The 70278-nt window shown below is 36.5% G+C and overlaps 4 protein-coding genes and 1 pseudogene across 5 annotated transcripts; 4 read left to right on the forward strand and 1 right to left on the reverse strand.

The window, feature by feature from the left end:
- The first annotated feature begins 6721 nt into the window (after positions 1 to 6721).
- LOC103944745 (potassium transporter 5-like) lies at positions 6722 to 10235 on the forward strand. Its single transcript, XM_009355218.3, has 8 exons — positions 6722 to 6861; positions 6984 to 7206; positions 7454 to 7699; positions 7844 to 7882; positions 8008 to 8268; positions 8376 to 8428; positions 8562 to 8676; positions 8891 to 10235. The coding sequence occupies exons 1-8, from the start codon at positions 6751 to 6753 to the stop codon at positions 10027 to 10029; spliced, it is 2187 nt and encodes a 728-aa protein (XP_009353493.2). The 5' UTR covers positions 6722 to 6750; the 3' UTR covers positions 10030 to 10235.
- A 9913-nt stretch (positions 10236 to 20148) lies between these two features.
- LOC103944744 (potassium transporter 5-like) lies at positions 20149 to 29038 on the forward strand. Its single transcript, XM_009355217.2, is given in 10 exon segments — positions 20149 to 20337; positions 25543 to 25768; positions 25936 to 26184; positions 26361 to 26399; positions 26497 to 26757; positions 26856 to 26908; positions 27176 to 27290; positions 27376 to 27630; positions 27729 to 28525; positions 28527 to 29038. Coding segments are annotated over 10 exon segments (2370 nt in total). The 5' UTR covers positions 20149 to 20169; the 3' UTR covers positions 28734 to 29038.
- Positions 29039 to 30020: 982 nt separating this feature from the next.
- On the forward strand, positions 30021 to 37865 carry LOC103944800 (annotated as a pseudogene).
- A 1054-nt stretch (positions 37866 to 38919) lies between these two features.
- Positions 38920 to 43002, reverse strand: LOC103944743 (probable protein S-acyltransferase 7). Of its 2 annotated transcripts, none has more exons than XM_009355216.3 (6): positions 42436 to 43002; positions 42066 to 42340; positions 41690 to 41872; positions 40687 to 40995; positions 39927 to 40160; positions 38920 to 39844 (listed from the first exon to the last, which is right to left on the reverse strand). In XM_009355216.3, the coding sequence occupies exons 2-6, from the start codon at positions 42207 to 42209 to the stop codon at positions 39392 to 39394; spliced, it is 1323 nt and encodes a 440-aa protein (XP_009353491.2). In that variant the 5' UTR covers positions 42210 to 42340; positions 42436 to 43002; the 3' UTR covers positions 38920 to 39391. The 2 variants fall into 2 exon arrangements, with proteins under 2 accessions (XP_009353491.2, XP_048427494.1); XM_048571537.1 differs by having other exon boundaries at positions 42066 to 42356.
- Positions 43003 to 52294: 9292 nt separating this feature from the next.
- LOC103944742 (probable 3-beta-hydroxysteroid-Delta(8),Delta(7)-isomerase) lies at positions 52295 to 54139 on the forward strand. Its single transcript, XM_009355215.3, has 4 exons — positions 52295 to 52539; positions 53165 to 53311; positions 53438 to 53546; positions 53636 to 54139. Exons 1-4 carry the CDS (start codon positions 52380 to 52382, stop codon positions 53910 to 53912), a joined length of 693 nt encoding a protein of 230 aa, XP_009353490.2. The 5' UTR covers positions 52295 to 52379; the 3' UTR covers positions 53913 to 54139.
- Positions 54140 to 70278: the final 16139 nt, after the last annotated feature.

Consider the following 70278-nt stretch of genomic DNA (forward strand, 5'->3'; position numbering starts at 1 on the left):
GCTATCCCATAATCTGTTGTCCGTTCATCATATTTGCCTTGACAACAACTGTTGGCTAATTTTTGATGCTGCTTGTTTTTGGATTCAGGACAAAGCCACAGGGAGAATCTTGTTTAAGGGCCTCTGCAACAATGGATTGTATCCCATTTCTTCATTTCCTGTCATTCCTCATATTCCTCAAAAACAAGCCAATCAAGTTGTTGCTTGTCTTGGACACACTGTCACCTCAAACTTGTGGCACTCCAGACTAGGTCATCCCTCCAATCCTATTGTCTCTCTTATACTTAGGAAATCTAATGTTGCTATTACCAAGGATGTGTCTTCTATAGTTTTTCAAAGTTGTCTAGAAGGCAAATTTAGTAAACTTCCTTTTTGTTCATCGACTTCCAAATCTGTAATTCCTTTTCAAGTTGTACATAGTGACCTATGGCGTCCTGCACCTTGTGTATCTGTGGATGGATTCAAATACTATGTCATATTTGTTGATGAATGTACACGGTTTTGCTGGCTGTTTCCTTTGCGAAATAAATCAGATTTTGTCTCTGTGTTTGTTTCTTTCTATCAATATGTTTTTACCCAATTTTCAGCTCGAATTAAGATCTTGCAGAGTGATGGGGGGGGGGGAGAATACATTAGTAAATTTGTTCAATCTTTTCTTGCTCAACAAGGCATTCTTCATCACAAATCTTGTCCTTATACCCCTGAACAAAACGGGTTGGCTAAGAGAAAGCATAAACATATTGTTCAAACTGCCTTTACTATGTTACAAACTGCACATTTGCCTTCTAAATTTTGGACATTTGCTGTCAAACAGCAGTTTACTTAATAAACAGAATGCCATCACCTGTTATTCATAATAATTCTCCCTTTGAACAATTATATTCTGTTATTCCAGATATTCATCATCTTCGAGTCTTCGGGTGTGCTTGTTTTCCATTGTTAAAACCTTATAATAGCAACAAGTTTCAACCTAGATCTACTAAGTGTATATTTTTGGGATATGCTTTGAATTACAAGGGGTACACTTGTTATGATCCCTGTCATGAGAAGACTTATATATCCAGACATGTTATTTTTAATGAGATAGACTTTCCATATGCCACAATGGTTGTCAAACCCAAGCTTTCTGTGTTACAATCATCTCCCTCTCCTGTTCCCTGTTCCTCTGTGCTTCCTAATCTTGCTAATATCCTGGTTACCCCTTTCACATCCTGTTCTTCACCCCACTCCTCCAATCTGCCCCATTCTCAGCCTAATATCCAATCTTCCTCTCAACCCTCCCCTGCTCCTCAATCCATTGTTGTGCAAGATTCTTCTGTGGTACCTGAGTATAGCTCAGACACTTTGCATGTGGTTCATGACATTCCATCAATGAATCTGCACCCTATGCAGACACGTTCTAAAAGTGGGATTATCAAGAAGAAAGTTTTCTTGGCTTCTGTTAACAGTGCAGCTGAGGTTGATTTAACTACAATTGAACCAGCCTCTTATAAGTCAGCTTTGAAAGTTCCAGTCTGGTATTGTGCCATGCAAGAGGAGATTGCAGCTTTGCATTCACAGAATACCTGGAGTTTGGTTGATCTGCCACCTAATAAGAATTTAGTTGGCTGTAAATGGGTGTTTAAAGTAAAAAGGAATGCTGATGGAAGCATTGCCAGACATAAGGCTCGGTTGGTAGCAAAGGGGTTTAGCCAGGAACAAGGTTTGGATTATGGGGAAACGTTTAGTCCTGTGGTCAAGCCTACCACAGTTCGATTAGTTCTTGCTCTTGCTGCTCAGTTTAATTGGCCCTTAAGACAACTTGATGTTAAAAATGCCTTCCTTCATGGCATTTTAAATGAAGAGGTATACATGTCACAACCTCCCGGGTTTGAAGATTCTAGATATTCATACTTAGTATGCAAGTTACACAAGTCTCTTTATGGCTTAAAATAGGCTCCGAGGGCTTGGAATGATCGATTTACTCAGTTTTTACCACAGTTGGGTTTCAGCAATACATATTCTGATTCTTCACTGTTTGTTAAGTATGTTGGTGCTGACATTGTGATTCTTCTGTTGTATGTTGATGATATAATCATCACTGGAAGTGCAGCTGCAACAATTCAACAAGTCATTGCCCAGTTAACCAAAGAATTTGAGCTTAAGGATCTTGGTCCTTTACATTTTTTCTTGGGTATTCAGATCACTAGAACTGCTTCTGGTTTGTTTCTATCTCAGGAAAAGTACATTCAAGATTTGTTGAAGAAATCTGATATGCTGGACTCCAAACCTGCTGCCACTCCTTGTTTGCCTTACCATAGGCTTATTAAGGATGATGGCCAACCGTTTAATAATCCAGCTCTATACAGAAGTCTAGTTGGGGCTTTGCAGTATCTTGTTTTTACCAGGCCTGACATAGCCTTTTCTGTTCATCAAGTTAGTCAGTTTATGCAGGTTCCCATGCTATCTCACTTCACTGCTGTCAAACGAATCTTAAGATATCTTAAAGGTTCTCTCAGTCATGGAATTAGTTACACCAGTGGAGAGTTGATCCTCAAGGCTTTTAGTGATGCTGACTGGGCAGGGGATCCTAATGATCGACGGTCCACTACTGGCTTGGTGGTATTCCTTAGCAATAATCCCATTGCTTGGTCCTCTAAGAAGCAACAGATTGTGTCTCGATCGTCCACTGAGGCGGAGTACAGGGCTTTATCAACTACTGCTGCCGAGTTAGATTGGGTGCAGCAACTTCTTACCTTTTTGAAGATCCCCCTCGAGTCTACTCCTGTTTTATTCTGTGACAATATGTCTGCTATTGCTTTCTCTTTTAATCCTGTCCAACATCAGCGGACAAAACACATTGAAGTAGATGTTCATTTTGTTCGAGAGCGTGTGGCTCACAAGCAGCTTCTCGTGCAGTTTGTCTCCTCCTCAGAACAGTTTGCTGATATTCTCACTAAAGGCCTCAGTTCCCCTTTGTTTGCTACTCACTGTTCCAACCTCCAGCTTGGGTCCTCCCAACCTGAGCTTGAGGGGGGATGTAAGAGTATATAACTGAATTAGTTAGATTGTGCCATCTGTCAGTAATACAGTGGCTAGATTGAAGACTATGGTTAGGACAGTTCAGATATGATAAGGTCAAGGTAGTATATAATATAGCTTGTGTAAGAAGATTAGAACAATGCAAAAATAATAAAGAAAAGAAGATTTCTTTCTCTCTCTCTGTCTAAGCTTTCTGATTCTTTCTCTTCTCCCTTAACTCTTCTGTCTTTCTGGATTCTATGTATGGTATGGTTAACAATTCCAAGAGGAGATGCCAGCCACATGCATCTCGAGTAGGAACATTCCCTCATAAGATGGTTGGTGGATTCACCCACAACCCCGCACAGAATTGAAAGAGCCGAAGTAACGAAACCTTGAGTAAAAATAGCATTTGGCGCGGTTATTGCGTTTAAATGGTTTTTCTGTTTTTTAAAGTACACAATAATATAAATAATGAAAAAACTCTACGAAATAAAAATTAATGATTCATATAAATCGCTTAATGGTAAATGCAACATATTAGATTATTATTTAAGTATTAATTAACGTGCTTATTTTATATTAGTGACACATCATTTTGTTTGTCAATTTAGTTTAAAATTTTGATGAGAGCGCTTAAAGCAACTTGATATTGCACCTCCGTTTAGGTTGATGGGTGTGTCGCTCTCGGAGTCGGAGGTTACAACTAGCAGAGGAACAGGTGGTGGACTTTGGCATAGTAATGATGGTTACGTGGGGATCGTGGAAGACAAGGGTAAAAAATGCTTGGATTTGGGATGGTTCCTTTCAAATTCACATGATACCGGTACTTCTTAAATCCAATTATCAATTTGCTTAATCTCAACCATTAAAATTTAGTCCAATAAATTTGCTTGCAGAGCCGTAGTTTTTTTTTCGTCATAAATTCAGCTATTTTTTTAATTAAACCAATTCGAGGTTTAAACCTGATTATGAACTTCTCCTACTTATATTCTTATAAACCTAACCACATTTCTTTTTTGGTTCATAGCCTAAGACCATTTTATTAAGGGGATTACCGATTGCGGTCCATTTGGTCCAGTGATAATGGGTGAAGTCCATATACAATTATATAATGATAATTGAGGTCCATTACATTAAAACATATGTCATGTGGATTATTTAGTGGGTTACCTTGTTGCTTGAAATTTCACCCACTGCCATTCTCCAAAGAAAGGCATCTCTCTCTCTCTCTCTCTCTCTCTCTCTCTCTCTCTCATAGTTAATTGGAAGCTGTTGGAAGCTGCTGGTTTTGACAAAATGCTTGGGCAGTTTCATACAGATCAAATGTTTTTTTATTATAGTCAACATCTTCAGTGAGTAAACTGGGGTTTTGTTTGATTCGAGTTCATTATCCCAATCTGTATTGCAGGTTTATTTAGATTAAATAAACGTATTGTGTAGGTAAATGTGTATGAATCAACCTGTGTTGTAGGTTAGTAGTCTAAATCAACCTATGTTGTAGATTAGTACCTTGGTGGTGTTAATAATCCCATATTGTGGGTTCATTTGATTTGTTAACCTAAAAATAAGAGTCCTTAGATTTGTTAATAAACCTGATGGATTTCAAGTATTACCAAATCTATGATGTAGATTAAGCCCCTTTAATTTGCCTTGGTTGCAGGTTTGTAGATGTGACAAACCTTGAAACTAAGTCGTTTGTTTATTGTTTTGATCTTCACCTCGTAAACCTTTTAACTTAAGGAAAACTAATGAAAATAATTTGAAAATTTTGAGTTTTAATGAAAAACGACAAAATAAAAGATAAAGTGAATAGTACCAGGATTAACTTTTTAGTGTAAAAATGTGATTTTTTGTTAAAGTGAACAATATTGGGATCTTTTCGTTAAAGTTCCCTTTTAACTTATTGGTGTTAATAAACCCATGTTGTAGGTTCATTAGATTTGTTATCCTAAAATAAGGTTCATCAGATTTGTTAATAAACATGATGAGTCCCAAGTAAAGGTTGCAAGTTTGGTCATGCGTGTGCTGGTTAGGAGCTGTGGTTCTTCTAAAAATAGCAGTTTATTAAAAAACGGTTGTCAATGATGGTACAAAGCAGAAGCAGTGTCTATTATGCTTCTAAAAAAGTGGTTTTTTTTTTCTTTCAAAAGCATAGTGAACAGTGTCAATTTAATGAAATTTTCAAATAATAAGTATACCCCCACATATTTTGCAAAATTACAATATTTGCTCTTGCATTATTCTCTTTGGCAATTATAAAATCACATCCAATACCATATTATTTTTAGTCATATAACATATTCACAACAATTTTATATAAAAGTTTACTAAACACTTAGACAATGTTATGGTTTTTTTTGTTAAAAGCACTTTTACAAAAAAAAAAAAAAATACTTATCAAACACTCAACAAGTTTATTTTACAACTGTTTATTCTCATAGCACATCAAAAATAGTTTTTTTTTTAAGCACATTAATACTAAACTAGCTCAACATCTGCTAGAGAGGTTGGATTTGTTGCTTAATTATGTCAAACAAAAGTTATATGATGTAAATTAAAAACTGAGATAGACATGCCTACAATTATGCTAAATTAAGTGTCACCGTTACAAATAATTATCATTTTGGAGTCCTAAACAACTCAGGGACATAATCGGTATTTGAAAAGCTCATCTGAAGAATTAGGCGGACTCATCATTTTGAAAAATTAAAATTTGCTTAGTTGGAATAAAAGTAATGAATCTAAATCATAAGCAAAGTGTGTTGGACTAAACCTAATAACTAACTAAATTTTTGGAGTTATCTCTTCTATTAAATATAAATTTGGATTCTCCCCTTCTCTTCTTGTTATATTAAATCCTACACAGCATTGCATCATTTATGTTTGCATGTCGGGAAGTGTTAATCAACGATCATATAATTTTAACGTCGACCATTGTTAGAAACTTCTTGATAGACTTATTTGATATGCTTTTGTACACGTAGGAAATGTGTTTTTATGTCCATTTGTCATGCACGTACTAGCTCCACATGGCGAACCAAAGGGTTTACATGTGGCAAGATTAAACGATGTACACGTACGACCACAGTCCTATTTTGAGAGAAACTATTTTTACGACTCAAAATGAACCTTGAGATCACCAGATGGCTTAAGGAAAAGTCTTAGCTTCGCGTGAAGTATGAATTTCCCTAGGCTACGTACGTTGACAGAGGAAACTTAACTATAGGGATCGGAGACACACTTCGTCACTTCAAAAAAAACTAGGGGCTCGTGTTTAATTTGCTAAGAAAATGTTTAATACAAATGCAGCTTAACAATTGTTCAAGTTAAGTTAATTACACAAAGCTTATTGTTACTACCCATTTCCATATATATAATTACACTGATCAAACTAACTCCCATCCAAGGAAGTGTTTCTTTTTTTCTTTTCTTTTATTTTTGAAAAAGAAAAGAAAAGAACATATCCTAGGAAATAGGAACCTAAAAATACGTACATACACACACTATACGCGTAACTAATTTGCCAGAGTCTTCCGCGTCTTTACATATAACATATTCTAGGAAATGGAAGCCTAAAAATACGTACATACATGCACTAGTTTCTCTTAGTCGTCTTTACCTATAAAACTCAAGGGTAGATACGAGGTAGAAGATACTCGTTGAAGAAGCGTTTCTTTTCTCATTTACACAGTCATCTTTGAGTTGAGAGGAAGGAAAACAAGAGAAACTAAGGAGAAAAAGAAAAGGATGGGAGAGAATTCGGAGACTACCGATGAACCGAGGATATCGATGCGTCGGGTAGACTCACTCAATTTGGAGGCTGGAAAAGTTTCCATGCCTAATCATCATGGCTCAAACGTACGTTTATATTCCAACCCTAAACCACTAATTCTTTTTAATTGTCACAGAGACTGGATATTTATTTTTCATTGTATGTAGGTTTTAATCTGTCAACTTTTTGTTTCTTTTTTCATTTTCAGATGAGTTGGAAGACAACGATCAGTTTAGCATTCCAGAGCATAGGGATAGTGTATGGGGACATCGGGACATCTCCCCTCTATGTATTCTCAAGCACTTTTCCTAATGGTATTGACCACAAGGATGACATTCTGGGGGTGTTGTCTCTCATCATCTATACCATATTGCTCGTACCCTTGGTTAAGTATGTCTTCATCGTCTTGTGGGCTAATGATAATGGTGAAGGTACGTGTGATATTTAATTAAGTTAATTCAATTACTTCTTTCGTTCTTTTAGGTTATAGCTTAGATTCTAGCAACCTAATTCCAACAATATCAAATTGTTTTAGGCATTTACAACAATATCAAAGGTTTAATTATTTATAGTTCGGATTGTAAACATACTATCTCATTTTATTTTATGTTCCAACAATCGGAACCGTCCATTAACTTTTTTTCACATGAACTAATTATCATGTATATTGATTTATAGGGGGAACATTTGCGTTGTATTCATTGATATGCCGATCTGCGAAGGTGAGCTTAATTCCAAATACGCAGCCAGAAGACAGAGAGCTATCCAACTACAAACTTGAAATTTCATCGGAGTTAAAAAGGTCCCAAGCGATAAAAAAGAAGCTTGAGAATAGTAAATATGCTAAATATACACTTTTCTTTGTCACCATTATGGGAACTTCCATGGTGATTGGAGATGGGGTTCTTACTCCATGCATTTCAGGTAACTAACTATTACTACTTTAATCAGTGGCACACATTCTCTTAGAATTATTTACTGTGCTATTTATGGAATAAATAATTAATTCCTACACCCTTATTTAGTGTGCTATTCAAGATTTAACAAAAGTGTTAAATTTGTGTGCAGTTCTTTCTGCAGTGAGCGGGATCAAGTCACTAGGCGCAAGTATGCATGTTTTAACTATTTCTTACATATGCTACAAGTTAATTAAATCTTAATAACGATAGGACTATGCATATATAGTTTTATTTATCAACGTTGAAATTTGACGAAAAATTTATCGATCCCAGATGCTGTTGTGGGGATTTCGGTAGCAATCTTGATCGGTCTCTTCGCTGTTCAACAATTTGGTACTGATAAAGTGGGCTTCACCTTTGCTCCTATTATCTTGTTGTGGTTCGCGTTCATCAGTGGCATCGGTCTTTACAACTTAATCGTACATGACGTTACTGTCTTACGTGCTTTCAATCCAGCTTACTTCATTTACTACTTCCATAGAAATGGAAAAAAGGCATGGATTTCCCTTGGGGGAGTAGTGCTCTGCATTACTGGTAAATTAACCAACGTTTGTATTTTAATACCATATGATATTTCCCTATGAATCGTTTATATATATGTCCGTTAGCAATTGCTAATTGTAGTGACATAAATTAACTAGGGACCGAGGCCATGTTTGCTGATCTGGGTCACTTCAGTGTTCGAGCAATCCAAGTAAGTAATAATTTAAGAAAATGCATGCATTAATTTTTATACTTCAAAAACGCATCACCCTTATCAGCATTACTTGAATTTTAAACGATCGTTTAGTACTGCTGCTAATGGAAATATTAATGTCTTCTTGTAGCTTAGTTTCACTTGCTGCACATTTCCCGCATTACTTTTTGCATATTTTGGGCAAGCAGCATTTCTCACCAAGTACCCGGACAAAGTGTCAGATACCTTCTACGCTTCAATTCCACGTGCGTTCTCATGATTTCTCATTAAGGCAATTTATACGAGTAATATTGTTTGTACCATATTTACTAAACTGACCACTCAGTTAGTAATTTTGATACAAATAATTTGTCTGAACCGCACATAGTACACGTAATTATGTGTTTAATAATCAATTAATTAGTGCATAATATATATCTATATCGATGTTTACATACGTGTGTATTCATGTGCATACAGACGTTATCTACTGGCCAACATTTGTGGTGGCCGTTTTAGCTGCCATTATTGCCAGTCAAGCTCTGATAACGGGGACATTTTCAATTATCTCCCAGTCCCTAAGTACGGGTTCTTTCCCTCGAGTAAAGATTGTTCACACCTCAGCAAAGAACGAGGGTCAAGTCTACATACCCGAGATTAACTACATACTTATGATTTTTTGTGTCATCATCACTGTGGCCTTCAAGACCACAGAGAAAATTGGCAATGCATATGGAATTGCGGTGGTTAGTGTGATGCTGATCACAACATGCATGCTCACTTTAATCATGCTAGTCATATGGAAGACAAGCATATTCTTGATTGCTATTTTCTTCGTGGTGTTCATTTTGATCGAAGGGGTTTATTTTTCTTCGGTTCTATTCAAGTTCATCGAAGGTGGTTACCTTCCGCTGTGCTTCGCCGCATTCCTAATGATGATTATGACGATCTGGCATTATGTGCACAAACAAAGTTACATTTATGAGCTCAACAACAAGGTGTCTAGTGAGTACATGAAGAAACTGGCCACTAACCCTGACATTAACCGCGTCCCAGGAATAGGGCTTTTGTATTCAGAACTTGTTCAAGGAATGCCTCCTATATTTGCTCATTTAGTTGCCAATATACCCTCAGTGCATTCAGTTGTGGTTGTTGTGACGATTAAGCCCCTGCCCGTGAGCAAAGTGTTGTTGGAGGAGAGGTTTTTGTTTCGACAGTTGGAGCCCAGAGGATACAGGATCTTCCGCTGTGTGGTGCGCTACGGTTACAACGATATAGTTGAGGATCCTGTGGAGTTTGAGAAGCAGCTGGTTGAGAATTTAAAAGATTTTATTCGCAATCAACAGATGTTAGCAGAAGATCAAGCTGCAACGGATAGCCAGAACACTCGGGCAACGGCTGACGAGGAAATTGAGTTTGTGCAAGAGGCAATGGACAAAAGTATTGTGTATCTGATGGGAGAGACACAAGTGGTGGCAGGAGAGAAATCTTCCTGGTTCAAAAAGATTGTTGTCAACTACGTGTACGATTTCTTGAAGAAAAACTTTAGGCAAGCTGATAGCTTGATGGCAATTCCAAAGACCAGGCTTGTTAGGGTTGGAATGACCTATGAGATATAATAGGCTACTCGGCGTGTTTCTAAATGCTACCGGCCTTCGCACTTCACCTGCCACTTTCTACTTCCCGTTCCTTTTTTGCTTATATGTACACCCTAGATAAACACTTACAACTAAACATTAGTTTATTTTTCGCCCAATAAAATTTAACATAAGTCTATCGATCGAAACCTTAGTTTTTTTAATGTTTTGTTCCCTCATTTTTAAAAATTACTTTTGTTCCCAAGCATTTTCATTATTAAAAGTGTTTCTATTTACAGCACATCAATATTTTTAATAATAATATATGTGTTTTTTAAAAGAAACACATAACAAGTAATGGAGTGCAAGAAGAAATTAACTTGTAGGCATTGTTCTAAAAAGCATCCTAGGCAGTGCCAAGGCGCTAGGCGGAGGCCAAATGCCCCGGTTAGAGGCTAGGCCTTTAAAAAATCGGTGAAGCTTCTAGGCGGCAATTAGATGCTTGCCTAGGCAGTCTTGGCGGCTCTAGACGGTTCTTTTTTTTTTTTTTTTTTTTTGGGGGGTTAAAGGTTTGAAGATAATTTTCTTGTAAAATAACTCTAGACTTTCTTTCTTGTAAAGTAACTTTGACTACATATTTCATTTTATGTACTTAATCAATTGTAGACACTTATTTAGATGTTGTTATTGTTATATAATGAATTAAATTAAATTAAAAAATTTGCCTAGGTCTCTGCCCACCATCTCACTGGCACATTTTTAAAAGTTACATACAGAAATAAACTTAGAAGTTACATATAGAAATAACATTCATAAAAAATAAACTCAGAACTAAATTTGGAGGTCAATCTCAACTTTAAATTTCATCTAGCTAGCTAGTAGCTAGTCGTCATTTTTGAATTTTCAAAGGGACACTTTGGATGCGGTCTCTAACTACCAATGTTCTTTGACTAAAACCTTTGTGGCTTTTAGCTTTTAATCGTAGTCCCTAACATAAATGTAATAATATATTTCCATGTAGGTTATTATATTTTTAAATTAAATATGAAATTTGTAGTTATTTATATTAATGAGATTTTAAATAAAACCCATAATTTATGGGATTAAAAATATTAAAGATGAACTATACTCTCCAATATATTTGTACACACACACACACACACACACACACACACACACACACACACACAAAACACATGAGTACGTTCGTCAAAACTAACCAAAAAATAATTGTACCAAAACATGAGTACATTTTTCAAAAACACACAAAAAAAAAAGAAAAAAAAAAAGAAGAAGAAAATTATTAAATTTCTTCTATTAAACTGGACATGGATATATTCTCAAATCAACGAAATAGAATGTACCCATATAAGTTTAAAATATGGATTAGAGAAAAGCTTGAATGAATTTTATATAAAAAATGGGTACATTTTATATTAAAAAAGGGTACATTTTTCATATAACAAATTGGTATATTTTAAGAATGGGAACATATAGGTACAAACTTATTTTAATTTTATTTTTTATATTTTGAAATGTTTGAATTGAAAATTAATTAGGAGTTTAATAAGGGTGTGAGTATTAAAACTCTAAATCCATTACTAATTTTTATTATAAAAATTATGTAACTTACATGTCATTATTAATATATTAATGATAGGGATTTTGATCAAAATCTAAAAACTCATAAAGTCTTGGTCAATGAACAATAAAAATTAGGGACCGGATACTGATTTTGCTATTTTAAGAAGAATGAGGAATATAAGAAGAAGAAAAAACTATATAAGTGGCCACTTTTATACACCCTTAAACCTCACTTGTCCACCACCTTGCAACCACTAGTATTCTCACATGTCCTTCACAACACTACTGCTTTTAGTCTAAAAAGTTTTAAGGTTTAACTTGGATAAAAAGTTAATTTTGGAGATTTAGAGCTTCGGAAATGACTGTTAGTAAAATTATAAACATGTATTGCAATATACTTGTCCATGTCATCTCTCAATGCTAATGACCTAACAGGTGGCCAATTTTCAAAATATCATGTAGTTATTTGAAATGTTTACTAAAAAAATAGAAACAACTTAAAAGCACTCTTCAAAATTGGATAGTATCTCTACCTAAACCTTATTAACAACTTAATTGCATAAGATGAACAGAATTCAGAATGTGTTAGGTAAATCGTATAATTGAAAATGAAAGGGATTTTCTTCAAAAAATAAAATAAAATAAAAGGGACTCCTCATGGTTTATTATTAGTCATTTTTATTTACAAAATATGGCTTTGTTAAATTAAACAATCACATTGTTGTCTCAAGTGTTGCGTCGGACCTGCCGGAATAAAAAAATCAAATATTTATTTTAGAAGTCAACTCTTTTTTTGGGTTCGTGAAAGATACGAAGTCAACTCTATTATCGAGCCCCGACCCGACAAAGTGATTAGCAGTGATAGGAGTTGATGCAAAATATAATGACAAAAATAGCCTAAAATGATGAAGCAAAGTCAAATATATTTGTTTTAATCAGCTTGAAGGCCAACTAGTATGATACTTAAGTAAAAAAGTATCAATATTCGACAAAAAAAAGGTAAAAGATTATTAATACATAAGCACTCAAATTGCGCACGCTTGTGCCTTGCTTCTCGGCAAAGCTAACTGAGTATAAGGTATTTTAAATAGTAAATTAGAAAGAAAAAAACAATCTTGATAATTGTAAGTTTTATAGGAAAACGCTACAAGGTTTTTTGTATTATTAATTAAAAGGAAAGGGTTTGAACCTACTACAATTGTTTAAGGAATGAAGAGTTTCGAACTCGGGATATTGGGGTGGAAATTCAAGACTCTATCCACTAGAATATTTGACCACATATGCTGCAAGAGCTCAATTGGTGAGAAAACTCCTCATTTATCCACTTGTCATGGTCTAATTATGAAATTCTTTAATGATACACAGTAGGTTGAGTTTTTCTCTTAAGTATTTATTTGAAGTGTTTTATCTAAATTATGATGTTATGAAGCACTTATATATGAAAACTAAAAATTTGAATGATGCTAAACCTACTAGTTATATGAAAAAGAAAGGGATCTTTTGATATAGGCGCCTCACTTTTGAATTTCTAGACTTCACATTTATGCCTTTTAGAGATTTGATTAAACTCTTTTATTTTATAATTTTGGTGCTTTATGTATGAGAATTAATTATTTCCTGTACCTCCCTAAAATCTCACGCAAAAAAGAAGCACACATCACAACTAATTTCCCATAATCTAGCCATTTGATTATCATCTCTTCCTTTAGAGATAATTGTAAAAAAATAAAGGAAAAGGTCAGCACTGGGTTAGATTGGAGAAATTTTTGGGTGTTCCGGGTACACCAAAAAAATTTGGTGTACCCTCACTCATAATGGTGGACCCTACCCTCACTTTTTTTTCAATAAAATAATAAAATCAAATTTTAATGAGTGTGGGTACACCAAAATTTTTTGGTGTACCCGGAACACCTAAAAATTTTCCGTTAGATTGGGCAGTTGCTAATATGAGGACGTCACCTAGACAGAGTTACAACAGTGACCTGTTTGTAGGTTAAGTTGGTGCTCTTTGAAACCAAATTGCAAATATATTGTAGCTAATAATAGTTTGGAGAGTTTTTTTTTTTTTTTTTTTTTAAACAAAAAGTTTAGGGTGAGATTGACTACTTTCACCATCAGCATCATATGACATACTCACAATCTCAAACCGAAAAGACTTATGAGTTTATTTCTAGCTTATGTTTCTATTTTCTGAAATTGCTTATAGAAAAATAATAATAATAATTTGCTAATTCTTCTTTTTATGTTGTTATGTTAATAATTTTTTCCGCATTTTCTTCTTTGAACTTAAGAAAGGGTCATCAATTGTGAGGCTAAGCTCATTGTGATGCAAAGTCCATTCCCCTCATCTTAAACTGCCACGCCCCGATCTCGATGTTCGTGGGACATCGGAATGGTCACGTGCTGGCTTTCGTCACCCTCGGGTGTCGGCCAGGAAGTGCCTATCCTGGTGTTCGAGGAATATCGGGATCGGGGCATGATAATCAACTTCTCGTAAAACGTTTACAAAACGTATTCAGTAAATCATGCTATACTGAGCTTATTTTGGAATACCTTATTTTCTATTAAACCCATGTTCTTGTAGGGTATCTGATGGATGACGATATACTATTTAGAACATGTTTTCACACACTTCTTTATAGTATAGATGATGGATGACTTTATACTATGAAGATGCTTTTGTGATATATGTACCTATATTTGGAAAGACTATATTCAATGTTTTTGTTCGTATCTGGTGGTTACTATATGCCTGTTTGATAAATGATATATATGCCTGTTTGGCAAATGATACTGTTATGCTTGTTTGGCAAATGATATATATGCATGTTTGGCAAATGATACTATTATGCATGTTTGGCAAGTGATATATATGCTTGTTTGGCAAATGAAGTGTTATGAAGGAAACGTTCCAAACGATGAGATATTGATACTAATACCACTAGTTAGCACACTATACACGGCATATGTTTTATGAAAGGTATTATGGCATGCTAAGGTTTTCGGAAAAACCTATTACATATTAGACTATTGATGTTTTCATAAAACTTTGGGGGTTAGTATGTTGATAACTGTTTCAGTATTTTATATATATATATATATATATATATATATATATATCAACTTGGTCCACTCATGTTTGTTTTGCGCCCCCTCAGGATTTAGATTCGAGGAGTACGATCCCCGCGTCAAGACACTTCCGCATCAGCATCTTTGAGTCCTCTTGGTATAGGACCCATTCCTTATTCATTCAATTTTTATATTATTTCTTATAGTGTTCTAGATTAGATGTGTGTTCTGAACACGTTCCTTAATTGCATATTCATTATATTTAAATTTATAAGTCTTATTTAGTTCTTATTCTCAGCATTTGCATTCAATAAATGACTTTCGTCACCCTCAGGTATCAGCCAGCATGTGACCATTCCGATGTCCCACGGACATCGGGATCAGACCTTGTCATAAACTATCTCCAACCTTTAGGGATAAAGGTTAAAAATTTAAGCTAGAAAATTTTAAGTTATAACCCATAAACTATTTTTCTCCTCCAACTCTTGCGGCTTAATTGCTTAATAGTTGAAAGAGTTCTTTTCTTTTTCTTTTTTTAAACAAAAAGTTTAGGGTGAGATTGACTACTTTCACCATCAGCGTCATGGCATACTCACAATCTCAAATCGAAAAGACTTATGAGTTTATTCTAGCTTATGTTTCTATTTTCTGAAATTGCTTATAGGAAAAAAAAAATTGCTAATTCTTCTTTTTATGTTGTTATGTTAATAATTTATTCCGCATTTTCTTCTTTGAACTTAAGAAAGGTCATCAATTGTGAGACTAAGCTCATTATGAGGCAAAGTTCATCCCCCTCTTTTTAAATTATCTCCAACCTTTAAGGATAAAGCTTAAAAATTAAATCTAGAAAATTTTAAGTCATTGTGAGGCAATTAGCCAAATTGCCCTTTTCAACAAAAAAAAAAAAAAAAAAAAAACTAGTTAATTTAGTGGTACTTCTTTTTGAATAGTGTAAGAGGCTCAAGTTCGAATACCGTTAGTTATATATTTATAGAGAAAGATTAAAGGGAATTTTTTTGTTAAAGGCCTTGATTATGGTGCCATCAGAGTATAATACCTCTCGATCAATCAAGAGAAAGACTTATATGATATGAGTTTACCGCCACAGTGGCATTCATTGTCAATAAAATAAAATGTATAAATTTTTATCCTCATATTTTTATTTCTTTAGCACAAAATACCATGCAACGGTCTACCCGTACCATTAAGTTGTTCGCCTCAACCAAAAGTTCAACACCTTTAAAGCTTAAGCTTGTAGGAGCATTTTTACTCTAGTCGTAAGTCCGAGTTCAGTTTTTCACTCCTCCGACATCACTCATGTAAAAAAATGACTTGACACTTGACAGCCAATCATGCGGGACGCCTATAGTATTCAGAACTGAAAAATATTAGACACTAAAAAAATTAATAATTAAAGTCACAAGCATTACGGTCTCAATGATATTTATCTTCACTTATCTATAAAATTTATAATAATAAAAATATGTTATTCGTAAGTACTAAGAAGTGAGAAGGTGCATCAATGAAGATTTACGACCTCGCCAATTACTAGGGATTCAATATTAGTAATCTTTGCAAATCCTCGCGAAGGCATTACCTCCAATCACAAGGGACGTCAAACAAAGGTTACGGCGTTATGTGACAGATTTGGATCCCATCTAAATTCAAATTGTGGGGATTTTAGGGATCTTCATACCTAACCATTTATTGTACATTGTGCGGCCATAAAACGTTTTGAATTTTTTATTTAAAATTAAACACAAATAGTACTAATGAAAACTGACCGTACGATGTACAATAAACAGTCATAATGTGAGGATTCCTAAGATTCTCACAAAAAAAATCCAAGAAGGATCCTCATCCTTATGTGACATGTCCCCTGCTCCTTCATAATCTCATTTCTTTTGTTTTTGTATTTTTTCCACAATGACCCTTCATGTACTGTGAATTGAAAAATTGCATATTTATTTATTTTGTTGAAAAAACTGCATATGTATTTGATTCTTTCAGCTTTATTATTCAATTGTTTTACACCTTTCTCGTATCAATCGTGGAGGTGTTTTTTGTGGATGTCATACTTCAAGACGCTATATGTTGATTTACTTTCACCAATCATGGAGGATATAATATTGTTAATCATAGCAATAATGTTTGATAAAATAATATTTCTTACTTTTGCATGTACAATTGGGATGAATACGAGGCTCACAGTTAGTTGGTTAAACACGAGGCTCACAGTTAGTTGGTCAAATGCTACATAATTAGCTGCTTAACAATATTATATTGTCTATATATTACCAACTATTAGTTTAATACTACTTAAGGTCTAGTGGGAGTTATTTTTCATGGGATGTGATATCCACACATCTCATTTTATTTCTCACACACATTTTTAATTTTCGGCCGTCGGATGGGATGAATTAAAGAAGATCAACGAACAGAAATTAACAAGGGGTGTGTAAGAAGTAATTTGGGGTGTGTGGATAGCACACCCCTTTTTTATTTGTAAATTGAAAGGTTTGATTCCTCTCCCTTAGGTCTAGTAGTATTCATCTTCACTTATAATTGAAAGGACTTAGGTTCGATTCCCGTCAAAGGTGAATTTGAACCACATTATTGCTAGCTCATTGTGAGGCTAAACCTACTGCCTCTCCCTTAGTGTAGATAAAATCGTTTATTCAAAAAAAAAATCGAGAAGTTTGATTCACATAGATAGTGACTTAGCCGGATTTTATAGTTAGTTATGTCTAACTCATTATGTGACTTAGACTGATCATTTTTTTTTTCTTTTCATTATAGTATTAATATCTTCTCCCTTGAATAAAATAGAATGAAAAAAAGAAGATATGGACCTGTCAAGAAATCCATTGAATTTGTAAACCATCTTTGTATAATTCCAGTATTGCAAACAAAATAGAGAAATAGACAAAAATGACCAATTTTCTTAATCTTGGAACATAAATAGGACAAACCAATCATATACAAGCCGTGAACACAATGCAAAAAAATGAAATGACGAAAATATCCACTTATAAAATAGTAAAAACTCAGAGCTCATTGCATCATTTTTTTTATTTTGAAGAGAGAGCTGTGAGCTCTGGGTTTTTTGGTTGAGCTCAAATCTGTGAGCATATCAAGTGCATGTCGTGTATATACAGCAAGGTTCTAAAACACGCTACGCGCTAGTCGGATGGCGAGCCAACGCCCAGCGCCTAGGCGGATTTAGGTAAATCTCTTGTAAATAAGTGTATATTGACACTTATAAAAATTATACTTGTATGAAATCTAAGGATAAGATAATAAAAGAACGATAAAATGCAAAAAGAGTATCCAACAAGTTCAAAATTTAAAAACATATTAAGCATATATGTCATATAACCATAGTGATGAGTATTGTAGGATGACATATGTACAACAAGTTCACAATTTAAAACCACATAAAATGCAAAATAGGAGGAAAATAAGGAAATATAGTAAAAGTCTTTAACATCCCAAAATTTAAGTTGATACACACCTATTCTATAAAATTAACAAAATTTCAAGGTATAAACATAGGCACATATAAGGAACGGGAACTTAGAAAGTTAGAATAAAGATAGGAATTTTTTTTTTTTCAATTTCAATTTAATTAAAAAAAAAAAAAAAAAAAACCGCCTAGCTCCGCCTAGGTCACCCACCCTGCCTAGGGCCGCCTAGAGCCCATCCATTTTTTCCCACCGTTTTGCAAGAAAACACCTTGGCCACCCTCCACCTAGCGCCTAGGCGCCGCCTAGGCCCTTTTTAAGAACACTGATATACAATGAGCATATCCTAAAAAATTCATCCAACAAAACACTAATTTTTGCCAATTTTAGTAAACACCGTCACAACATTCAGACAAGGTGGGGAATCCCATGATATAGAAAAGGGAAATTTTGATTAAATTTTGTTTCACTATTACTTCATACATTTTTTGGGTTTATTCTCCCCTTAAATATGAAAAAGCCCACTTCTTTAATCCCATAATCTGCAAATATTGGAAGGAAGAGAGCAAACAACAAATGGGTTTTCTTATTTTTGGTCAAGAACAAATAGATTTTCTTGTTTTGGTGGTGTTGACCCCTCCTACCCCAGGCTTTTCGTGGAGAGAGAGAACGAGTAAAAACCCAAAGAAATTAGAGAGCTTTTGTTTCTGTTGCATTTTACAACTAGCTAGTAGTTTGGAGTTCTCTCTTTGCTTTGCTAGCTTTCTCTCATCTTCTACATTTTTCTGTTTCTGGTTAGAGAGAGATAGGACTTTGTTCCCAGGTAGTAGGCACTAGTAGTTGATGACTAGGCTTTGTTCCCACCCTTGAGGCGAGTCCTGTGGTGGTGGTCTTGAGCCTCGATTGTTTGCCATTTTGCCGAAAAATGGTCGGAAATGTCGCGGCCTGAGTTTTGATCCCACGATCGGGGATGAGATTCGTGACAAGACTAGGTGTTTTGGACTCATGAGGACGAGATGAAATGGTGGTGGCTTCATTTTGGACGGTGTTGGTCGGGATGATTGTGCATCGTGTGTGCACAGTGAGAACGGGAGAGAGAGTGCGTGAGGGAGAAAGTGAGAGAAAAGAGAGAGCCGAGAGGGTGGGAGAGAGATTTTTCTGCAAATGACCTATATGGGTGAGAGGAAACAACTCATTTCTAAACAAAGGCAATTAGGTCATTTCAAGGTGTAAGAAAAACCGTATTTTTGTCCTATTATTGTGCATGACGTGTGCATATTCGAAAAATCATATTTATGTCTCAAGATTAAGAAAATGGGTCATTTTTGTCTATTTCCCAACAAAATAGCTATGAAACTATTAAGGTCGACACACTTAATTCCAGTAGTGCATGATTATCGAAAGGTAGGGAGACTAAATTTCTAAACCAAATTTTGTAAATCAAATGATGTAGAAGTTGATAATTGGATTATTACTTATGTGTTGATTAACGTACTTATTTCCTATTGGTGACACATTATTTGGTTTGCAAATTTAGTTTAAAATTTTCGTCTCCTAGCATTACCCTTACCAAAATGGTATATCCATGACTTTTTTTTAGTACAGTCGATTTTTTACACTAAGGAATGGGGAGTTCAATTAAGCCACACAATGGGCAGCCTAATTTGGTATCGAATTCGTCATTCACGAGATTCAAACCTAAGGCCTCTCACTTTCAAGTGAAAAAGAATACCACAAGACCTTTGTACTGAGTGACGTTATATCTATGAATTATTATCTCAATATACATGTTAATCGTAATTGGCGGCAACACAAACTAATTGCCACAAAAGACAAAAACATTAGTGCATATAAAATTACTATAAAATACGAGAATATGCGAGTTAGTCACTCCAACAACGTACGGCGTGCACTTAAGGTTGATGAAGAACAAATAAATAAATCAAGGTAAGACGTCAGAAATACAATCAGTGTGCCAACCGTGTTTGATTTTGCCTATAAAACGAAAGGCAGTGAGTTTGTAGAAGGACAAGTACAGAAAGAGTCGTAGAAAAACAGAGAGGAGATGGCGGGGAAAGTGGTGAGCTTGAAAGAGGAAGAGACAGAAGAAGCAAAAGAAATAACGAACCAGCAACTGAAGGAGAGAAAAGTGTCATGGGCAAAGTTGCGCCGTGTCGACTCTCTCAATTTGGAGGCCGGAAGGGTTTCCATGAATGGAAGGCATGGCTCACAGGTCAGTATAGAATATTAGCTACCATGTATGCATATTGCATGCGTTTCATACTTTTAGTTACTTTAAATATTTGTACCATCTTTCATCTCTGGAGAAAAACTTATGTGGAGCTTGACTTGCCACTGAATAATGCTGAGTGGCACTACCATCCACTCAGTAACATACCACTTAGAAGCTTTATCTACAGTATTTGTTATAATTTTATATTTAATTTTTTCATAATAGAATTTTCTACTAAATAATTACACCTCACACTTTTTTACTCAATTCCTCTTTTTTTTTCTTGTTAGATTTTCTTCCCAGTTAGTGTATTGTTTCTTCTCTTCCCCTTGCTTTTCTGTGAAAAATTTGTAAAAAAAAAATATAAGAACCCACCTTCTCTAACTTTTCATATCATGGAACCTAGAAACTAACCGATTTTGTCCCTTTTTTTTTTTTGCAATTCGGTAGCAAATTTTATCAAACGAACTTGACTTGATTGATTAACACACAAATCTCTAATATCCAACAAAGGTGATACAAATTGAATCTACCATTTTGAAATGAAAATTTTCTCGTAATTAATTTGCTGTATAGAAATTCAAACCCCAGAAGAAGAGATAAAGATGCTTCCATGATTGTATTAGTTCATTCAAAATGTATCTAGGCAATGGCTTTATAGGGTGATTGGTTTTCTCAATCAAAACGTGGTTGATGGTTTCTTTGGTTCTTTGGTTCTAAAGTGAATTCTATTTTTTTTTTTCTCCTTATTCCTGTATATATTTATGAAGAAATGCAAGAAAAGGAGTGGGACAAGTTGAGAAGGAAAGGAGACAAATAAAGAAAGGAAAATTATAGAAGATTAGATGAATTAGAATATTAATTAGGAATATTTATTATGAAAACTTTAAATATAAATATGGTAAAAAATTATATTTAAATCTTATCACGTGGCAAGTTTTGAGTGGATAGTAGTGTCACTCAGCATCGTTCATTGGCAAGCAAAACCCCACACAAGTTTTTCTCCCATCTCTGACAAAGTGAATAAATCCAATAGGATAAGTTGAAATTCATTAACAATCTGGAGTCTACTAGAAAATTTTAAAAATCTCTCAAGTGTAATTGATAGTATGAATAAGATTACAATCTAAAGGTCAATATCACTTATTTATAAGGAAAATTTTGGTACCGGTTCATGATTGATTAAAATTTTAGATTGAAACTTTATTAATGTGAATACTTTGATTAAATGACAAAATGTTAAATTTCAGTATTAATTAAGAAATTTAATAACCAAAATTATGAAATCCTTCCTGAAATCACGCAAATATTAATACAAAATAGAGATTTTTTCCCCCTCATATTCACAAAATATATATATAATATATATATGTGTGTGTACAAATCAAAACTAAAAAGAAAATTGGTTACAAATTAAGAATGGGTACATATAAAAAGAAATATACGATACAAAAATTTAAGCATGAATATAAGTATATTAAATGTAACGTTTTTTTTTATAATAAATGGGTCTATTTAGAAATAGTCTAATAATTATTATTGTAAAATTTAAATATGTTGATGTGTAAATATTTATTATTGAAATAATGACATGATAAAACCAAACGATCTTGATAAAAAAAATTAAAAAAGAGTAATGTTTCCATAAATGAAATAAGAAAAAAAATTAGGGATATAAACCTAATTTCGCCTAGTTAAATACCAAAAACGTCCTAGAATATTGAAATCGTTGAAATCCGTCCACATTCTAACTAGGCTTTAGGGCTGGGTTCGGTTCAAATCAGTTCGGATTTTTTATCAAAATCGAAACCGAACCGAAATTTCAGTTTGGTTCATTTTTTTTTGGTTGTTTTTTCTGGTTCGGTTTCGGTTTTTATTTTAAATTTTAACATCTCCAATGCAATTATAACATAAGCATTCCAACTAGATCAACACATTTTTATTGATGAATATAATTAATTAAGGGGCATCACATGCTGCCTTTAGCTTAGTTTACTGGCAAAATAGATGTTTGTTTTATGGTCTTCTGTAAGAAAAAATGTGAAAGAGTTTATAACCAAGTATACATTTGTTGGGACCAATCCATATAGCGCTTGATGAATTAAGCATTCCAGTTACTGAAGCTGTGTGCCTTTTCTGTCTCTCACTTCTTTATGCACTGTTCATGCGGGTACTGCTTCCGCAACACAAGTTTCTTCCTTCTCTTGTCTATTTGTATCTCAAATAAAAACTCTCTCCTTCTCTTTAAACAGAGGAACCCCAGGTATTATGCACATCCCTTATCCCTACCAAAGAATTTTAGAGCCATTCCCTAAAACCTGGAATCTTCATCTGCTGCCAGAAAATGCCAGCATCAATATCTCGAAAACCAATCCCTGTAGCCGCTTAAACATCCTCTTCTAGACCTCCTAGCCCAAAAATAACAATTTTTTTAGCTTCATAGCCCTTCATATAGCATATATGATCAAGAATTCAAATTATATCCTACACCTCCTAAACTTAGAACAGAAAACAAGAATCAACACCGATAATTATCAGAGTTAAAGAACAAAACCAATCTACAGGAACCCTAAATCTAACCGAATCCCAGCAACAGATAATTAAATAAATAAATAAAATTTAATTTAATTATTCGGTTCGGTTCGGTTTCTAAACCACTGAAACTGAACCGAATTGAATTTGGTTCAGCTTCAGTTTTTTCAATTCAGTTTGGTTTTTTCGTTCAGTTTGGTTTTTTCGGTTTCGGTTAGGTTCGGTTTTCCGTATTTTTGGGTTTTCAGTTTTTTGAACCTACCCCTACTAGGCTTGTTGCATAGCAACTTGTCTTGTAGATATCGTCATTGAAGAAAGTTGAGGTTCCATCATAAAACCAATTGGCAATATAATGAGTAGCCTAATTACTTATAAACTCATGCAAGATCTCTTCTTTTTTTTCAATGTGAGATTCTTACTCTCGACCGTTGTTCTTTTTGAAACCATATATTACAGACTCAAAACTGACACTCCAAACAAAAACTAGCTACTCATCCAGTTTTGGGATATGACATCAGCAAATAACCTTTTAATTAACAATTATCCAATTATTTTTCTTGATTGATCAATGCTTTATTTTTATTGCATGCAAAATACCCCCAATTTATGGGAAAGGGATCCTCTCCAGCTCCCTTCCACACAAATCAGGGCCCTTGAAATTTGATCCAACAGTTAAAAATAAGGGGTCTCATTAAAAGTTATAATAACTTTAGCCGTTGGATCAAATTTCAAGGGTTCGGATTTTGCACTTAGGTGGCTCAGGTGGAAGGGATCTAGAGAGGATCCCTTTCCCAATTTATGGGCTACTACAATCTCAACTGTCCATGTATGTTATTGTCTTGTTATTTAAAAAAATAGTACATCATGTGATAGTATCAACGAAATATACAGTATGACAAGTGATCAGATAGCATGGTACAAATCAAAAGGGCAATTTTTTTTTTTTTTGGTGTGGGGGGGGGTGGGGCGGCAAAAGGTGCAGTTGCACATAGCCCTAAATTTGAATGGCCCCCAAAAGTTTTGTTATGTAATATTATGTAATAATGTTCTATATTTAGATATTGCTTTTATTAGCACTTTAAAATCTCATTGTGCATTCTTATAAGAGTAATTTTTTTTCCTTTCTAAATATAAAACGATAATGCTAGGGACACTAAATGATGTGTCACCAATAGGAAATGAGCATGTTTATCAATGCTTAATCCAATCATCAACTTACACTTCATTTAATTTACAAAATTTTGTCTCCCTAACATTACTCAATATAAAAATTTGGAGTACAATGAGATATTCTGATTGTCAATAATAATACCCTAAAAAATGATAGTTTTCAATTTTATCATATAATAATATTATATATTCAAGTGAAACTTTAAAGTTAGAGTTTTGAAGGAATTTTTTTTTTCTTCATGTTTGGCTGTTTAAGATTGAATTGCTTCATATTATGGGTTATCATACAAAATGGTCCTTGAGATTTGCATGATCAATAGAAATGGTCCCTGAGATTGAAAATCAATACAAATGGTCTCTGAGATTGTCCACCATCCATGATTTTGGTCATTCCATTAAAAACGATTTTGGGCAATTTTCAAGCTTTGTAACTCAAACGTTTCTTAACCAAATTCAACCCATAATATATCAAAATGAAGATAGGAAAGTGTAGAATAAGATTATACCTATTTAGAAACCCAATGGTTGCTGAAGATGGCTGGAAAATAGACTGAAAGGTGACTGGTCCGTGGGAAAACTTTAAAACTCGCCAGAAACTGGGTAAACTTTAAACGTTCATAACTTCTTCAATACTCAATCAAATTGAGTGATAAATGAAAATAATACTTTTTGATGAGACGAAGAGAATGGTACCTTTTCCGAAGGCTAACTCGTCGTGGTTTGGTCGGACAACGGCTTAAAATTGGCTAACCATTTTCGAGTTAGCCAGTTTCGAGCAGCTTTTCGGCCAAACCACGGCGAGTTAGCAGTAAATAAAGATACCATTCTCCTCGTCTCATTGAGAAGTATGATTTTCATTTTTGAATCACTCAATTGCGTTGAGTATTGAAGAAGTTATGAACGTTTAAAGTTTACCCAGTTTCCGGCGAGTTTTCCAGTTTTCCGCGGACCAGTCACCTGTCAGGCTATTTTCCGGACCTCTCCGGCAATCATTGGGCTTCCAAATAGGTATAATCTTGTTCTACACTTTCTTATCTTAATTTTGATATATTATGAGTCGAATTTAGTTAAAAATTGATTGAGTTACAAAGCTTTGAAAATTGCCCAAGAGTTTTTAACCGAATGACCAAAATCATGGATGGTGGACAATCTCAGAGACCATTTCTATTGATTTTCAGTCTCAAAGACCATTTCTATTAATCATGTAAATCTCAGAGACCATTTTGTATAATAACCCTTGTATTATTTAGTGAAGGTTATCTTTGTTGCTTTTTTACTTATAATTAATGACATTTGTAAACTTGCAAATAGTGAGTGATAAATTTTGTTTTGATTTAAGTGATTAGTTTTCTAACCTCAATGCATTGTTCTACTTTGTTTAAAACTATTTTAAGGAGAGACCCTTTTATAAATTTCGCACGAAATCCCAAAAATCTCAAGGACGGTCCTGATACAAATGGTAAGACTTCTTGAAATTTATACTTTGATCCACTTTTGTTGCAGGCAAATAACTGGCATAGAACGTTGAGTTTGGCATTTCAGAGCATTGGGATTGTGTATGGGGACATAGGAACGTCTCCGCTCTATGTGTATGCTAGCACTTTCCCTCATGCTATTGACAACAATGACGACATTATAGGGGTACTGTCTCTCATTATCTATACCATAGCGCTCCTGCCTCTACTTAAGTATGCCTTCATCGTGCTATGGGCTAATGACAACGGTGATGGTAAGATTGATAAGCATCAAGTTTAATCTCTTACTGATGTTGAAGTATTTCATTTTTTTTTTTTTTCATATTCGACATCTTAAATCTCATTCATACATGACACCACATTTAACTTAATGAACATATCATTAATTACCTTGACAAACTAGTTAAGTATTAATTTGTAGGAGGGACATTTGCATTGTATTCCTTGATCTGCCGACATGCAAAGGTGAGCTTAATTCCAAATAACCAACCAGAAGACAGGGAGCTATCAAACTACAAACTTGAAATACCTTCCAACGAGTTAAAACGATCCCAAACCATCAAGAAGAAGCTCGAGAACAGTAAAATTGCAAAATACATCCTTTTCCTTGTCACCATTATGGGAACTTCAATGGTTATTGGAGATGGGGTTCTTACTCCTTGCATTTCAGGTAATTAACTAGTATTTAAATTGGCACACAACATGGACTTCCTTACTTATTGAACAATTAATTATTAGTTTACCCTTATTTATAATTTTATATACATAATAGTATATTGGTAACTAACTATACAAATACATATATTTTCCTGCAAGAGTTGACCTAAAGGTTTAATTTGCGTGCAGTCCTTTCTGCCGTGGGCGGGATCAAGTCATTAGGCACAGGTAATGTGAATTTAATGTATACAAGTCTTAGAGGGTTCCCATTTATTTTCTGTTAGCAGTTTCAGACACTTGCTAACATCGACTTAGAATAATCCAGATGCTGTCGTGGGGATTTCTATAGCAATCCTGATCATACTCTTTTCTGCTCAAAGATTTGGCACTGACAAAGTGGGATTCACCTTTGCACCTATTATCCTTGTGTGGTTCATGTTCATCGGTGGCATTGGACTTTACAATTTATTCAAACATGACATTAGTGTATTACGTGCTTTCAATCCAAAATATATCATCGATTTCTTTAGACGAAATGGGAAAAAGGGATGGATTTCCCTTGGGGGAATATTCCTCTGCATTACTGGTAAATATATATTTATTATTAACCCCTTTTATATATTTTTAAATTACCTAATCTCCTTGTGAATATATCGATTTAACTAGTTACATAAATTAAACCAGGGACCGAGGCCATGTTTGCTGATCTGGGTCACTTCAGTGTCAAGGCAATCCAAGTAAGTATTACCTTATACGCTTAAAATTTTTCATGATGGATTTTTTTTAAAGTTTTTTTTTTTTTTTTTTTTTTTTTTTTAATGAATTAGGTAGATCTGATATTGGTTTCTCCCAAAAAAAAAAAAAAAAAAAAAAACTTAACTTTTAAGTTAGAGATGAATAATTTTAATAGAGAGAACGACAATGTCCAAAATACGTATAGGAAAATAATTAACCAGTAGAGAACTGTAGATAACCGACATTGTTGCACCATAATACGTTTTCAGGTGAGTTTCTCTTGCATCACATTTCCGGCGTTAGTACTTGCATATAGTGGGCAAGCAGCGTTCCTCAGAAAGTTCCCAGGGAAGGTGGACGAGACATTCTATGACTCAATACCAGGTGATTATAGTTATCCATATCTTGTGGTTACACGGATTGAACGATTATTTAGTTAACTAACTTCATTGGTATGTAATTTATGCAGACCCTTTGTACTGGCCAACGTTCGTTGTGGCAGTAGCAGCTGCCATCATTGCCAGCCAAGCTATGATATCTGGAGCATTTTCAATTATCTCTCAATCCCTGAGTTTGGGTTGTTTTCCAAGAGTTAAGGTTGTTCATACCTCTGCTAAGTATGAGGGCCAAGTATACATACCTGAGATCAACTACATGCTCATGGTTGCTTGTGTTATAGTCACTGCAGCCTTTAAGACCACAGAAAAAATTGGTAATGCATATGGTAAGCACAAAAAGTACATTATCTGAAGTAGATAGCTAGTGTACTAACATTTAAGTTGTACAACAGAAAAATTATGACATGTAACCTTCGTGATGCAGGAATTGCAGTGGTTAGTGTAATGGTGATAACAACATGTTTGCTTACTCTAATAATGTTGGTGATATGGAAGACTAGCATATGGTTGATTGGTCTGTTCTTTGTGGTGTTCTTTTGTGTCGAGGTGGTTTATGCATCTGCGGTGATGTACAAATTCGTTCAAGGCGGTTTCCTTCCTCTGGTCTTTTCTTTTTTCCTTATGGTAATCATGGGGATTTGGCATTATGTGCACCATCAAAGATACATGTTCGAGCTAAAGAATAAGGTTTCTAGTGAATACATGAAACAATTGGCCTCTAACCCCAACATAAACCGTGTGCCAGGAATTGGACTTCTATATTCTGAGCTTGTGCAAGGTATTCCCCCTATATTTTCTCACTTTGTTAACAACATACCGTCCATCCACTCTGTTATAGTGATTGTGTCGATCAAGCCTATTCCATTCAGCAAAGTCGCATTGGAGGAAAGGTTTCTATTTCGACAGTTGGAGCCAAGAGACTACCGAATGTTCCGTTGTGTCGCTAGGTATGGTTACAATGATAGAATGGGGGAACCCAAAGAGTTTGAGGAACAACTAGTTGAGCATTTGAAAGAATTTATCCGCCATGAGCACTTCGTACTTGAAGGAGAAATAACAAACGAGGCTGTTTCAACTGGACAGTCATCGAATGCGGAAGAATCAGCTCAACAAGTTAACCAGCCTCGTGGTTCATCAGGGCGCATTCTATCATTTAATACTGCTGGATCAACATCTAACGGAATAGTCTGTGCACCCGTCAAAGGAGCTGCAGAGGAAACTGCAGTTCGTGCAAGAGGCCATGGAGGAAGGCATAGTTTATCTGCTGGGACAGACGGAAGTGGTGGCAGGATCAAACTCGTCATTGTTCAAGAGGATAGTGGTCAACCATGTCTACAGTTTCTTGAGGAAAAACTTTAGGCAAGGGGAGCAAGTCATGAGAATCCCACGGACTAGGCTTCTGAGGGTTGGAATGACCTATGAAATATGAGATCACAGTGTGTGTGAATCCGTGATCTCAAATGAACAAACAAGATTGCCTAATGTGTTTCAATATGTGAATTTGTGTGTGGCCCTGATACGAACTATAATTAAGTGATTAGCTTAATGACTATTAGGGGTTTAATTTTGAATTATTAGGCTTATTCGTGTTTTAGTAAAGTTTGCTATAATGGCGAGCTGGCAAGAGTCAGTCATAACTTGTATAAGACACTAGCTTGGAGTATTGATGGTATGAGAAATATTTTACAAAAGAAACTAAATACAAAAATATATTGGAGCTCTGCTTCTTCTCTCTCCCTTCTTCTTCCTTCCACCCCATTTCTGTGTATCGGTTAAGGTTGAATAAGGACTGACATTTGGATCATATCAGGCCCCGACACCAATTCAAGGCAATGTTGTTCATGCATGCCATTGGATTAGCCATGAAATTTTTGTGAGCAGTTTGGTTTATGTATATGTGTAAATCTTTCCACTTGATGAAGATATAATTAAGTTTTTAGTTCAAGTACTTCAAAGTAGAATTCTTATAAAAAATAAAATAAAAAAGAAGCACAAAATATGGCCCTACGCCACACCAAAACTTGACTAACATCAAAACCATGAAGTCAAACATATTGACATTCCACAAAATCCCATATTATGTTCATCCTTACCACTTCGGGCTGGGCCCATAGGCTTCAAAAATCCAGCCTTCACTTTGCCCTAAGATTTTATTACTCAATTTGTCATTGGTTGGTTCTCTAAAATTTTTAGAGCTGGTTCGGTATAGGATCTCAAATCGAAAATGGTATTCCAAATCTCAAACCGAAAATTTTTGGGACAAGATTCTGAAACCAAAATAGAACCGAAAATTTCGGTACAATTCGGTATTTCCCAAATCTCCTATGCGGATTGTCGTTTTGAAACCTCTAATTGTTGTATCAGCTTTCCGTGCTTGGCTCCAAGTTCCGATTTCACATAGAGAGTTCGAGGAGGAGGCGAAGGAGCTCGGTTCTGCTAGCTTTGAGGAGGAAATAAATGAATTATAGAAGAACCATAAGATTAAAAACCCCAAATTTCAAACGAAATGTAACACGAAATTGAAAACCTCCATATCCAAAACCCTAGAATTCAAATGCCCAAATTAAAACAAATTGAAGCCACAAACAGACTTTACCACATCAAGATTACCTAATGAAGACAAGAAGATTACCTTAATGAAGAGAGAAGTGGAAGGAAGCAAAGGTGGCTATATTGATTATCGAATGTAGAGGAAGTTGTTAAGTGCGAAAAGAAAATGGAAGATTGGGTGTACTATGAAGGTAAGGGGAGAGAGTGAAAAAGTGTAGGGGGAGAGAGAGAGAGTTAAGGAGTGAAGGTTGGGTTTGGGTGGAGAGTTTCAGACTTAGATACACATTTTGAATGAACGGCTGAGATTAATTCTCAACCAATCCAACGGCCAATAATATCTAAAACTATATATATTTTAACTTCGGTTCAGTTTGGTATTACCGAAAAAGTCAGATTGTGAGACCAATTCCCCTATCGAATGGTTCGGGATCGGTACCAAAATTTTCGGGATTTTCGGATTGAGATTTTTTTAGTTCGGTTTCAAGATTTTTTCAGTACGGTTCGGGATTTTCGGTATTTTTTTTCCACCCCTAAAAATTTTCATGGGATCCTTCCTTCCTATTAAGTTGCACAGTAAAATCATACGATATTTGGCATGTCACACGATAATCTTTCAATTCATATTGAGAAACAGTACAAATTACTGTTGTCTCTGTAAATCTTCCCGGTCCCCGAAATAGGTGGATAATTATAACTTACTACTAGTTGTCTCCATTTTCTTAAAAAATAAAAAAATAAATAAAAAATGAGAGAGAACAAATGAGTAATGTGTTTGACTTTACATTAAATTAATAGTTTAATATAATTTTTGGACTCCAAACATGTTACGATCACTTCATGCCACTAATAGCACATGTTTCGAAGTATGCAAATTGTTTTTTTTTTTTTTTTAATCGTACGCCCAATTTGTCTCTGGAAGACTGGAACATATCTATTTAGGGTTTTGGGGCTACTTTTAATTCCTTTTGATTTTCTACTTTTCGAAACATCGATGGCATTTCATTACCGAGAAAGAACCAAAATACAACAGAAGGCTGAACGCCCACTGCATAAGAGATTCTTGCAACAACAAATATGATATGAGGTCTGAGGGCTCCTCAAACAAGTTACAAGAAAGTACCGTATGAAGAGCATAGCAAGCTAAATGATCGACAATCCTATCGATATGATGACACACATACATATATATATATGGGTAGAAAAAGCTTCTATTCATGGATTCCTATTAACAATGATTCAATGAAGAACTTGCCGCTTAAAACCAGCTTGTGAGGAAATGATGCCCATTATGGAGAGAGAGATATTATTAGTAAAAAATTTGGATAAATTACATAAAACTACCTTAATTATTAGGTTATTAACAGTTTCACACCTCGTCTTTAAAAAGTTTCAATATCATACCTTATCTTTGAATTTGTTGCAATGTCATACCTCCCGTCAGTGGTGTGTTAATTCATCTGTTAAATGCTGACATGGCTTGAAAAGAGGCCTATTTTCTATTAAAAAATTAATAAAATATTATTAGAATAATAATTTACCCTAAAAAAAAACCCACACCCATCTTCCCCGACCCCTTCCCCACCTACACCAACATCTCCACCGGCCACCACCTTATCCGCCCCCGACCCCTTCCCTACCCATGCCAACAGCTCTAACCTTCCCCACATCCTCTCTTCCTCCTCCCTCCAACAGCTCCAACCCCACCATTCCCTTCCCATCTTCCCCGTCGGTCCCCCCCACCCCCCCCCCCCCCCCCAAAACCTTCCTTCCAAGCCCAGAACCCCTCCCCCACAAACCCACCACCCCTCTTTTGCCTCCCAAGCCTCCCAAGCCTCCCAACCACCTCCCTCTTCTCCTCCTCCACTCTCTTCACCTATCCTCCCATTCAAAAAAAAAAAAAAAATTTGAACTCGCACCTCACCCAACCCTTCATTCCCGTCGAAGTCAGACCACCTCAACTGGTTGTCTTTTTTTTCTTTTTTATTTCTAAGTTTTGAATGCTAGGGGAGGTGAAGAAAGTGGATGAGAGGGAGGTGGTTGGCAAGCTCAGGAGGGAGAAGAGGGGTAGGGGGTTGCGGGGGAGGGGTTCTAGGCTTAGAAGGAAGGTTTTGGGGGGCAATGGGGGGACCGACGAGGAAGATGGGAAGGGAATGGGGGGTTTCGGGGGGAAGGGGAACTAGGTTTGGGATTTTTGGGGCTTTTTAAAAAAAAAAAAACAATTTTTAATAGAAAATGGGTCTCACCTCAAGTCACGTCAGCATTTTAATGGAGGAATTGACAGACAACTGACAGAAGGTATAAAATTGTAACAAATTCATAGATGAGGTATGACATTGAAACTTTTTAAAGACGAGGTATGAAACTGTTAATAACCCAATAGTTGAGGTAGTTCTGTGTAAGTTACCCAAAAAATTTAGATTTCACCAAATACTATAATTTTTTTTTCAAAGGACAACAAGGCTAATTTGAATGTAAATGAAATAACTACATATATAATATTTGAAATAGTTAAAAAAAAAAATCACTTTTGAAATGACTACGTGCAACCAATACTTAAAAATCCATGAATATCTTCATTTTCTTATTATATCATCCAATCCTATACTATAAGCATCCATGGAGAAATTTTTAGTTGTGACGGGAACACAAGTGGTACACCACGTGTTTTAATAGAAGTGGTGGGATATTTTATTTATTTAAGTTATTAACTTTTTAGCACACATATCCCACCATTTGTATAGTGACACGTGATGTACCATCCCGTGTACCAATCACATTGAGAAATCTCTCTCATCCATGCATGCGAAAAGGTATTGATAACTTCCATGTAGGGTTAGAAAATAAGGAAACCAATTGAAATGACACGCCTCAACAAATTAAGTACGTAAATGGGTAAAGATTTAGAGAACTATTTAAATTATGATTGGACAACAACAACAAAAAATATATATAAAAAAGATCATGACACACGTTTTAGATCTATTACATTTCTTTATATATGACAGTTCAAGTACAATGGATATTGTAGAGACACAATTAAATTTTGAGGATGGTACAAAAACTAGCTAAGCGTATAAATCATGTTTAAATAAAACCCAATTCAGAGAATTGGTAGAGAAGTTGAAGAGCAAGAAGAAAGAAGGCTCGATAGATGTTCATGGCAAAGAATAAAGTTGTGAGCCGTTTCAACTCCCTTAATTTGGAGGCAGGAAAAGTTTCGACGCCCCAAAGGTCAAAGCTACATGCAAGGTCTCTATTTGTTCATTTCAATATTTTTTTAATAGTTTTTGTTTAATTACAAGCGATATTACTACTTTAAATTGAAGGGGACGATTTGAACCCAGCCACAGATCCGCCATTTGCTTCTTGATGGTTTAGTTTGACATAGTCTTGAGATTTATACTAATTAGTTTGCTCCATTTTAATTTACTTATTTGTGTTCAGCAGCATGTAAGTTGGCGGAGAACTTTGAGTTTGGTATTTCAGTGCATAGGTGCTGTGTATGGTGACTTGGGGACGTCTCCACTCTATGTGCTTAATAGCACTTTTGCCCAAGGAATTGGCCCCCATGAAGACATTGTGGGAATCCTGTCTCTCATCTTCTACACCCTAACACTCATATCCTTGATTAAGTATGCCTTCTGTTCGGGCAGGAATTTCATTGGGAAAGGTCCCTGGCTCGAGCACACAGCTCCCCGAGGAGTTGGCACTTTTGTTGGTTGTCGAGCTCCTTCTTGCTGAGAGGCTACAAGAGGAGAACAAAGTTAGTTCCGAAATGTGCCTTTGTAGAGCCTTAGGTGTAGGCCTTGAGGCTCACAATCAAAATCAATGAAGTGCTTAGGCATGCCACTGCCATCTCAATATGGACAGATGTAGAACAAGTGTGTTTAAGTCGATCACTTTGCGCCCTAAGTTATTCTAACTTCTTGTTATCAAAGGATTATCGTAGATGAGTTAAGTCTACATTAAGTTCTTTTCTATGCCTTGAGACCAAGGACTTTTAGTTTATTATCTTATATGCTTTGAAGGGTGAAAGTCCAGATCTCGCTTAAGCCATCAATCTAATTCCTGTTCATCTTTTATGATAGTAAAACCACTAAGTGAACCAGATCTGAGGACTGATGGAGCTTCTGATCACCAAAAGACTGGAAATACTTGAATATATATGTAGAATACATCATAAACCAGATCTATTAATGGAAAGACGAAACAAAGAGAGTCGGGCAAGATTTCACCTTGTCAGGCCAGGTTGAACATCTTGCAGTCTTTTCTCTTTGTGATTACAAATGGTTGTGTGTTTGGAATGGATGGATGGTAAACAAGTTTACACGAGAGAATCGATAGTACGCCACTAGGGGTGATAGCAGAGCTTTAAACTAGACAAAAGATGACTTTTGTAGGGAGTTATCCTGAAAATGATTAAGGTCTGGCTGATTACAGCTTTTTAGATGCAAATCTGGCTTGAGAGCAGAGTTTGTATGTTTGTTTGTTTAATTGGTTGAGTGTCTTTGTCTCTGGAACCTCTTCCTCCTTTTATAAACCTTTTATTTTGGCTGTTGCAAGCTTTGCCCGAAAGCACTTCAGTGAGTCATCATTTTTTTTTACATGTTATGCCATTAGAAAGTACTTCTCTTGTAAGCACATAACCTTTTCATTAATAAGGAGTCGTCATATTGTCTTGAGATGGATAGCTGGGCTTGGTGCTGGGCCTCGGGTGAGTTCCTTCACTTTAGCTCTTTTGGGCTTCCATTCCTTTAGGTCCAAATTTCAAATATTAACCCAAACACCTTCATCGTCTTGTGGGCCAATGATAATGGTGATGGTAAGAGAGAGATTTTTCAATGTGATCGGTGTCACTATACAAATGATGAGATATGTGTGCTAAAAAGTTAATAACTTAAAAAATAAATTTTCCATCATTCCTATTAAAACACGTGATGTACTACTTGTGTTCTCATCACAATTAAAAATCTCTCGATGGTAAGATAATATTAGTGGCTAGCTGCACTGTTTTTATTGTTGTAGGACACCAATATACTTTTGTGCCTTTAGAGTCAAAAGACACAATATACTTTGTGTCCTGTGACCAGATTTCTAGTACTGAATTAACGATAGCTCTCAATCATACCACATGATGGCATCAACCTTCACAAATCTTCTGAATTTTTTTATTAAGTTTGTTGAATTCGTAGTGGGGACATTTGCACTGTATTCATTGTTGTGCCGGCATGCGAAGGTGAGCTTAATTCCAAACAACCAGCTAGAAGAAAGGGAGCTATCAAACCACAAACTTGAAACGCCATCCAACGGGTTAAAACGATCGCAAACCATCAAGAAGAAGCTCGAGAATAGTAAGATAGCCCAATATGTTCTTTTCCTTGTAACCATTATGGGAACTTCCATGGTAATTGGAGATGGGGTTCTTACTCCTTGCATTTCAGGTAATTGAATACTAGTTTCATGGCATACAATTTTGGACTTATTGAACGAATAAATGCATTGTTATTGTATACTTTAGCATATATATTTTCTTGCTAGAGAACTGACAAAACATTTTAATGTGCGTGTATGCAGTTCTCTCTGCAGTGATCGGGATCCAATCAGTAGGCATCAAATCATTAGGCACAGGTAGAGAAATATTTATATGCGATCGTAACACCGCCACAAAATGCTACTAATAAAGTGGAAGAAAAGGAGGCTTTAAATTAGGGTTTTGAATCACTTATTTATCTGTGCAAATCATATTAAATTTATTTATTTTTGTTGGTATCTTAAACGTTTAGTGATACATTGGGTAACATTGACTATTACTTCAGATGTTGTTGTCGGGGTCTCCGTAGCCATACTGATCATTCTCTTCACTTTTCAACAATTTGGAACTGATATAGTGGGATTCACATTTGCTCCTATTCTCATCTTATGGTTCGGAATTTACAACTTAATCACACATGACATTTCTGTATTACGTGCTGTTAATCCAACCTACATCTTTCGTTACTTCCATAGAAATGGAAAACAAGCATGGATTTCACTTGGGGGAGTAGTTCTCTGCACTACTGGTAAGTATAAATTTATCTAGATATAGATATATTTTATTTTTAACCATGTTTCTCCTTCTGAATTGTTTAACTAGCAAGAGGCATAAACATGCAGGCAATGAGGCCATGTTTGCCGATCTTGGTCACTTTAATGTCAAAGCAATACAGGTAAGCGAATAGTAATACCCAAGCCATTCTTGTTGTACATAGACTTGTGGATCTAATTTTGGTTTCTTTAGGAAAAGGAAACGAGGAAATTTTTATAGAGGACCAACTAGTATAATTTTTATAGAGGACCAACTAGTATAATTTTTACAGATCAGTTTCTCTTGCATCATATTTCCTGCATTGATAATGGCATATGGGCGATCAAGCCGCATACCTCAGCAAGTTCCCAGAGAAGGTGGATAATATATTCTACGATTCTGTACCAAGTGCGTTCTCACCACACAAGCATCATTCTCAAATTCCAAACCGGAAAATTTGTTTATTGAGATCGTATTTAACTATATGCTTGAATAATTATTTTTGTTTGCTGTATTAATCTTCCTTGAGGTGGCACTATGCAGAAACTTTGTACTGGCCAATGTTCGTCATGGCTATAGCTGCTGCTATTGTTGGAAGCCAATCTATGATATCTGCAACATTTTCAATTATCTCTCAGTCATTAAGTCTGGGTTGTTTCCCTAGGGTTAAGGTTGTTCACACCTCCGCTAAATATGAGGGCCAGGTTTACATGCCGGAGGTCCACTACATGCTTATGGTTGCTTGTATTACAGTCACTGCCATATTCAAGACTGGTGATCAAATTCGCAACGCATATGGTAATTAAGCACCCAAAATATTACAAAAATCCCTTCTTAAAAATAATTTTACTCTATGCACCAAAATTTGAATAGTAAAGAACTGAACATATAAATTTGCAAAATGACATGTATCTTCTTGTGATGCAGGAATTGCAGTTGTTAGTGTAATGGTGATAACCACATGTTTGCTCACTCTAATAATGTTAGTTGTATGGCAGACGAGCATATGGTTGATTGCTATCTTCTTTATGGTGTCCATTGGCGTCGAGGGGACTTATTTATCTGCTTTCTTGTTTAAATTCTTTGAAGGTGGATACCTTCCTTTGTGCTTTGCTGCTGTCCTCATGGTGGTTATGGGGATTTGGCATTATGTGCACAAGCAAAGATACATGTTTGAGCTCAAAAATAAGGTTTCTAGTGAACACATGAAACAGTTGGCTTCTGACCCCAATATAAATCGTGTGCAAGGCATTTGGACTTCTATATTCTGAGCTTGCTCAGGGAATTCCTCCTATATTCTCTCACTATGTTTCTAACATACCATCCATCCACTCGGTTGTAGTGATTGTGTCGGTCAAGCCTATCCCGATCAGCAAAGTTGCATTGGAAGAGAGGTTTATATTTCGACAGTTGTAGCCAAGGGAGTACCGTATGTTTCGTTGTGTAGTTAGTTATGGCTACAACGACAGAATTCAGGAACTCAAAGATTTCGAGCAACAATTGGTTGAGAATTTGAAAGAATTTATCCAGAACGAACACTTCATACTTGGTGGAGGAACAACAGAGAAATCCGAGGAGGCAGTGACAAATGGACAGTCACTCAATGCTGAAAAAGAAATACAACAAGTTAACCCACCTCGGGTTTCATCAGGGTCCATTCAGTCACTCAGTGCTGCTAGCTCAACGAGTCCGTCCAGGAGAATTGTCTCTGCACCCAGTAGAGGAGCTGAGGAGGAAATGCAGTTTGTGCAAGAAGCTATGGACAAGGGTATAGTTTATCTGTTGGGAGAGACAGAAGTGGTGGCAGAAGAGAAATCATCATTGTTCAAGAAGATAATTGTCAACTATGCCTACAATTTCTTGAGGAAAAATTTTAGGCAGGGGGAGGAAGTAATGGCAGTCCCACGGACAAGGCTTCTGAGGGTCCGAATGACCTATGAGATATGAGAGAATAATATCAGATGACAATCTTTTTAGATTCCAGTAACTTGAAACTAGAGGGGTTTTATTTACCTGCGTTCTGTTCAAATTCATCGAAGGCAGATACCTTCCTTTGTCCTCAATTTCATAATATATTTGATTTCAAAAGTTGGTGCAGAGTGAAAAACGTTTAATGGCACTTTGGTAACCTAGGGTACTATTATTTCAAATGATGCTGTGGGAATTTCTATGGTACTCTCTTTGTTGTCAAAAGATTTGGCCCCGGTAACTTGGGCTTCGAAGCCAGTCGCCGGAAAAGCTAAAGCCAGGTCGACTCATTCAACATGTGAGGCGTGGCTTATAGTCATGGAGGTTCTTCCCACCTCCAAGTTGAACTACCTGGCTTAGCTTTTTTGGTGACTGGTTTCTCGGGTTCTCCATTTCTCTTTCGGCGGTCTCGGATATTTCTTCCGTCTCTACACTCTCTAGTCTCTCAGTTCCTTCGAATATCTGCTTTCTGTAGTTTCTAGATTCTCAGTGGTGTTTCCTGAAAATTTGTTGCAGTAGTTTAAAGTTTAAAGAGAAAAATCTACACCTATGGTGGTCGCAACACACTGGAAAATAGTAGTGTTTGTTGCTGAAAATGTTGAATTCGCATCATTATGCTCGATAAAAGGAATTAGGGTTCGTGTTCACTTCTTTTCTTTTTCCTTAAAAGGGAATGAATTTTAATTAAGCTGGATGATCTGAGATTCTGAATACATAAATCTTCCTAATAAAGCGCAGAAGTCAGAAGGCTCCTCAACCCTAACAAGCAAATCTGGGGACTACACTATTTCCCTCTATGAACATGCGTAAAACTTTCGACAGAAACATTCTCTATCACTATTAACTCGGCAGAGTAACCTTCAAAAATGGCTTGTAAAAAAGGTTGTCTCCAGCACCTGCGTAATTTGCTCGATCTCTAGCAGAAAAGGCTTCGGCATTTTCAGTGAACACACAAGCGGCATTATCTAGACATCTAGCTGCTACCCTTGTACATTCTCTCCTACCTTAGAGTCCTGAGTGCCTCAAAGCTTTAAGACATAAAGTTCATCTATATATTACACAGTTTTTATAGGAGAAGTGATTACATATGTCTAATTTCTGGGGGAACCAATAGTTTCAGTTTTTCTCAACTTAAAAATGGAAAACAACTCACATATACGTCTATGGACCTTGAACCCTCGCATGAACGAAAGCCACCACCAGACCTCTAACCACAATGTACAGGCTCTTCCGTGATTCGATAACGAATAATGTATAGAGTAGATGCAGACCTTAGTTTTGCTGAAACTACACTTGACCCAAAGTATCCATAAGGCAGTTCGATTCTATGCAAGTGCATCTTCCTATTTAAAGAATCAGAGCTTTCATTCCGACAACAGAGAAGGATTGTGACATCATCCTTCCTGTGTGGAGTTCAGCACTACGCGTTAACCAAATACGATCCTCCAGGTTAGCAGCTATTATCTTGGCTGTAAGAGCAGAACAAACAATTTCTAACCAATAATTTAGCTCTTCAGATCAATACTCCCTTCAATTTTCTGTCTGCCTGTTGAACCATGTTCCATTCCAAACTCCGCAGCCAACATTTGTATATCAGGTGAGCTCTCCCAGTTGGCTTTGTGATCCCAGTTTGTATGTCTTGGCTGGGTCTCGCACCGCTGCAATCCACCAACACTATCAATCTGAGTCTGTATATCCTCCAGATCTTCAGCAGCAACAGCTTGTCGTTTTCCCATTTCTATGTCAGAACTTGCTTTGGGCATCTCTGGGCTCATGGGATGGCCTGATGGCATTGAAGTGGTGTAGACAGAAGAAGTATCGCCCTTGACCACTTCCCTGAAGTTATGTTTAGATCTTGGAATTTCAGAGAAGAAGACTTCCGCAACATTGCTAAAACACCCACGATTGTAAGGGTTCGTCTTCACGTTGTACCGGTACCGAAAGTTTTCATATGTTGTCTGTACACAAGTGGAAATTATCTCTAAGAGAGATAAAGAGAGAGGGAACACCAAACAGAAACAAAGGTAAAGAGCAACGAACCTGATTGGTGAGAATTAAATAGAGATGGAATCCTGTGAGACCTCCAACAAACCAAGCAGCTCCAAATGTATAGAGAATTAGAGCACCTGAAACAGGTGACTTTGATAAAGCTCTCCAGAGACTGCAATGGTAATAATCCATTATCTTCATGACGTTTACCCAGCAGAAGGCAAAGACATAGAGACACAGAACAGTCGTGGAGGACACAAACATGAAAAATAATCTGTAATTCCTCTGTAAAAAAAATAAATTTACAGTGTAAGGATTATAAAAAGATAACAACGTATCCAACAAAGACATTAGTGAGAAAAAACTCAAACAATGAGAGGAAGCATAGATCGAGAATGCAGGAGTATGATTATATGCAGGCAATGACGTAAGCTAGAGATGAATCGAGTGTTGGAAACTCACCCCCTAGATGCATGAACTGTGCAAATAGTGAGTGAAAGACAGACATTCATCTCAACAAGTCACGATAGACAGATACAACTAAGAGATTTGCTTGATGAAAGCATAGCACAAGGAGATAACATTGTCATCAGTCTTTTTTGAATTTTAATATTTATATGTGTGTGTGTGTGTGTGTGTGTATTAATTTAACCTAAAATTCAGAAGAAAAAAAAAAAAAAAATCTGAGAGAGCTTCTTCTGCTAAAAGGTTACACCTCACATCATATTACGAAAGATAAACACAAAGTTCAAAAATAGAATAACTACGCAAATACAAGCTATAATGTTAGTTCAATCAAAATGAAGCATACTTTGCCAATACATTGCCCCACCCATGGACAATGGTGATCAAAACGCTCAACGCAGTTGTTGCATATAGAGCAATGAGAGCATCGGGGTGGGCGATATAGCATGCATGTTTGACAGTATTTGGTTTTAACTATCACGCCATTAATGATAACTTCTTTTGTGGGTGGTATGCCTGTAGGTCCATTCTGGCTTCCTGGCCAATCAGAAGAGATACTAGAGACATAGCCGTCATCTTCTGGTTCTGGAGGATGCAAGCTACGAGGAATAATGCCAGGATCTCTTGCAGATGTAATCAAGAGAAGAGTAACAACCTGCACTAGTTGATAGGCCAAAAACCTTCAGTTATAAATACATACAAAAGTAACCTTCAGTTATAAATACATGCAAAAGTTCACCGCTGCAAACAACGTAAATGCTCTTTAAAGAATAGTCGAGCAAATAAACTTATTTCACAACACCAGCTTTATCAAAATCATAGACTAACAGGTAGGACTGACTCATTTAAGGGGTTCCATCAACTGATGAGTTTGACCAGGCAGGTCTTGTTGCCCGCCTATGTCCACAAGTTTACTTCCTTCTTAGTGTGGCGCTATGTCCCTATGCCACACCAAGTAGGTGGTGATTGTGCTGACCCTCAGGTTTAGGTGGAAAGCCCATCCTTCCTGGATGAGTGGAAAAATCAAAACTTGACCAACATCAACACCATGTGCAGAACATATTGTGATTTCCAACATCTCTACAAACCAATGAAACTACCGATTGTCTCTGCCTTAAAGCGGAAATAAATCTATAAGTATTATGCTCCATCAGAGTTTCAAGTTTACATTATCATATTCAGGTGTCCAAAATACAACAATTTGATAGTTAACTCGAATAAACTTTAGTAATAAAGTTACAAAGTATATGGCTAAAAATTTCTCCTCTTTTCTCTCATTTTCCTCCTACTGTGACATCTCTGATAGTTGTAAGAATTGAAAAACAAGTCATCTAAGATGAAGAACTCACATATACTGCTAATACAGGACATATAGCCACAATAAGATTGCCAATGTAGTGCGGGAATTGATGAATTAGTCCTTGCGAAACAAAAGCGCAGAACAGGATCACTGGAACCACAATTAGGGACACAGTAAGGATTAATGACCTCGAATCTGGACCCAATATAATTCTTCCATTAAAGAAAAATTTCTGCAAGAAATCACACGAAAATGAGTTCATTGTAAGGTCCATCTTTTACAAAATTCAATCCAAAGACAGGTCAATCTACGAAATGCGAGAATTATGAAAATTAACTGATAAATATATAGATTTGTATTCATTTTCTGTTGTTTTTACATGTAATGCAATTGGAATTTGACGTATTTACAGATTAATGACCTACATTGTTTCCTTTCCAAACTTGATAAAGCCGCAGGGACGGGCCAGGGGCGTCGATAATCCGACGGTCGGAGTCGGAATGCTGATGAGGCAGAGCATTTCCGTACATTCTTTCCTGCTGCGTTCTGACCATGTCGTTGTTTCTCATGGCCCCTCCCTCCCTACAATCCCTCCACCTCAATGCATTTGATTCCAACCCACCAGCCACCGTACGATCCGCCGCTCAAACAATCACGCCAAGCCTCAACGCCCGGAAAACACAATGCCCGTCGCATCCAACTAGAATCAAACACGCCTATATTAACAAAACAAAAACTGCTCCAAAAATTCCCGAACCGATACAAATTTGTCAAAAAATGAAATCTTTAACGTACCTTTTTGCCAGTTTGAATTTTTCCTTTCTGGGTTTTCGATGAGGAGGAGGAGAGAACCGAATCCGAAGCTCTGTCGCCCTAAAAGTGTACAGGTTTATTTCAAAATTTTCAGGGGCTTTCTGTTCAATGCATTTGATGAAACGCCATGAAAACGAGCAGCTGGGCTGGAAATCGGAAAGTGGGTGCGGATCGGGGACGAGACTCGGGGTGGGAAACCGGTTGCCTCCAAACCCAAAGAGGTGTATGAAGAGGGTGGATACTGATTACAAGTCCGTCCGAGAGGGACAATGCTCTCTGCTCCCGTGGCGATTTCCCTCCCAACGACTCGGTTAACCGATTTTTCCGAATATTTTTCTTTTTTCTTTTTGCGCTCTTTTTGTCTGTTGAATTTTGCTGTGTAATTTTATTTTTTGGGGAAAAAAATGAGCTTAGGAGGATAAGGGAAAGAGGCAACGTGGTATTCGCCGTAGCTTTCTCGTACTGTAGGATGTAGTAGCTGACTCTGTCTGCTGTTACGAGGAATGGAGCTTTGTTTTCCTGCTTGCCACGACACACCAACTCAAACTAACATGAAACAAACAAGCTATTCATACCTCTTCGCTATAGCTGATGTTGTTACGCTCACGTCTGCTCACATTTGTATTTTTATAATTGTTACTAAAATCGTCATTTGATCACCACTTACATATTTTTAAACAATAATTAATTTGTTTAACTTTTTATAGGCATTGTCGTTAAATTAGAATGTAGAAAATGAACAAATCCGATCGTGATGTATAAACATTTGGTTGAACAATATGCCCTAAGTATAGTCATTGATTAAAATTTGCAATTAAACCACTAATTAAAGTGTTTGACGAATGCCCATTTTAGTTGGGGCATTTGGCTTGGCATGCCCCTCCAAAGCATCCTTTTCCTTTAGTTTTGCTTTGTCTTTTGTCTTTTATCTTTTTCTTTAATTATATGATTTGATTTCACATATTAAAAAAGCATAAGATACGTTTTATGAGGCTGCCCAATGTATCCATTTTGAGCCTACAAATTTCAGCGGCAAGCCGGCAAATCACTTTCCTAAAGCTGTCGATGTTTTTCTGGTTAGGCAACCTTTTTCTTTTTCATTATTTTTTAGGTTGGTTATAATAGTATGTGTGATTCAGCGATACAAGTTTAATACAAAATTTAATTCTTCCATAAATAATAGATTTATTAGGTTTTTATATGCAATATTTAATTGTTGATTTTTCAAACCACTCAGTGATACTACCGTAAAAGAAAATTTGTATTCTTGGAACATGTTACATTTTCAAATTGAAAAAATGGTTGGAAGGCTTGAAAACTAACTCATTAATCTTTAATTCTATATAAGCATACACTACCCTGTATGCTTATATATGTTACCAAAGTAAATTGTTGTACAACAGTTTGAGGTATAAATTAAAAGACCAAGATATTTATCATATTAGACTTAGGGTTCATATGGAATCAACTCTGTAGGAAGTGCTTATACGTGGTTTCATCAGAAACATTTTGAGTATTTTTTTATTTATGATATTACTACTCTAAATTATAGTGGGTTTGAAATTGAGCCACGGTAAGTTTGAGAAGAATATATGGCCTAACTACCAAAGCATTTGCAAACATTAAAATCTAAAGTATTTCTTAGAAATTACTTTAAAATGTTTGAAACTAAAAGTGCTTATTCATTATTTAAAAGAACTTCAAACTTTTTTTGTTAAACGCAGCTGAAAAAAAACATTTTTAGTTTTTAATAACAATCTCAACTAGAAGTTTAAAAAGAGATCCAATCAAGCCGTTGTGATAAGTTTTAGAGTAAAACTTATATATATGTTTTAACAAAATGTAGATTTCTTAGTTGGTAATGGACTAATGGTTGGTATTAACTTGGTATATGATGTGTGGTGGAAGATTCAAACTCGAAAGGGGAATAACAAAAATAAAAGGGGAAGGAAATTAGGGAAATGAGGGAGTGGGCATGCCGCATGTAGCTCAAAGCCTGAAAGAGAAAAAGCTAGTCAAAAAGCAATTCCACGACTGCGGCTCATTTCCGATTTCCGATGTGCTCCCGAAGAATCCTGAAGTCCTTTTGTTCCCCTCTCAGAGCAACGAAATAGATAGTAAACTTATATTCTAATTAACTGCTTGATCATTCTATTGATTAATTTTCTGTTAATTATATCCAATTCATTATTTGCAGGGATAAAGACCAATTATCATATGCTTCAGTGACTTTTTGGGCAGCCTTATGCTTTTCAAACTGCCCCTCCTTGATGTAAGCACGCAACAACAGAAACTTGTTCATAAATTCAAATGTAGTAGTTTTAATTAACAGCCCACCTGATAACTTCTTTTTTCGTTGGGCTCTTCTTTTTTTTTTTTTTTTTTTTTTTTTTTTTTTTTTCAGTTCTCAGTTTTTATTTGTTAACTAATTTCATTTTTCATGTCAAATTGATAAATACTGAAAATCAAAATGATTGTTAGATGAACCGTATAATGTTTTATTTATTTATTAGTGTGTCTAACATGAAGGGGATAATCACTTTGCAGGGTGCAAACTTTGGGGCCGAACAATTTGTATATTACCTGCATATGAATTCCAATAGTTTCAGATAAAGACACTGATGATCTCGCGCTCAGGTTAACCCATCTTATCTAACGTTAATATCATGTAAACTAGTCTCTCCATATGTGCTAACGAGAGTGCGGATAGGCCTTTTTCACTCCGTGCATATTTTGATTACGAATAATGCATCTGTATGCATAATTGCATTTCCAGACTAAAAAACCAAGGACTCATTCCAGCTGATAACCCTATGGTGCAGAAAAGCAAGGTCAAGATAGAGGTGAAGTTGAAGCTGTCGGAGAAAGCTAGGAGACTGTTGATGGAGCAAACGAGATCGGCATTTTTATGCTGTTTCTCATGCACTTGATACAGCATCAAGATCTGCCTCAGAATTTGGAATAATTAGGAAGAGAGAGAAATAAATAAATTCAATATGTTTAACCCTAATTCTACAAACCATGCATGCACAATGTGCCACGTGATGTAGTATGTGTGCGTCTATTGAGGTTATAACAGATTAATAGTCAAGTCTTTTATAGTATATCCGCAATTCAAGGTTCAGAAAGACGCTAAGTGTTATTCGGACGACGGATTGGACCTAGTGCTTAGGTGGGCTAGTCGGATTTAAGTAAATTTATTATATATTGTGTAAATAATTATCTATTTATACTTAAAAAACACGTAGTTGTATTCAGTGGCAAATCTAGGATTTCAACATTAGGTGGTCCTAATTGTAAAAGTTTCAAAAAAACTTAAACGAAAATAACATTGAAAAAATTTACAATAAATTACTATTTGATGTTAGAGAGAAACATTCCAAGATTAGATTGTTTGATCTAACCAAAATTAAAAAAAATCATATGGACAAACAAAGACATAATATATATATATTAGAAATTTTTATTTGCACTCTAAAAATATCACTTTGTATTTCAAACTTTCTAAAATGAGAAAGAAATCTACACTTACAAGGAGTGCAAATTGTGATTTTTAAAGTATAGATAAAAGTTCTCTATAAATTAACCAACAATGATCAAATTGTTATAAAAAAAATCATAAACTACATCACAATAATCATATGAATATTTTCCTCTAATACACATAAGACCAAAATCATCAAATTTATTTGAAATTCAATATTGTAATGAGGTGATGATGGAAAGATAGAGGTGGAATAATTGTGGTGGGGTTCTGGGTAAGGTTTGTATTGGATGGGTGGATTTGGGGTTTTGTGCTAATTAAAAGAGGGAATTGCATGAGAAGTAGTTGGACCTCGGGTTTGTAGACGAAAAAGAGTTTTAATTTTTTGAATGGCCTGGCTCAAAACGGCACCGTCTAGGCCAGGTCATTAAAAACAATATTAAACCTTCTTCTTCTTCGCTAAATGATGATGGGTGTTGCGTTGCAAATTCATGGAGTTCCAAAACCAGCACGGGACCAAGCAGTCGGGTGGTCCTTAACGATCTTCACAGATGCTTCTCTGATCTTCCGAAGGGTCCTGGGACCACCCAGGTCCTGTAATGGATCCGCCCCTAGTTGTATTGTGATACATCAATTGCAAAATAAAATAATATATACATTATAAGGTATTAGAACGTATTGAAAACATGGGAAACAAGAATACAATGAGTGTTAAGTATTTAACAAGTCTCTTACATTTTATTGACAAAATAAAATGCAAAATGAAAGTTATCGATTTTTTGTGTAACAACCAGTCTTAAATTTTATGTTTTAATTAGTTAAATTTACAAAAATACGCCTAACGATGAAAACGTTGACTTTCATTGACTTCTGCTCTTTGACATGTAGGAATTTTCTTTTAATTTATTCGCGTTGCATTTGTCGATACGAACGCGTGGACATGAAGGGAATCAAAATCGAAGCTAAAACTAAATTTCTATGAATTTTTGAATTTTAAGGGCATTTTGGTAATTCATAATTAGAGATATTTCTCCATCATGAGCCACTCATGGGGTGACACGTGGCAGGATTACCTCCATTTTCTGGGGTGTTCCTTTCTATCCCGAGACTCTCTCCCTCTCTTATTTCTTATTTTTATTTCACTTCTTTTTTTATCTCTCACTCATTCCCTCTCACTTTTCTCCTTCCTTCCTGTGCCCTATTCCCTCCACCCTTTCCTCTTCGTACAACCACAAATCACCACCACAACCACCTTATTTCTTCTACGTGAACCACCACCACGAAGCCTAGACAGAGTCAGGACCACTATTGGATTCTTTCTTCCTTACTGTGCACAGCAACCCCTTCACTATGTAACCCTTTTCTTCGGCGAATTCTCGCCATTTCCGACAAAGGTAAACCTCGAAATTGGTCCATATCATTGTAGATTGTGTTTAGGTTCACGATTAGTAAGGTTTGGGGTGGTTTTGGTGGTGTAGGAACTCAGAAAATACAAGGGAAGTCACTGTGCAAAATCTGGAATTTCGAAACTGTGATCATTTGGCCACCTTATAGCCATTTCTCTGGCCAACTCTGATCTTTGTTAGGCCTCCAAATGGTATGAATCTCTTCTCCACATTCCTAACTACATTTTGGCTTTTGAATCACTTGATTTGGGCTTGTATCGAGCTCGGAATAAGCTCTTGAAGTTGGAGGAAAAATCTGGAAAAATTCCAGAAATTCGAAAAAGGCGAGTACGAGTGTACTAGCGACACGTGGAGTGCACACGCCTTCACCGGAAGCCATGTACGTTTAAAGAAGTTATGTACGTTTAAAGTTTACCCAGTTTCCGGCGAGTTTTCCAGTTTTTCACAGACCAGTCACCTTTCAGGCTATTTTCTGGCCATCTCTGGCAACCACTGGGCTTCCAAATGGTACAATCTTGTTCTACACTTTCCTATCTTCACTTTGATATATTATGGGTTGAATTTGGTTAAGAAACGATTGAGTTACGAAACTTTGAAAATTGCTCAAACTTCCGGCCAAAAGCTCCGGGACACTTAATGGAGTTTTTAACAGAAGGACCAAAATAATGGATGGTGGACAATCTTAGGGACCATTTCTATTGATTTTCAATCTCAGGGACCAAAGTGATGTGTTATGCAAATCTCATGGACCATTTTGGCTAAAAAGCCTCTTAATAATGGTCCATATTTGTGTTTAGGTGTGTTGGTTGGAAGTGATCCCATCCTCCCTAGTTCGATCAACTCCCCAGTAGCGGAATATTTGTGAGTGGACCCCTTCTTAAATTGCATGATTTTAAATGCTAGGATTGCATTCACGAAAAACATGATTTCATGATTTTACGTTTTATGCATTATTTATAATTTATTTACGATTTATTGAATTTATGTTTATGAAAGATTTACGAACCATGACTTTTTATGCTTAACGATATATGATGGATTCATGAATATGAATTTATGTTTTCACGTGATTGATTTATTATGGCTTATGAGATAACGCTTTAAGCTTTTGAGCTTCGATGATTTGATGTGAAAGATATGTTTTATGTTTTCTGTGCTTATTTAACGGGTATTCATACGACACATACACACACGAGTATGTATACGTCTATGGCCATAGGACATAGTCGAGGATATTTATGACATACTTCCAACTTCACTAGCCACGGCTAGTGTCGATGTGTTATATTATATTTCTTCTCTGGCACAATCCAGAGTTGTACAACTTCACCTTTGGTGATAGGACTTACCATATTTCTTCACTAGCGTAACCCAATGTCGTACAACTTCACCCTTGGGTGATGAATATACCTTCGGGCAACTATGATACCCCTAGTTGAGTACTTTATTATTTTGGGTTTACGAGCTTTCTTGGATTTGCCTTTGGGCAATTTCGGTATCACTTTTAGATATGGTTTTATTATCTACGAATGTTTTTATGGCATGTTAGGATTTTAAGAAAAACCTAGTATGCAGTATTATATATGTGTTTTCAAAATAGGGGGTTGGTATGTTCAGAAAGAAAATGGTTTTCTTATTATTAGTATTATTGTAACAACTCAGTCCCAATTTTATCAAAACGAATGGGGTATTTTCAGTGAAATTTCACCTTGCGCTAGATCTTTTTCTTTTAAAATTGGTTTTTGCGTCTTAATTGGTGGGACCTGGATTGTTTGCCATCCCTATCCCCTCCTATTTCTGTGGCCACGCCAACATTTTATATTGATTTTTTTTATAGAAATAATAAGATAAAAAGCAATGGGAATATAAAATGTTAACAGTGGTTTAATCGTGACCACGGAAATAGGAGGGGTGGGAAGGGTATGGGAAGGGCAGACAATCCAGGTCCTAATTGGTGAGCCCAAGGGGCCTACCTCCTGATTTGTCCCCGATTCCCTTCCCCTTTTCTCTCTTTTTCTGATATTTATCACTCTCTCTCTCCTCTCTTTTCTCCCCGTAACCTCATCTTTCTCTCCCCTAAGCTTTCTTTCTCTCATTCAGCTCACTCTCCCTTATCTCTCCATCTCGACTCTTCCTGCAACTCTCTCTTCCATTTTCCCTGAAAACACACACACAGCAACCATCACCACCACACCTGGAATGTGATCTCGAAAACCTTAAGCCAAGGGAGTGCCCCACTGTGGTAGTCACGGTGCTTAATCCCCCGACGAACTCCGGTGACTTTCGAGGATTTTCCGACGTAGGTAAGCTTTGCGACTCCTTTGATCTTCCTTCCTCGTAGTCTACATTACTTGGTTAGTGATTAAAATGGCTTTGGTGAAGGTTTTAGCACGAAATACAACTCAAGGGGCATTTTCCAGAAATCTGGAAATTCCAGGCCGTGGTCATTTAGCCATCTTTAAGGCAATTTTATGGCCAACTCCGACCACCACTTGGTCCCCACTTCGTATAAATCTCTTCTTCAAATTCCTAACTACATTTTGGACTTTGAATCACTCAATTTGTTAGGTAACGAAGAAGTTACGAAGCTTTGAAAATTGCTCAAACCTTTGGTCAAAAACCAAGTTTTTCGACGAGCACCGACCCTTTCGAGGCGTTTTCCTGGCCAAACCACTACGAGTTGTCCAGCATGTAAGGTATAAATCTTTTCATCTCGTCGAGTACTACAAATTTCATTTTTGGATCACTTGATTTCGTTGAGTAACGAAAAAGTTATGGGCAGTTCGAAGTGGTGCCCCAATTCATTGACCTAAAAACTGGTCAACCCGACTCAGTTGCCCTAAAACCCAAACCCATTTAGACTAAGACCCAGCCCAATTACCCCAAACCCAAATCCTTTTAAGTCTAGGACGTTGGGCCGGATTACCCAAGCCCAACCTAATTATTTTTATTTATTTATTGATTTTATTTGTTGAAACTAAACCCAAACTCTTAAAGCCCAACCTTTTTAAAAACTTAACCCAAACCTTTTTAACATAGGACCTTCGGCCCACTAAACCCTTTAACCTTTTAAACCCTAAACCCTAGCCTGGCCCAAACCCTTTTATGTGGAATATTCCGTAGGAATATTCCATTAGAGAATATTCTGTCAAGGAATATTCTCTATGTTGACTTTTATGAAATTTATCCAGGACATTTCTTAGGGTAATTTGACGTCCTGAATCTGTTTAAGAAGTCCGTTTTCCCAAATTCAATTGTTTGAGCATAGTATTATTAATTGTATCATTTATGTGTTTAGGTGCAATTAATAGCAGTGATTTCGTTATTCATTTTGGCATGGCTTTGCACTAACGATGTACCGTGAGTGGATCCCTTCTAAAAATGCATGTTTTAATAGTAGAAATGCATACATGAAAAACATGATTTAATGATTAGGTTTTATGAGATAACATACTTATTGAGGCTAGTTTGAATTATTATTATTTTTCCTATAACCCGTGTTCTTTATAGAATATCTGATGGATAACAATATAATATTTAGAACATGTTTCGAACACCTCTTTATAGTATAGAGGATGGATGACTTTATACTATAAAGTTGCTTTTCAAATATATATATATATTTATGTTCAATGGTTTTGTATTTACCTAGTGATCCCTATTCCGCTACGGGGCAAGGGATAGATTCCTTCTTGGGCGACGGTTACGGTGTTGACATAGGGCCTGAAGATGGTTTTCCTCTGGCTATTAGCACAGGGACGGGGAGCTGGCATAGGGCTTGAGGTGATTTTCCTCTAACAATTGGCACATAGACGGGGAGTTGGCATAGGGCCTAGAGGGATATTGGACATTCACTAGTGATTACGATATATACGAGATATGTTTTGAGACATTGCACTACATGCTAGGTTTCGGAAAACCCATTTTATTTATCATGCTATATGTGTTTTCATAAAACCTGGAGGTTAGTATATTGATAATTATTTTATTATATATATATCAACTTGGTCCACTTATATTTGTTTTGCGCCCCCTTCAGGACTTAGAATGAAGGTATACAATTCCGGCATTCAGGCACTTCTGCCTCGACATCTTCGAGTCCTCACGGTGTAGGACCCATCCTCTTATTCATTCAATTTTATATTATTTCTTTTTAGTATTCTAGTTAGTTGTATGCTCTTAACACGTTTATTAAATGCATATTCATTATATTTAAATTTATAAGTCTTATTTATTCCTTGTTCTCAGCATTTGCATTCAATAAATGGCTTTCGTCATCCTCGGTGTCGGCCAGTATTTGCCTATCCTGGTGTTCGGGGAATATCGGGATCGAGGCGTGTCAATTATTATTATGAACTTTGGTCCACTCACCTTTTGTTTTGCGCCTCCTTTAGGAGTTAGAATCGAGGCATACGATCCCGGCGTCAGGGCACTTTCGCATAGGTATCTTCAAGTCTTCTCAATGTATGACCCATTTCTTTGTTCATACCTTTTTTATAATAATTCTTTCATAATATTCTTGATTAGTTGTATGTTCTGAACACGTTTCCGTATTTGCGCATTTCTTTATATTTACATATTTTATTTACTTTCGTTTACCATTATCACTTGCATGCATGTTAAAATGGATTTGTCACCCTCGGGTGTCGCCCAACACGTGTCTATCCTGGTATTTGGGGATATCGGGGTTGATGCTTGTTATTTTGTCTAAATGAGAGTCATGACCTAAGGTTGCCTAGGCGGGTTAGGTGAGCGCCTAAGTGGTTCTAAGAACACTTTCTTAATTTTTAGACGCATAGGAATTAATCACAACGATAACTAACCCGATTTTTAGAACATTCGGCAATTGCAAGCTTTGGCAGGTTTGTGAGATCCATGGACATTGGGCCTCTATCCCTACCATTAAAAGATTGTGAGATCCAATCTAAAAGAATTTAAAAGGCAAAAAGGAAGAGAGTTGGCAGCCTTATCACTCATTGTTTTCGAGGTTTGACTTGCACTTGGGAGACAGACAGTGTACTAGGCAGCGAGTGAAAATGGAGGGATCAGACTCTGGGATTTATGGGAATCATCCGTACGCCCCGAGGGATCTAAAGCTACCCGGATTCGTACCTGGATTTCTCTCACAGTCCACCATTCTTGGCATCTACGGCGTCTCCTCCCTACTCGTCGTTTCCCTCACCTGGCTCTTCTCCGGTACTCCTCCTTCCACTCCACTTCTTATCAGATCCAAATTTTATTCAGCTCAATTCATTTCACTTCTCCGCACGTTGAAATTTGCTCAAGTAATTTGATGCGTGAATTGGGTTTGTGTACAGAGCACAGAAAGTTGAGACCTTTGAGGTCCAAAAAGTTCATATTTTTTTCAACTTTTTTGTATGATTGCAAATTCATTGGCTTGATTTTTGAATGTGGCGATTAAATATTCTACCTTAAACCAATCTAAAGTGCAGAATGAGGGGATTCGAATTCGGGCTCTAGGAAATGTGGCTATGCCTACTTATACTGTTATTACTGATTACATCCGCTCTAGCCAATGTAGCTACACCCGTCTGTGGTGTGGTGATTACTGGTTGTTAAAACTTGACAAATCTCCAATAAGGAAAACCGAATAATTCTAGTGTGGCATTTTAGTTCTTGGGTTCGTTTTGGATTCATGCTGTGTGCTTGTTGATTTGATGTTTTCTACGTTTTGGCATTGATAATTGAATGCTATGTAGCTGTAGATGTTATAGTTTTTGTTTAAGTCAATAAATTTGACATTTTGAGGGAGACATAGGAATGCCTCAATCGACATGTTTTACTTTTTGCTATGTACCAGGGAGATCACCGAGGAAATCGAAACTTGATAGATGGCTAATGTGTTGGTGGGCTTTCACCGGCCTTACGCACTTGATACTCGAAGGCTATTTCGCATTTTCGCCTGAGTTTTACAAGAATAAGACTGCTTGTTACCTGGCTGAAGTTTGTAAGTTCTGTCTCACAGTTCTTTCTTAATCTACAAGATTAGCATTGGATACAATTTGCGCAGTTTTATAACTACTGGGGCTTGTTGGATTATATAGTTCTTATGCTGATAGATAAAAATTGGCAGGGAAAGAGTATAGCAAAGGTGATTCAAGATATGCAGCTAGGGATGCAGGGGTCGTTTCTGTCGAAGGATTAACTGCAGTTATAGAAGGTCCCGCTAGCCTTCTTGCAGTGTAAGATTTTGAGTTTTGAATATCACAAAGTTTATATGCTGTGCAATGCAAAATTTGATATTCTGAACACGATTTCTGATTCTCGGCAGATATGCAATATCTAAAGGCAAGCCATATAGCTACATACTTCAGTTTGCCATTTCATTGGGTCAGCTCTATGGAACTGCTGTATATTTCATAACAGCCTACTTGGAAGGTGACAAATTTGCTACAAATTCGTTTTACTACTACGCATACTACATTGCTGCAAACGCCTCCTGGGTTGTAATACCGACGCTCATTTCCATCCGCTGTTGGAAGAAGATTTCTGCAGCAGTACAAGTTCAAGCCCAAGGCCAAGACCAGAAAAAGAACAAAACTCGCTGAGCTTGACTCCAGATCATTAACCTTTTAAGAAGATTTTTGTGGTTTCAAGTTATGTTTGTTATAATGGCTTCATTGAAATAATTTTGGATCATGAAACAGTCAATCAAGTATTTCAATCTGTAAAGATGATATTTTTTTGGAGTTTTTGACCCCAAAGATTTACAAACGATGAATGGTTTCTTGCACTGAGATTAATTGGTATGGATTTGATTGTTTGATACTGCTCATATGTTCGGAATCAGCGATAGGAGTAATCTCTTATGTGTGTTCGTAGAGTTATTACATTTTTATGGGAAGGATAGGTTCATTGTGTTAATTGACTAGGTACTTTAGTACCTATGACATAAGCGAGTGCCCTTGTTTTCGGGGAGAAACTTGCATACCACCAGGGCCCTATACACTCGTTGCGTGTATTCCCGGGGCCACCAAGACTACCCTGTTCCAGGAGTTGTGTCATAACCATATTTTCTCTCCTTCCAAAGAGCAATGAGAGACAAAAACCATGGACCTCATGACTGTAAATCGCAGTTGCTGTGTTTTCCAAATGTGCAAAGAGTTGTCGTCGTAGTCCTGATTCATTGAGGGAAAGGACTAGCCTAACCTCAGAACGTCACCATGGCGTCCTAGATCAATTATACAGTGTCAAGTGTTTTAACTTTCTCGCATGTTATTATATTATTGGTCCAAGACACTATTGTAATCTTCCGGAGTTTCATGAAGTCCCTCTCCTTGTTGAGAGACTAATGTGCCTCTAACATCTGTGTTCACATTAAGGAATTTGCAATTAACTCTGGTGGCCTGTTATCGTATAATCACGGTTAAGCGATCAATGACTCCAAGTCTGGCGGGGCGTTATCTCATGATCAACGGTGGTGGTTACATGTCTGAACTATTTAGGGGACTTTGTTTTTTCAATGGTTTGATCCATTGATCCGCAACAAATTTAGAAAATGCTAACTAACTATAACGTAACAGCTGAGAAAATCAGGAACCTGAAAGAATGCAGCTCCATAGAACTGAAGGTAATCTCCTGCAAGGATCTCAGTGCCTTCAATTTCTTCAACAAGCTGTCCGTCTACTCTGCTGTCTCCATCTTCAACGACGAAGCAAAGAAAGAAAAACAGAAGAAACATCTGCAGCAGCGCCATAAGACACTGGTTGATAGAGAAGGGGACTGCAACCCTGAATGGAACCACACAATGCAATTCGACATGAATGACGTGTGCCCGGTTGACGAGTTTGATAATTCCCTTCTAGAATTCGACATGCAATGTGAGACCGTCATTGGCAAGAAGAGCATTGGAAAAATCCGGGTGCCATTGGCGGACTTGATCGATGACCAGTGCAATGAAGCAGTCCGGTTTGTGAGCTACCAGTTTTGGAGTAGCCTGGTAAGCCTAATGGGGTCCTGAATTTTTCTAAGGTAATCAAGGACAATGATAAGCTTATATTTATATATATTTTACATCAAATTCACTTGTCTTTTCTTAGTTAGTTCCTTATATTTTTGAGCTATTTACTTTGCTTTTGTGTTTTGTAGGATTTGTCAAACAAAGAAAAGAAAAATAGCACAAGTGGGATTTTGAGCAACAAATTAGTCAAAACTGCCTGGGCAGATCGGCTGACTTTGGAAGCAAGTTGCGAACAGCTCAGAATGAATTAGAGATTGAGCCTTATATGCTTGGAAAGCTACAGATGTCTATTTTCTGAAGCATTTTGCGGATTGTTAATATCATTTTTCTAGAAGAAGTTATGGTCGTTTTAACACTAAAAGATTCACAAGAGACTGAGCAGTTTGTAACTGCAATGAAAGCAATAAACCCAATGAATCTAGCAGCCAAAACTGATGCAGCCAAGAACAAGCCAGCTGACACCTATTCAAATATCAGAGGAAATGGAATTAAAGATGAGGATTAAGAGGGAGTAAAGGGAGTAATTGGCATAAAGGCTACCTAAAGAGTTACAATTGTTTTACCATTTCCTCTCACTTATTGTCATCACTAAATGGCTATTAGTGTGTGAGTTAAGGAGAAGAAAATGGGGCAGCAAGTTAAAAAGGGAAAAAGGCTGCAGGTTGCAGGGCAAGGTGGAAGGATAGAAAAAAAAATAGAACAAAAATAAAAAGGGAAACAAAAGGCAAGCTGATGGAAAAAGCAATAGAGAAGGAAGGAGGAAATCTTGACATTCTCTTCTTTCGGTTTTATCTTCTCAAACTCATGTCTTTCTTTTGGTTTTATTTAAGGATTATGTGTAACCAATTTTTAGTAGTTAGGGGCTGTTTTGAAGCTCCGAATATGATTACAAGTTTGTTATGACATTTCGTTTGAATCACTTATAAGAATGGATGAAAATTGGTTCATTACTAATGTCAGTGATGAATTCTTTATGTGTTTTCCACGGATGCATACTTAGTAAGCATATCTAGGATTCTAACGCTATGAATATGTGTGTGCTTGCCCTTGTCAAATGAGGACCTACATATGTTCTAAAGTAGTACTTGTTAATTGTGATTAACATGTGAACCAATTTCTAGGATAAGTAAGACAACGCTAGTACTTACGATGCCTTGTGATGACTCAAACTCTTTTTGTTCTTAATGTTTCCTACTTGTTAAATCTATGAACACACCATTCTAGATTGCATGTTAGGGACTAAGTTAAGTTCAAAATATCATTCTCTTAACATACTACATAAGAAAGAGTAATAGGTTGAGTTCTAACATTGAGCCAACTTGAGCATCTTCATCCGGAAATAAAAGGAATTTAAATGAAACATAACATGTTTACATGATTATTTGGTGGTGGATAGCAATTTCCCTAACTCGTTTTCTTAACTTGTGAACTACAATCTATTTTTATTATTTAAAATCTGTTTCTGTCCTATTTTTGTTTGATTTAATTTAAATAGAAAATCAACTCCAAAAATCCCAAAAATTTGTGTGAGTGTAGCTCTGTGTATCTAGTATCTTCATATAAAATTTCGTAGACTTTGGATAAATGTAAGTCAGTCTAATAATTATTTTTCGGTGGCTGGTCAGTAGGGACAGCAACCCAGTTTTTGTGACATTTTAAGTAGTTGGATAAAACAATCTTCTGCGGGAAAGACCCTTCTTTTCATATGCTACAATTGACAAATCTTAGTGTTAATAAGGAAAATCAACAAGACACTTGTGTGCTACTTTGTAGTGTGCTTTTAATCTTATCAAATTTTTGGCGCCGTTTCGCCGGGGATTGTTATTTCTAATTACTTATTTTTCTATTGTTTTCTTTTCTTGTCTAATTAGTGTTTTTTATTTTTTATTTTTTATTTCAGGTACTCTTCGTAGTATATGCATATCGAAGGTCCAAAAGCATTGATCTAGCTTCCTACGATCTTGAGCTTGACACTTCGAAAGCTTCAGAGAAAAATTAAGCAGAAGCATGCATCAGTGTCTTTACCATCTTCTCCACCACGTTTGAGTTCAGAAGAGGAGGAAGAACCACAAGAAGGCATGGCTAATAACCGAACTTTGAGGGAGTTGGCAACGCCAAATATGGATCAACAACCATTGTGCATCACATATCCAAATGCAGAAAGGATTTGAGCATAAGTCCGGCATGATTCACTACTTGCCTAAGTTCCATGGCTTCTTAACAGAGGATGCCAACAAGCATCTCATGGAGTATCACGTGGTACGCTCAGGAATGAGACCAGCAAATGTGGATGAGGAGCAAGTCAAGTTGAGGGCATTCACATTTACATTAGAAGCTAAGGCAAATGAGTGGCTTTACAATTTACCTCTAGGGCTAATGATCACATAAAACTAGGTTAAGCAAGTATTCTTAGAGCAATATTTTTCGGGCACAAAAGCTGCAAGCATAAGGAAAGACATATGTGCAATTCGACAACAACATGGATAGCCCTTTGGAGATTACTATAAGCAATTCACGCATTTGGTTGCATCTTGTCCTAATCATCAAATTTCAGAGCATCTTCTAATACAGTACTTTTATGAGGGATTGTGTGGTACTGATCGTGTAATGCTTGATGCAGCAAGTGGAGGAGCATTCATGGACAAGACACCAACTAATGCTAAGGCATTGCTAAAGAACATTGCTGGCAACACACGACAATTTGGAGGGAGAGATGAGCTACCTCTTAAGAAAGTTAATGAGGTAAGTGCTAATTCTAGTATTGAATTACAATTAGCTAACTTGACTAATCTTGTGCAACAGGTTATGGTGGCTCCAAAACAGGTGTGTGGTGTATGTTCAATGATGGGACATGCCACGGACATGTGCCCTTCGTTGATAAATCAAGGTGGTTTTGAGCAAGCTAATGCGTTAGGAGGGTTTCAAGGGCAACAAAAGGTAAAAGTATGATCCATACTCCAACAACTATAATGTGGGGTGGCGCAATCATCCACACTTAAAGTGGAACAATCAAGATAACGGACAACAATTTATTCCCAACAACTATAACTGTCCATCTGGTTTCTTTCAAGCAAGACCGCAGGCACCATTTCAGCCTTAACAACAAGAAGCTCCAAGTAAGTCTCTTGAGGATTTAATTGCTTCTTTAGCTAACTCTACTCAATCTCATCAACAGAAAATAGACAAAGCAATTGAAAACCTTAAGCGCCAAATGAGTCAATTAGCAAGTTTGATGGGGCAACAACACCAACCAGAAAGGTTGCCTAGCCAAACCGTGGTGAATCCAAATGCGGAGCAGATGAATGTTGTGACTTTAAGGAGTGAAAAAGAAGTTTTTAAGCAGCCGATGATGCAAAAGAAGACTATAAAAGATACAAATAAGCAAGGGGAGCTACAAACCAAAAATCTTGAGCAAGATGAGGCTTCAACAGAAACTGAAAAGTTTCCTAAAGCTACAGAATTGAACAAAAAAGATTCTGATAAGGTAAGTATAGATGTTCAAAATTCATTTAACTCATGTGTCCCTGTTGTCACATCCCGGCCCGGGCCCCCACCACAACCCGGGCCCGATCCACCACCGTAGCACGATATTGTCCGCTTTGGGGCCCGACCACGCCCTCACGGTTTTGTTTCTGGGAACTCACACGAGAACTTCCCGATGGGTCACCCATCCTGGGAGTGCTCTCGCGCGCTACTCGCTTAACTTCGGAGTTCCTATGGAACCCGAAGCCAGTGAGCTCCCAAAAGGCCTCGTGCTAGGTAGGGATGGGAATATACATTTAAGGATCACTCCCCTGGGCGATGTGGGATGTCACACCTGTTCTTTTTGCTCATAGGTTTATGAAGTCTAAGAAAGAGCAAACTGATAAGGAGATCTTGGATACTTTTCGGAAAATCCAAGTGAACTTACCTCTTTTATATGCCATAAAACAAGTGCCCAAGTATGCAAAGTTCCTTAAAGAGCTTTGTACAAACAAGAGGAGATTCAATGATCAAGAAACTGTGGCATTAAGCGATGAAGTATCAGCTGTTTTGCAGAGGAAGCTGCCACCGAAGTTGAAAGATGCTGGTAGCTTTACCATTGCATGTGTAATCGGAGGGAAGGAGTTTGGGAGAGCATTGTGTGATTTGGGAACATCTATCAATCTAATGCCATAATGAGTGTATGAGTCATTGAACCTTGGAGACTTGAAGGAAACAAAGGTAGTAATCCAGTTGGCAGATCGTTCAAATTGATATCCCAAAGGCTTATTGGAGGATGTATTTATGCAAGTGAATGAGCTCATTTTTCTCGTTGACTTTTTTGTTCTTGAGATGGAACATGACCCTATGCCTACTGCTCTTATATTGGGAAGATCATTCTTTAGAACAGCGTGTACGAAGATTGATGTCTACGATGGTACCTTAACCATGGAAGTTGATCGAGAAAGCATCAAGTTCAGAATCTTCAATGCTATGAGGTACCCTAGTGATTTTGAATCTTGTTTTTTTATTGATGCGTTTGACTATTTTGTGCAGTATTGTTTTAATGAATGTGTGGGACAAGATAATTTAGAGAAGGAGTTAATGCATAGCATTACACATGGAAAGCTTAATTATTCTGAGCATATTGAAGAAGAATTAATCCAGACTGTGGCAGCTCTTGAGTCTCTTTCACCAATTCGTGGTAAGTCTTTTTCCTATTTTATTTCTCTTCCTACTTCTAACGAAAAAACGCTTCCTTCTGTGATTCAGGCACCCAAATTGGAGCTCAAACCAATTTCTGAACATTTGATGTATGCATTTTTAGGAGAGGATGAAACATTACCAGTCATCATATTGTCACAACTCACAGCAGAAGAGGGGGAAAAACTGATCCGGGTACTGAATGATCACAAAACTGTCATAGCTTAGAGCATTACAGATATCAAAGGTATAAATCTAGCTACAAGTATGCATAGGATTCTGTTGGAAGAAGGTGCAAAACCAACAAGGGAAGCTTAACGCCATTTAAACCCACTCATGATTAAGGTCTTCAAGAAAGAGGTTCTCAAACTTCTTGATGTTGGCATCATATATCCTATCTCGAACAGCAAGTGGGTGAGTCATGTTCAAGTAGTTCCGAAGCGATCTGAAGTCACATTTGTTAAGATTGAGCTAATGAGCTAATGCCTACATGTGTGCAAAATAGTTGGAGAGCCTGTACAAACTATTGGAAGATAAACAGCACCACACGCAAGGATCATTTTCCAGTCCCATTCATTGATCAAATGTTAGAAAGGTTAGCTGGTCATTCTCATTATTTCTTTCTTGATGGTTATTCTGGATATAATCAGATTGCAGTTACTCCAGAGGATCAAGAAAAGACGACTTTCATATGTCTATTTGGCACATTTGCATACCAGAGGATGCTGTTTAGACTTTGCAATGCCCCCATCGCATTTCAAAGGTGTATGGTAAGTATCTTTTATGATATGATTGAGAAAATCGTTGAAGTGGTCATGGATGATTTTTCAGTTTATGGTGATTCTTTTGATACATGTCTACATAATATGTCCCTAGTTTTAAAACGTTGTCAAGAAACTAATCTGGTCTTAAATTGGGAAAAATGTCATTTCATGGTTTCACATGGATTAATTCTAGGACATATCATATCTGACAGGGGAATTAAAGTTGATAAATCTAAAGTAGAACTTGTTAGTTCTTTACCCCTCCCTACTACTGTCAGGGAGATTCGTTCTTTTCTTGGACATACAGGTTTCTACCGTAGGTTTATGAAGGACTTCTTAATGATTTCTAGACCCTTGTGCCGTTTGCTTCAAAACGATGCAACATTTGATATGAATGAAGAGTGTGTGGTAGCATTCAACAAGCTTAAGAAGTTATTATCAATAGCTCATGTGATCATGCCACCAGATTGGAGTTTACCTTTTGAGTTGATATGCGATGCTTTAGACTATGCTCAACAGAGTGCCACATGTCATCTATTATGCATCGCGAACACTCAATGATGCACAGTTGAATTATTCAACAACAAAAAAGGAGTTTCTAGTTGTTGTATTTGCTTTAGAAAAAATTATATCTTATCTAATTAGGTTTGAAGTATCTACTCACAAAAAATGATGCAAAACCGCAACTCATTCGATGAATACTTCTGCTTCAAGAGTTTGACTTGGAGATCAAGGATAAGAAAAGGAGTGAGAATGTTGTAGCAGATCATCTTAGTAGACTTGTGCATTCAAACACAGAGGAAGATCTCATCCCTTTATGTGAGAGTTTTCCGGATGAGCAATTGTTTTCATTAAAGGCCACTGACCCTTGGTATGCAGATATTATCATTACAAGATCACCAAAAAGATTTGGGATGATTTTACACGTGCTAAAAAAAATAAGCTTGTTAAAATCGCCAAATACTACGAGTGGGATGATCTTTATTTGTGGAAATATTGCTCTGATCAATTGATTAAAAGGTGTGTCCCCAAATCTGAGTTTAAATCTATTCTAACTTTTTGTCATTCTTATGCATGTGGCGGCCATTTTGGAGCAAAGAATACAGCTCTTAAGGTGTTAGAGAGTGGTTTTTATTGGCCTAGTTTGTTTAATGATAAGTACGAGTTTTGTGCAACATGTGATCGTTGTCAACAAACAGGTAACTTGGGTCCAAGAAATTAAATGCCACAAACTCCTATTTTGATTGTTGAGATCTTTGATGTGTGGGGCATTGATTTCATGGGACCTTTTCCATCTTCAAATGGTTTTCTTTACATTTTATTAGCTGTGGATTATGTTTCTAAATGGGTTGAAGCTAAAGCCACCAAAACTAATGATTCAAAAGTGGTTTCAAATTTTATTAAGACTAACATCTTTGCAAGATTTGGGACACCTAGAGCAATCATCAGCAATGGAGGGAGTCACTTTTGCAATAGAACATTTGAAACGTTGCTTAGGAAGTATGATACATGCACTGCCTTTTTTCTAAATAGTAATGTATAGTCATTAGTCAGGATTGGGCTGTAGTTTTGGTGTCTTCTTAACAGGATGACAGAAGAAGCTCCCACGCCCGCCACTCGCTCCGCTACGGAGAATTTCTTGTGTCATTTGGGTGAATGTAGATAGCAGCATACGGTGGATATAGTTGTCACTCACTCCCTTCTCAACAGTAAAGATCTTGTATGTCATTAGTTATACAGAGTAAAATATCACGCGGTTGTATACATCCAACAAGAATGCGAAATCTTCCCTCAATATGTCCTAAGAGAGTTCTAGAACCATGAGAGTTAAGAAGCTTTAGAATTGAATATAGACCTAGAGTATACAAAATGTTTTGAACTAGTTGGTAATTAAGCACACCTAACCACCCACTTAAGAAGAGAAAACCCCTTTGATTAGCAAAGGGAAAGAAGTCCCACCATTTTCAAAGGAACTTCAATGCTTTTCTTCCATTGCGGTCCTTCAAGAAAAGTGAAATTTTCTTTTCATGCGCATCACCAATAGTTATTGTAAAAATATGAATATATCAAACCAATGGGCTACTTCATAACTATGAATATAAACCGCTTCTGATAACATTTGACAACAAAATTTACAAGTACTTTGTATCGAAAAACAGAGAAAATGCAAGTGTTTTTATCGTTTTGGGAGAACATTTTCTTCAATAAAACACTTGAAGTTGTTGTTTAAACACTTTTAACCAAAACGCTTACAAACAAAAGTTTTTTTTTTACAGAAGAAGTCCCGAATAAGCATTTGAGCATAACTTAGTTTAAAGAAGTTGATCCAATTATTGCAAATTAAGTCAGGTTAGACACGTTTGAATATAAATCAAATATTAATTAACTCAGAGTACATCAACCTAGGCAACGCTGTTATGGTGACTCTAGTACTACTCTAGCCCGAAGGGTGGAGTTGATGTTGATAGAGAAGCATATGCACGATGTGAACTTATATGATGATTGTAATTTCACCAAGCCAATTAATTAACTTATATCTTGATCAACTCATATGACTTTTGTGTTAACCATATCATACATAGGTCGAGAACATAGACATAGGAAGAAAGAAAACTTAAGAGAGAAGAGAGAGGATGAGAGAAGACTTTAGAAAGAGAAAGAAATCTACTTTTCTTTATTACTTTTTGCTTAATACAATCTTCTTACACAAGCTTAGTTATATACTATCTTGATCTTATTATAGCTAAAATATCCCAACCATATTCTTCAATCTAGCCACTGTATTACTGACAAATGGCACAATCTCAATGATTCAGTTATATACTCTTACATCCCCCCTCAAGCTCAGGTTAGGATGACCCAAGCATGAGGTTGGAGCAATGAGTAGTAAACAATGGTGAACTGAGACCTTTAGTGAGGATATCAGCAAACTGTTCTGAGGAGGAATCAAACTGCACGAGGAGATTCTTGTGAGCCACTCGTTCGCGAACAAAATAAACATCTACTTCAATGTGTTTTGTCTGTTGATGTTGCACAGGATTAAAGGATAGGGCAATGGCAGACATATTATCACAGAATAAAATAGGAGTAGACTCGAGTTGTATCTTCAAAAAAGTAAGAAGTTGCTGCACCCAATCTAACTCGGCAGCAGTGGATGATAAAGCCCTGTACTCTGCCTCAGTTGACGACCTAGACACAGTCTGTTGCTTCTTAGAAGACCAAGCAATAAGATTATTTCCAAGGAATACCACCAAGCCAGTAGTTGACCTTCGATCATTAAGATCTCCTGCCCAGTCAGCATCACTAAAAGCCTTGAGGATCAACTCTCCACTGGTGTAACTAATGCCATGAGTTAGAGAACCTTTAAGATATCTTAATATTCTTTTAACTGCAGTGAAGTGAGATATTATTGGAACCTGCATAAACTGGCTAACTTGATGAACTGAAAAGGCAATGTCAGGCCTGGTAAATACAAGATACTGCAAGGCCCCAACGAGACTTCTGTATAGGGCTGGATTGTTAAAAGGTTGTCCATCATCCTTAAGAAGCCTATTGTAAGGCAAACAAAGAGTGACTGCAGGTTTGGAATCCAACATATCAGATTTCTTCAACAAGTCTTGAATGTACTTCTCTTGAGATAGAAACAAACCAGAGGCAGTTCTAGTGATCTGAATACCCAAGAAAAAGTGTAAAGGACCAAGATCCTTAAGCTCAAATTCTTTAGTTAACTGTGCAATAACTTGTTGAATTGTTGCAGCTGCACTTCCAGTGATGATTATATCATCAACATACAACAAAAGTATCACAATTTCAGCACCAACATACTTAACAAACAGTGAAGAATCAGAATAAGTATTGCTGAAACCCAACTGTGGTAAAAACTGAGTAAATCGATCATTCCAATCCCGTGGAGCTTGTTTTAAGCCATAAAGAGACTTGTGTAACTTGCACACTAAGTATGAATATCTAGAATCTTCAAACCCGGGAGGTTGTGACATGTACACCTCTTCATTTAAAATGCCATGAAGAAATGTATTTTTAACATCAAGTTGTCTTAATGGCCAATTAAACTGTGCAGCAAGAGCAAGAACCAATCGGACAGTGGTAGGCTTTACCACAGGACTAAACGTTTCCCTATAATCCAAACCTTGTTCCTGGCTAAACCCATTTGCTACCAACCGAGCCTTATGTCTGGCAATGCTCCCATCAGCATTCCTTTTTACTTTAAACACCCATTTACAGCCAACTAAATTCTTATTAGGTGGCAGATCAACCAAACTCCATGTATTTTGTGAATGCAAAGCTGCAATCTCCTCTTGCATTGCACTATACCAAACTGGAACTTTCAAAGCTGACTTATAAGTGGATGGTTCAATTGTTGTTAAATCAACCTCAGCTGCACTGTGAACAGAAGCCAAGAAAACTTTCTTCTTGATGATCCCACTTTTAGATCGTGTCTGCATAGGGTGCAGATTCATTGGTGGAATATCATGAACCACTTGCAAGGTTTCTGAGCTATACTCAGGTACCACAGAAGAATCTTACGCAACAATGGATTGAGAAACAGGTGAGTTGGTGGATTGTGGTATTGGTGGAAACAAGGGTTGAGAGGAAGATTGGATATTAGGCTGAGAATGGTGCAGATTAGATGATTGGGGTGATGGACAGGATGTTAAAGGGGTAACCAGGATATTAGCAAGATTAGGAAGCACAGAAGAATAGGACAGTAGAGTGAGATGGTTGTGACACAGAAAACTTGGGTTTGAAAACCATTGTGGCATATGGAAAATCTATTTCATTAAAAATAATATGCCTGGATATATAGGTTTTCTCATGACTAGGATCATAACAAATGTACCCCTTGTAGTTCAAGGCATATCCCAAAAATATACACTTAGTAGATCTAGGTTGAAACTTGTTGCTGTTATAAGGTTTTAACAATGGAAAACAAGCACACCCAAAGACTCGAAGATGATGGATATCTGGGATAACAGAATATAATTGTTCAAATGGAGAGTTATTATGAATAACAGGAGATGGCATTCTGTTTATTAAGTAAACTGCTGTTTGACAGGCAAGGGTTCAGAATTTAGAAGGCAAATATGCAGTTTGTAACATAGTAAGTGCAGTTTGAACAATATGTTTATGCTTTCTCTCAGCCAACCCGTTTTGTTCAGTGGTATAGGGACAAGATTTGTGATGAAGAATGCCTTGTTGAGCAAGAAAGGATTGAACAGATTTACTAATATATTCTCCCCCCCATCACTTTGTAAAATCTTAATTCTGGCTGAAAATTGAGTAAAAACATATTGGTAGAAGGAAACAAACACAGAGACAAAATCTGATTTATTTCGCAAAGGAAACAGCCAGCAAAATCTGATACATTCGTCAACAAATATGACATAGTATTTGAATCCATCCACAGATACACAAGGTGCAGGACCCCATAGGTCACTATGTACAACTTGAAAAGGTATTACAGATTTGGAAGTAGTTGGAAAGAAAGGAAGTTTACTAAATTTGCCTTCTAGACAACTTTGACAAACTATAGAAGACACATCCTTGTTAATAGCAACATTAGATTTCCTAAGTATAAGAGAAACAATAGGATTGGAGGGATGACCTAGTCTAGAGTGCCACAAGTTTGAGGTGACAGTGTGTTTAAGACAAGCAACAACTTGATTTGCTTGTTTCTGAGGAATATGAGGAATGACAGGAAATGAAGAAATGGGATACAATCCATTGTTGTAGAGTCCCTTAAACAAGATTCTCCCTGTGGCTTTGTCCTGAATCCAAAAACAGGAAGCATAAAAAATTAGCCAACAGTTGTTGTCAAGACAAATGCGATGAACTGACAACAAATTATGAGATAGCTTTGGAACATAAAAGACTGAATTCAATTTTATAGACTGTAGAGAAGTCCTTAAAAGGGAATCTCCAATATGAGAAATTTGCAAACCTTCACCAGCTGCTGTTTGAACTGTGTCATTTTGAGAATATGGTGAAGCAATGGACAAATTACTCAATTCATTCGTCATGTGATTGGTTGCACCGGAATCAGTGAGCCAGACTTGAGAAGGAACTAGATTAGACAGTGCAAAAGACATAGTAGGCATAACATAGGAAGAAGATGCATTCATGGAAGGAACCATATTCATTGAGTGCATATTGGACATAAGAGGCATGTGAAAAGAACCCATATTCAGCATAGAAGGCATAGCACTCATATACTGAGATTGCATTGAACCAGGAAAAACAGTATTCATAGCAGTCATTTGTGATGGAGAATTCCTTCCTTTGTTTCTGTAAAAACATGTCTTGGCCGTGTGATTACTTCTGTCACAAATTTGACAATTCTTAGAATATTTAGCACTTCTATACGCACATGTAGCAGCAGAATGTCCGTGTTGAGAACATATTTGACAGATGACATTGGAAAAAGAAGTACCATTGTTAACATGAGAAGGACTACCAAGTATACCAGGAGCAAAATCACGAACTGTAGGCTTAGAATGATAGAACTTTTGTCCCTGATTCGAACCAAATCTTTGGCCTTGATTATACGTACCTTTGCCTTTACCCTTAAATTTTGACTTGTGGCCCCCATTATAGAATGAAGATTGACCAGAGTTCCCATGAAAACCATTAGAATTGTGAAATCCATTTGAGAAAGATCCTTGATCTGAAGATGATGAAGCCCCAAAATTAAAACCTTGATCCTTTACCATCATTGCAGTAGGAAAGGAAACACATGAATTGTTTTCAATAGTAGCTTCTTCAGCAAGTAACTGGGCAGGAAATTCCTTCAACGAGATCACATTTTCTCGGCCACGAATAACACATCGGAAAGTATTGTATTCTACAGGTAGACTATTTAAGGCCAAGATCACAATATCCTCATCTACAAATGTAACACTAGCAGCAGCAAGATAGTCTCTTGTTTCTTTGATGCGTTGAAGATATTGGGAGGCAGAATCAGCCCCTTTCTTGATTGTTTGAATATCAGACTTTAACTGGAAAATAGAGGTCTTGCTTACCGTAGAAAACTGTTCTTGAAGACGAACCCATAGATCTCTAACACTACTACTCCCAATTGCACAAGAAATGGCCATTGAAGACAAGGTAGCAGTGATAAGTTGCATGAGAGCCCGATCATGCATCTTCCAAACCTTATACAAATCTGATTCAACTCTCGCACCAGACCCAGAAGAAGTAACTTCCGAATTAGTAGAAAACTGAGATGGACACGGATTTGTTCCATCAACAAAATCCATAATTCCATAGCCTTCAAGCATCAACTTCATTTGAAAATGCCATTGAAGGTAGTTGGAATCATCCAATTTAACCGAAACCGAAGTTGAAACAGAGGAATTCAACCCAATAATTGAGGATTGCAAGATTTGCAGTTGAGTTGCAGTAACCATAGTGATAACTCTCTCAGAGGAATAAAACCAAACAGTTGGTGAGCAAAGATTTTCAGAGGAAAAATCAAAGAAATGGGCAAAGACCAGAACCCAGAAATCAGAGAAATGATTCACAAAGATGAAAAGAATAGAGCGGAAGCATAAGAAACCAGAATCGAAGAAGCTTACGATCGAAGCTTAGAGAGCGAGTGATACCATGTTAACCATATCATACATAGGTCGAGAACATAGACACAGGAAGAAAGAAAACTTAAGAGAGAAGAGAGAGGATGAGAGAAGACTTTAGAGAGAGAAAGAAATCTACTTTTCTTTATTACTTTTTGCTTAATACAATCTTCTTACACAAGCTTAGTTATATACTATCTTGATCTTATTATAGCTAAAATATCCCAACCATATTCTTCAATCTAGCCACTGTATTACTGACAAATGGCACAATCTCAATGATTCAGTTATATACTCTTACATTTTGACCATGCCCATTCAATTTATTGAAAAAGAATCTCAGCAAATGAACTTTGACCGTATGGTTTATGTTTAATTGTGTATTATTAAGTACAATTAGGAAGGTACATTTAGGGTTTAGTTTCTTGGCAATATTCTATTAGGAGATGACCTAATTGTGATTATATATGCTTAATTTTTTTTTTTTAACAAAAGATATTATCTATACTAAGAAATCAGAAAAATGGGGTAAGTCTCACAATGGGCAAACAATAATGTTGTTCAAATTCACATTTGGTATGAATCTAACATAATTCTCTCACTTACAAATGAAAATAAATATTATTAGATCACAGTGTTTAAACACTAATTAAGTTATGAAAGAGCTACCCTATCTTAGCAAATAATATCAACTTGTGTTGTTTATTTAATGAAAATAGTTAAAGTAATTAGGTGTTTTGCTTTTGTGAAAGACAGCTATAAAGCTTCCATTGTTTGTTCAGTACTCTTTTCCTTGCAAATTAAGAAATCTGTCATGGCTTAAAATATTCTGTCGTCCAGATCTCCAGAAGTAAGAAAAGGGACCAAAAGGACCAAAAAACCCTAGTAGGGTTTGGAAACTTAAAAAGGAAACAAAACACATAATCAACAAAGTTCCGAAAATAACCTCAAAACTTAAAATACTGTTGGGATGGTAAACGAAGAAAATTGGCCAAATCGCCCCTACGTCATAAGCGAAACTGGTGATCAGTCATGTTCCTTACGTTGTTCCTTTCGAAAAATGTATTATGCACCCAATTCTAACGCCGGAACCCAGACCTGCACTCCCTGAGTTTTGTTGCCAAACTTACGCTTGTCGAGCTCCTCTTCGATACGCTCAGCCATCCGTTCTACATCAAGCTAGATATTGTTGATGTAGATAAATTAATTTTAAATAAACTTTCATCGCTATGATCTCAAGTGGGATATAAACTTTCATCGCTATGATCTCAAGTGGGATACTATGTATAAAGGAGTCTAAATTATAACTTATATACGTCATTAGACTCATTACAAGTAGATGGTGATTTGTCAATCTATCAAACAATGGTTGATTTTGAACCGATGTCGTATATAATAGAACTTCGAATTCCTTTCGAAGTACAATAATTCAATATTTTCTTTACTCTAACGTTCACAATGTACTAATGACATAGCTGCAGCGTGTGAAAGGAGACCATGCATAATGCATAAACTTACCCATAAAAGTCATGAAATGCAAAATATTATGTGCATTAGATTAGATTAGTATACGTGTGTGCGCGATTGATCCTATCATTCATCTATCACAAACTTTGATGTTGATTTCAACATAACCATTACCCAAGGTGCAGAATCAAATTTCTGCCAGAATAGCAAGTGATACAATCGTCCTTCAAAAGAGAAATCAATGACAAATGATCCTGGCTGTTTATCGTAAAATTGATTTATTCTTTATTTCTTATTGATCAATATATATTGACTTCACTTTGTAAACGCCACCACTCATATTCAATTATTTTATCATGGTAATTAATTTAAGATTTACTTTTTCTTTATAAGTAAATTTTTTTTTTTAAAAGGCGGCAATCCACCATTTTGGGAGTCGGAAAAACTTACAAAGGCATTTCAGCCTCCC

This window comes from the organism of the source record quoted next, unplaced genomic scaffold, assembly GCF_019419815.1.
Source record: "Pyrus x bretschneideri cultivar Hongxiangsu unplaced genomic scaffold, Pyrus_bretschneideri_v1 Contig6, whole genome shotgun sequence".
In the NCBI taxonomy this organism is placed as follows: domain Eukaryota; kingdom Viridiplantae; phylum Streptophyta; class Magnoliopsida; order Rosales; family Rosaceae; genus Pyrus; species Pyrus x bretschneideri.

Bases quoted from the DNA above. Each gene is read 5' to 3' on its own strand.
- LOC103944745 (XM_009355218.3), top strand. From the start codon at position 6,751: ATGGGAGAGAATTCGGAGACTACCGATGAACCGAGGATATCGATGCGT. The intron at 7,700-7,843 runs GTAACTAACTAT...ATTTGTGTGCAG, and splicing joins TCTTACTCCATGCATTTCAG to TTCTTTCTGCAGTGAGCGGG. The intron at 8,429-8,561 runs GTAAGTAATAAT...GTCTTCTTGTAG, and splicing joins TCAGTGTTCGAGCAATCCAA to CTTAGTTTCACTTGCTGCAC.
- LOC103944743 (XM_009355216.3), bottom strand. From the start codon at position 42,209: ATGAGAAACAACGACATGGTCAGAACGCAGCAGGAAAGAATGTACGGA. The intron at 40,996-41,689 runs GTGAGTTCTTCA...CAACTAGTGCAG, and splicing joins GTCCTGTATTAGCAGTATAT to GTTGTTACTCTTCTCTTGAT. The intron at 39,845-39,926 runs GTTCGTTGCTCT...ACTTGTGTACAG, and splicing joins ATTTAATTCTCACCAATCAG to ACAACATATGAAAACTTTCG.
- LOC103944742 (XM_009355215.3), top strand. From the start codon at position 52,380: ATGGAGGGATCAGACTCTGGGATTTATGGGAATCATCCGTACGCCCCG. The intron at 53,312-53,437 runs GTAAGTTCTGTC...AAAAATTGGCAG, and splicing joins TTGTTACCTGGCTGAAGTTT to GGAAAGAGTATAGCAAAGGT. The intron at 53,547-53,635 runs GTAAGATTTTGA...GATTCTCGGCAG, and splicing joins CCCGCTAGCCTTCTTGCAGT to ATATGCAATATCTAAAGGCA.